We start from the raw sequence: 72,089 nt of genomic DNA on the forward strand, positions 1-72,089 counted from the left end.
CTGTCCATCACCAACTTCCAGAGTCCACCCAAACCCATGTCCATTGAGTCAGTGATGCCATCCAGCCATCTCATCCTCTGTCGTCCCCTTCTCCTCCTGCCACCAATCCCTCCCAGCATCAGAGTCTTTTCCAATGAGTCAACTCTTTGCATGAAGTGGCCAAAGTACTGGAGTTTCAGCTTTAGCATCAGTCCTTCCAAAGAACACCCAGGACTGATCTCTTTTAGAATGGACTGGTTGGGCCATTTATGATTAAAACTCTTCAAATCATGGGCATAGAAGGAACATACCTCAACACAGTAAAGACCATATATGATAATCCCACATCAAAAATTATTTTCAGTGGTGAAAAATGGAAAAGCATTCCCCCTAAGATCAGGATCAAGACAAGGGTGTGCACTCCCACAACTATTATGCAACATAGTTTTGGAAGTCCTAGCTACAACAATCAGAGAAGAAAAAGAAATAAAAGGAATCTGGATCAGAAAAGAAGTAAAGCTCTCACTGTTTGCAAGTGACATGGTACTAGACATAGAAAACCCTAAAGATACTATCAGAAAATTATTAGAGCTAATCAGTGAATTTAGCAAAGTCACAGGATACAAAATCAATACACAGAAATCACTTTCATTCCTACATACTAAAAGTGAAAAATCAGAAAGAAATTAAGAAATCAATCCCATTCATCATTGCAATAGAAAGAATAAAATATCTAGGAATAATCCTATCTAAGAAGACAAAATATCTATATACAGAAAATTATAAGACACTGAGGAAAAAAATCAAAGATGATATAAACAGATGGAGAGATATTCCATGTTCCTGGATAGGAAAAATCAATATTGTGAAAATGACTATACTACCAAATGCAACCTACAGATTCAGTGAGATCCCTATCAAATTGCCAGTAGCATTTTTCATAAAACTAGGGAAAAAAATTTCACAATTCATATGGGAACACAAAAGACCACAAATAGTCAAAGCAGTCTTGAGAAAGAAGAATGAAGCTGGAGGAATCAACCTTCCTGACTACAGATTATACTACAAAGCTACAGTCATCAAGGCAGTATAGTACTGGCACAAAAACAGAAATATAGACCAATGGAACAAGATAGCCCAGAGACAAACCCACGTCCCTATGGGTACCTTATTTTTGACAAAGGAGGCATGCAGAATCTTTAGTTGCATCATGCAAACTCCTAGTTGTGGCATGTGGAATCTTGTTCCCTAACCAGGGATCAGACCTGGGATCCCTGCATTGGGAGTGCAGAATCTTAGCCACTGGGGTACCAGGGAACTCCCTGAACTGATTTTCCTTGTTTTTTTTTTTTTTTTTTTTTTTGGTATGCATCTTAAAATACTTTTGGACTGTCCATTCTGAAGGAAATCAGCCCTGGGATTTCTTTGGAAAGAATGATGCTAAAGCTGAAACTCCAGTACTTGGGCCACCTCATGCGAAGAGTTGACTCATTGGAAAAGACTCTGATGCTGGGAGGGATTGGGGGCAGGAGGAGAAGGGGACGACAGAGGATTAGATGGCTGGATGGCATCACTGACTTGATGGATGTGAGTCTCAGTGAGCTCCGGGAGTTGGTGATGGACAGGGAGGACTGGCATGCTGCAATTCATGGGGTTGCAAAGAGTCAGACATGTCTGAGCAACTGAACTGAACTGAACTGATGCCTTTTCATGAACTGACACCATGAATGAACTTGGGTATATTTCACACTGCTACTCCAAGCCAAAGGCTTGGATTCTCTTGGGTCATTTATATTAATCTTGAGAGTTGGTCTTCCTTTTCTGGTGGTGAATCATCCAAACATTTCCCAATTTTGCCTCACCTGAAATGTATTTTGCTGTAAGTCCTTGAAACCTTAGTTTCTAGAGTTGATATAGATGTTCCTCTTTAAATATATCTTGGGGAATTTAATGACAGAAAAGATTTAAATACAACAAAAGAAACAAAAATATAAACTAGACATCCCAATAGTATTTTAGTAAAACCAATTCAACCTGATTAACCTCTTTGACTCCAAAAGTCAGTAGTGAAACCAAGAAGAATTTAACCCAAAGAACAAAGAAAAGAATACAGTATTGAAAAATAAAGCTCAGGAGAACTAACATAATTTTCTTCCTTGTAAAAAAAAAATTAACCTGAAAAATGAGGGTCTTTTTTAAAAAGCAATTTCTGTGTTCTGTGTACCATATTGATGAGATTATATGATAAAATCTCTCCAGCTTTAGGTCTAACAATCAAGAGTTTGTATATAGAAGATGTTTGTATATATGCATTTTGACCTGAAAAAGTTCTGTAAATTCATTTAAGCAATGAGATGACCAGAGGAAAACTTCATTTCATGATCTTGCAGGAGATGTTTTAAATAGTTCTGTTATTGTTAGTTCAACCTATAACAGCTCATCTGTGAACATTGCAATGCCTCAGAGCCATTCTGGGTTCTGAAGTTTGATAAATACAGCCTCCTGATAATCACAATGTCAGGAATTCGTTTTGCTTCAGCTATGTACGTACTCTGACAGATCATTTTGTGGGTATAAGTACATAGAGCATGGATAAGCTCAGAGGCACCTCAAATATGCACTTATTTGTTTTTAATTCCTCATGTAGATCTTATTAAGAGCAGATGAGGGCATCCTAAAATAGTCTGTGATCTTGCTACTCAAATTGTGATCAAAGAGCAAAAGACTGGCATCATCTGGAGTCTTCTTAGGAAAGTGAATCCCTCCCCAGATCAACTGAGTAAAAATTGGTGTATTAATACGATCTCCAGGTGATGTGTATGAATATTACAGTTTAAAAACCACTGCCCAGGTAACTTATTCAGATTCTCCCCTACTGTTGAAAATGCAAGGATACAGTGAACAATAAGAAGTCTGATATTTTCTCTCTCAATCTCTTCCAACTGTATACTCCCAGTAATTCTGAAAATGTGGATTAGCCTTTCAACCTGACCATTAACTGAAAAGATAATCTCATTCCTGCATCCTTTCTGTTTTTTCAAGGTGGAGACAGACCTGTTCTCATTACTCTTGATGAGGTCTTTTTTATCTCTAACACTTGCTAATAACAGGAGCTTCTTACTTTTAAGATTACTTTTCACACAGCTACTAGACAGACATCTGAAATGAAAACCCATTTCTGACACGCTTCCACTCTTATTCCATAATGTCTCTATAACTTTCATGATGAAAAGACAAATTCTTGGTGTGTTTTCTAAGGACTTTTATCGCCTCCCTAGCCTGTGAATTATAACAAACTGAGTATAGCAACTGCTACTGATGCTCCCCTATATCCTCTCAGCCTACCTGAGTGCACCTCTTAGCACTCTGTTGAAATCTTTCTCCTTCCATCTCCTGGGCCACTCTTCTCTGCCTGAAGACTTTCCCTTCAAGATCAGAGCTTGGGGTGCCTCACCAGGTACAGCATGAAAATGCTAGGATTTAGCCCTCTCCCCCACCCTGGGCCACTCTCAAACAATTGGGGGCTTGAGCTCATAGATAAATATCTCAGCCTCACTATTCTCTTATGGGGAAATCCTTAGATTGTTTTCTGATGGTTTCTCCAAGCTTCTCTGGTGGAACTGAAGTTCAGTTGCTCAAATTGTTGGCACAGTAACATGTTTTGTTTTTGTTTTTCTCTCTCTTCAATTGCCTACTCCTCTCACTTGCTTCTTGGAATCACCTTACAAAATAACTTGAACCTCAGTGCTTCCCTCAGGGCCTGCTTTCTGAGGAAACTGAAACAAAGATAGTACTGATTGTGACCCTTAAAAGCAGATTCTCAGCACTGGATTCTGAAAAGGGATCACTTACCAGTGAAATAGAAACAGGGGCCACTTTGGCAGTGGTGAGTAGGGTGGTGATGACATTTGGCAGTGGAGTAAATGGGGACCAGGTGGAGGTGGAAAGGCAAGCACTGGCTTATGCAAGAGTTCCAGCACTTGAAACATATGAAGTCAAGTGTGATGAAAAGGATAGTGGCTGGCATGTGTTAAGCACTCTTGGGATCCTTGAAGGAGAAGAATGTAAGGCTTACATTAGCAAGCTATCTTTACAGAGCATTCTGTGAAATCCAGAAAGCCTCAATGCCAGCATTTGAATTTCATATAATTTTTTATGTGTCACAAAGTATTGTTTTTCCTCATCTCCCCCTCCAACTGTTTTTAAAAGTATAAAAATTACTCAACTCACAGGTCACACAAAAATAGGAACTGGACCAAATTTGACCCTCAGGCCTTAGTGTTTTTCCCCCTTTCTAATGATTTTGCAGAAATATTCCTTTATCAGAAGTCAGGATACTTTAGTGCTCACACCCAAGTTGCATGACTGATTCACTCAGATAACATATGGAGCTAAGGTCCATATGAATTTCTATTGTGCACCCAATAATCATATTTTGTTTGTATGCTTATCTGTTTTCACTTGAGCAGAGGGTCTTAATCTTTAAGAGAAAGAAAGTACCAGAGATTTCACCAGTCACTCCAAAAGGAATAGGGGAGTAGACTCCAAATAAACAGTGGCAGTCTTGCTGGACTAAAGAGGAGAGGTGGAAGTCTGGGGCAAAAAAAAGCAGTTGAAACTTAAGTCCAAAAGAGAGAGAATCACATGGACTTTAACCTCAAAATCTGTAGTCAGGTTTCCCTAAAGTCATTGGCTTCTAAGATACACACATGCAAGAAAAGATTCTAAGAAACCCAGAAGAATCTGAGCAGCGATTTCAGCATGCCCCAGTACGAGCATGACAAAAGTCAAAGTTCAGACTTTGCAAAGTAAAAGAGGCTGTATTGTACCCTGAGTTTTCCACTGAGACCTCCATCATGGCCAAGACTGAGGAAAAATGAAATAGTTGAGTTCAGTTCAGTCGCTCAGTCATGTCCAACTCTTTGTGACCCCATGGACTGCAGCATGCCAGGACTCCCTGTCCATCACCAACTCCCGGAGTTTACTCAAACTCATGTCCATTGAATCGATGATGGCATCCAGCCATCTCATCGTCTGTCGTCCCCTTCTCCTCTTGCCCCCAATCCCTCCCAGCATCAGAGTCTTTTCCAATATGTCAACTCTTCGCATAAGATTGCCAAAGTACTGGAATGTCAGCTTTAGCATCATTTTGGAGCCCCCCCAAAATAAAGTCAGCCACTGTTTCCACTGTTTCCACATCTATTTGCCATGAAATGATTGGACCAGATGCCATGATCTTAGTTTTCTGAATGTTTAGCATTAAGCCAACTTTTTCACTCTCCTCTTTCACTTTCATCAAGAGGCTCTTTAGTTCCTCTTTGCTTTCTGCCATAAGGGTGGTTGTCGGGAGCCGGCATGAGGAACTCCACCCATGGCAAAGGTCATGAGGAAGGAGGCTCGGCATATGCAAAGATGGGATTGAGCCTCAGGAGTTCCCCTGGAAATTTTTGACCATTTACTCCCAAAACCAGAGTCTGCCTACTTTACTGTTTTGTGTTCTCACTTACACCTCTGACTTTTCGGGGGGCTGTCTTGGGCGTGATAAGAGTGTTTTAGTTCACAACCGTGAGAGGCATGAGATGTTCTAAACTGTCTGAATACAGATTTTTTTGAGCAGTTAAAAGATTGACTAGAAATTGTATTGGTGAAGGGTTTTTCACTTGTTGGTCCAATGTTTGTTGTTTTATATCTCTTACCTGTTGGGTTTTTGGTAATGTATTGATTAACATAATTGGTGTAAGTAGTAGCTTTAATGTTTGTAACCTTGGACTCTTGAGTTAATTCTTTTTCTTGTTATAGCCCACCACACCTTTGCCCTATAGGAATGCAACTTTATTTAATGCTTTTGGAGGGTGGCACCTGACTAATCACCTTTAGAAAAAAATAAGTTTTCTGAAGAAAGGGTCTTAAAATGTTAACAGGCCTCTGGGCCAAAAGATGATATAAATCACTTAAACTTACATATGATAAGTTTACAAGAAAAAAGCCTGGCTTATTACATGACTCTACCCCTTTTTCTATTATCTTCTATATATAACTTAAGGTATAAAAACTACTTTAAAAAATAAAGTGTAGGCCTTGTTCACTGAAGCTTGGTCTCCCTATGCCATTTTTTTTTTTTTCAACTTTTGGCTAAATTATTTAGCCTCTTTCTTCTACTGAATTTTTTCACTGAGCTATCTTTATTTAACCACTCTTTATATCTTTAATTAACATTTAATTAAACAATTGTTTTTTGATCTTCACTGACACTGGCAAGTGGCACCCGGAACAGGCTAATTCCGGAACATCAAACATTAAAAATCCAAATTCAAAAATTAAAAGAAGGGGAGTTTAAGTATAGTTTTCCCCATCAAATCTTGCAACATGTTCTTTTCGTAATAAATATTTTAAATACTGATTCAGCCGAAACTACTGCAATGCTTCACCATTGGTGCCCAGAGCAATTGAATGCAAAACCATTAGTTAAATGGAAGGACTTCCTCTCAGGGCAATGGAAGGGTCCGGACCGATTATTAACTAGTGGTCGAAGATGTGCTTGTATTTTTCCACAGGATGCAGATTCTCCAATTTAGATCTGGGACAGGCTGATTCACCATGTTGCAGTCCCTCAGACATCCTGTTCCCCCATTGCTTCGATCACAAAAGAGGAGCCCGCCAGAAGGGGAGGCAAAATAAAAATCGAGATCCTGGCGAGACTGACGGAGCTGCTGCAGCGTGAACTCCAACTAGAAACTAATTCTACTTATTCTGTTTTGGCTTGTCTACCCTCTCCTTATGTTTTTCTCTTTACCAACGATTCTGGAAAACCTAATGTACATACGACTTTCACTGGTAGACCTAATGTAGTGACTTGTGAACAATGCATGCTCTCATCTTATTTAAGCCCTCAATATAATGTTTGCTCCTTTATAGTATTACAACGTCCACCTTATCTTATGATGTAACCACTTATTGATATGATAATTTTGATCTTGCTGTATTACAACAACTACAGGATTTAATGTGATCACGATGGTTTGTGGGCTTGCTTATCCTGGGAATAGCAGCTTTAATAGCAGCAATTGCTTCTGTTACTGTGACAGCAATATCATTGACTCAACAAGTACATACTGCCCAATATGTTGATACCATGTCAAAAAATGTCTCTTTAACTCTAACAACACAGGAAGCTATAGATAGGAAATTAGAAATGAGAGTAGATGCCTTAGAAGAGGCAATAATGCATATTGAGACTGAGTTACAGGCTTTAAAAGTGAAGATGGCTCTGTCATGCCATGCTGATTACCGGTGGATATGTGTGACATCTTTAAAGGTAAATGAGACAGATTATAAATGAAAAAAAATTAACAGCTCTGACATTGGCCAGGACTTAGGAAAACTTCATAATCAAATACAGACCTTGGAACACTCTTGATTGGATTTTACCACCACTGGAGCAGCTAATCACTTTTTTCACACCTTCTCTAACTTTATTTCTGGAAAAAAAAATTCTGTCTAATCTTCTCATAATCATTCTTCCTTGTATTGTCAAGATTCTTCGACAGAACATTCAAAAGGTCATGACTGAGCTGCATCTGGCTATTTTAAGAAATAAAAAAGGGGGAGATGCCGGGAGCCAGCGTGAGGAACTCCGCCCATGGCAAAGGTCATGAAGAAGGAGGCTCGGCATACGCAAAGGTGGGATCGAGCCTCAGGAGTCCCCCTGGAAATTCTCGACCATCTACCCCCAAAACCAGAGTCTGCCTACTTTACTGCTTTGTGCTCTCACCTACATCTCTGACTATGGGGGGCTGTCCTGGGCATGATAAGAGTGTTTTAGTTCACAACTGTGAGAAGCATGAGATGTTCTAAACCAACTGAATACAGATTCCTTTGAGCAGTTAAAAGATTGACTAGAAATTGTATTGGTGAAGGGTTTTTCACTTGTTGGGCCAATGTTTGCTGCTAAGTTTCCATATCCCTTACCTGCTGTGTCCCTGGCAGTGTATTGATTAATATAATTGGTGTAAGTAGTAGCTTTAATGTTTGTAACCTTGGACCCTTGAGTTAATTCTTTTTCTTGTTATAGCCCACCACACCTTTGCCCTATAGGAATGTAACTTTATCTAATGCTTTTGGAGGGTGGCACCTGACTAATCACCTTTAGAAAAAAATAAGTTTTCTGAAGAAAGGGTCTTAAAATGTTAACAGGCCTCCAGGCCAAAAGATGATACAAATCACCTAAACTTTTACATATGATAAGTTTACAAGAAAAAAGCCTGGCTTACTACATGACTCTACCCCCTTCCCCCATTATCCTCTATACATAACTTAAGGTATAAAAACTACTTTAAAAAATAAAGTGGGGGCCTTGTTCACTGAAGCTTGGTCTCCCCATGTCATTCTTTCTCTCACCTTCTGGCTAAATTATTCAGCCTCTTTTCTCCACTGAATTTTCTCACTGAGCTATTCTTATTTAACCACTCTTTATATCCTTAATTAACATTTAATTAAACTATTGTTTCCTGATCCTCGCCGACACTGTCCCCGCTTCAAATTCCCTGGATCCACTGGGGCTGGACCCCGGCAGGTGGTGTCATCTGCATATATGAGGTTATTGATACTTCTCCCAGAAATCTTGATTCCAGCTTGTGCTTCATCCAGCCCAGCATTTCTCATGATGTACTCTGCATATAAGTTAAATGAGCAGGGTATGAAATATACCAGCCCTTAGGAAAATATGGGTGCATCCTTGCCACTCTGTCTGCTGCTAAAGGAAACAGCCTTCTATGGAGGAAGATGTCATATAAAACTACAATTTTTCATCCATAATCAAGTATTTCATTCAGTGAAATACTACAGGAATGGTAACATGATCAATTGACCAGAGAAATCAAGAGGAAGAAAAACACATAAATCCACTTTATATAATTCATATATTAGAGATATCACACAGACTTTAAGATAACTGATTTAATATGCTCAAGCTAAAGAGGAAAAGAAAATTTACCCTGAAACTAAAATTAAGAATTTGGTTGTTATGTTTCCATACTAGAAAATTAGAAACAGCAGTATAGAGGAGTATTAAACTAGGCAGGGAAATAGTTGAGTAGAAATTCTGCAGTGCTGAGAGAGAAAAAATAGAGGGGGAATACAGAAAGAAAACCTTCCCTGGTAGCTCAGCTGATAAAAATCCACCTGCCACACAGAAGACCTGATTTGATTCCTGAGGGAGATCCTCTGGGGAAGGAAAGGGTAACCCACTCCAGTATGCTTGCCTGGGAAATCCCATGGACAGAGGAGCCTGGAAGGCTACAGCCCATGGTGTTGCAAAGAGTCAGACCCATTGGAGTGACTTTTACTTGTGTCATGCAGCTAGAGGGTTTATCTGCCTAGCCTCATGACCTTGATAGATAGGGTGGGATCTCAGCATAGGACAAGCAGGGGCATATAGTCACTGCTGCACCAATTTCTAGACCCAAGCCAGCTTTCAGACTCAGTGATCATCAAGCTGATAGCTTCCTTCTTTAAGTACTTGACTCTCACTTTGTGCTCCAGGGTTGTCTTTCTCAAATTCATTAGTAGTATGGTTCTCTGAACTTAGATAACTTGGAAGTATTTGGACACATGGCATGGGAAGATGAACCACCCAGGAGGCAACCCTCAGTAATGGGAGGTCAAGGTTCTGGATAAATGATCCAGTCTCCCACCACTCAGTGAGAATCCTGGGGTGGTCACTATAGGATTTAACGCTGGTCACAAAAACAGAACACTGTTCATGAACATATCCATTTTGGGGGTTTCTCTCCCTTTCCCATCCTGTTTTCCCCTTTGCTCATTTGTGCTTCCATGTTCTTACTTCTGAGTCTGAATCGGTGACGGGGGTGGTAGGGGAGGTGTCCAAACTAAGGCAGTGAGGCCCTCACTGTTTCTTAAACACATCAGCTTCATATTCAAAATGTTCACGTGTTTGTCGGAAAGGGGCTGAGTGTGACTGCCAGAGTAAAAGATTCTTGGGTTTTTTTCTTTAAGAGATCTCATTGGGAGAAAGCTATTACTCTGCTATATTTTCTATGATAAAAATTCTGTTCCTTAGCCTTTCAAGCATAGAACTCTGATTTTGTGTACTAAAAAGTATTGCATCTGTTCAATATTTCTTCCCTTTTTCTTTGCCCTGCATTTCCAGGGAAGACTAAACCTTCCTTCTTTCTTTATGTATACTAACACTTTCAAGGAAAATGCAGGCAGTTTTTCTTGAGAATCATTCAGTTTTCCTTGAATCCTTTGCCTTTATATAGCTCTTTGAATTTTACTTTTATAGTTTGACTCTTAACAAACACATTCATCTCCTCTCTTTCTATATTTCTACAGGGTACCACCATAATCTCTAAGTATTTATTAACTATTCTCCATCACCTTTTATCAACCCTCCATGCTTTTGCTTATGATGTTCCTTACTAGAAGGTTCTTCATCAACCTTGTACCTCACTGACTTAGACTCATAGAATGGAGACAGCTTTGGTGAACTTTCCTTCACCATCAGGCAGTTAAATCCCCAACCCCCTGCTTTTTTTTCCCCATCCTCCATATACTTTTATTATAGGAATAATCCCGTTTAGTTGCAGTTTTCTGTGTGAATGCCCTTGAGGTCAGAACCTATGTCTTACTCATCTTTGTATCCACAAAACAAAATAAGCATGCCTTGTATGTTTGTGGAACTAATGATCATGTGCATTGTTAGACGAAATAGTAGTCAAGAATATGCACAAGCTTAAGATACTTTTAGCAGGACACTGATGTTGAACTGTGGTTTAAATCATTTTGAGGGGTCTCCACAATCTAATAGTAACAATACCCAAATCAGATGGCTTCTTGACTATGAACCTTGGTGAGTTCACAGAGACATAAAAATATAAATGGCATTTGCTATATAGTTCTTGCCCAATTTCTCAATAGCATAGTTTTACAGGCCATAAGGGTAGCTTTCCAGCTGATCCTTTTATGTGAATCATTTTTTTTTTTTTTTTGAATACAAAATGGCAACATAGTGTGTTAAACACTTTCTGCAGTAAGAGAAATTTTCACTTCAAAAAACATCTAAAAATTATGCAGGTAACAAAGACTTACCACTTGTATTGGAATCTAAAGTTTCTCAGTTCAGTTCAGTCGCTCAGTCGTGTCTGACTCTTCGTGACCCCATGAACTGCAGCACGCCAGGCCTCCCTGTTCATCACCAACTCCCAGAGTCCATCCAAACCCATGTCCATTAAGTCAGTGATGCCATCCAACCATCTCATCCTCTGTCATCCCCTTCTCCTCCTGCTATCAATCTTTCCCAGCATCAGGGTCTTTTCCAATGAGTCAGCTCTTTGTATCAGGTGGCCAAAGTATTGGAGTTTCAGCTTCAACATCAGTCCTACCAACGAACACCCAGACTGATCTCCTTTAGTATGGACTGGTTGGATCTCCTTGCAGTCCAAGGGACTCTCAAGAGTCTTCTCCAACACCACAGTTCAAAAGCATCAATTATTTGGTGCTCAGCTTTCTTTATAGTCCAACTCTCACATTCATACATGACCACTGGAAAAACCATACCTTGACTAGATGGACCTTTGTTGCAAAGTAATGTCTCTGCTTTTGAATATGCTGTCTAGGTTGGTCATAACTTTCCTTCCAAGGAGTAAGTTTCTCACTGGCACTCAAATTGAGACATGGGCTTACCCAAGGTGCTGTTCATTTGATCAGCAAAAAAAAAAAAGACAAAAAAATTGAGAGGATGAATTAAGCGCCAAAGTGCATGAAAGTACCATATGACATAGGGTAGCTATATTAGATATTGTTTCCTTAGACTTTTAACAGCAACATAAGCTTTTAGAAAATGATTAATATTGAACAGAGAAACAAATCAAGATAGAGTATCAATTTAATTAAGACTCAGAATTTTCTTAGGAGGGTATCACAATATAGATAACTTTTATTATAAAGCTTTAATTTTTATTATAAAGCTTAAAATTACATATTAGATAATTTAATAAAATTTTAATGAGCACCTAGTGTGAGTCAGGTATGGTAATAGGTATTCAATGTGGAAAAATCAGACAATGCAGACAACACAATAGACAAATTATATCATTAATAGATACCACTGTTCAAAATATTCTCTCTCTCTGTTTCTGTCTTACATACACACATATATTTCTCAACACCCCAAATAAAGCAATTCTATTTGTCTGCCTGTTGCCATAAGGCAGCTATAACTTTATATAAGGGAGTTTTCTTAATTTGTTTAAAGGACAATTTATCCTGACTGATGTGGATACACACACATACACACACACCAGTTTTGGAAGTTCCTTTTGGTTGTCCATTTCTCACTCACCTAGGAGTCTTAACATCCCTGGTGCTGTGGCAAACTAATTTGTTAGCTTGAAGCACTGTTCAGTCTCAGACCCTACAGTTCTTGTCATTTTTCTTTTCACTTTTGGCCATTGTACAATATCCTGTGAAATTGTGAGAGCAGGCTGTAGCAAGCACTTGACGATCATGAAGATTCAAATCCGAGGACAAAAAAGTCAACACATGTGTGGGCAGAGAAAAAAAAAAAAAATATATATATATATATATATATACACATATGGAGAGAACCTGGGTTACTGAAGATAAATCTATGATAACAACTTTTATTCTACTCTAGATTCATTTTAGTTAAAATGATATATTTTGCCTGTTTTTAAAATCAAGTACAATTTTCTGTTAACTGTGACAAAAGCATTTACTCTAAATCATCAAGGGATGTAGAACAATTTTAAAGTCCTAGTTACTGCCAACGAACACAATAACATCCAACATTATTAGCAACATACATGAAAGTTTAGTAATAAGTATTTGAAAAGTGAAAGTGGAAGTGTTAGTCACTCAATCGTGTCCTACTCTGCGACCCCATTGACTATAGCCCACCAGGCTCCTCTGTCCATGGAATTCTCCAGGAAAGAATGCTGGAGTGGGTTGCCATTCCCTTCTCTGAGGGATCTTCCCAACCCAGGGATTGAACCCTGATCTCCTGCATTACAGGCAGATTCTTTATCATCTGAGTCACAAGGGAAGCCCTATAATATTTGGGGTACATTTAAAAATTTAATTCTTAAGCAACATTTATGCATGGTTGTTACTATTATTTTAAGCACAGAGAATCTGAGCCTCCAGAGTTTAAGGAATAAGCCTAAAATAATTCAGATAATAGATGACAGAAAGTGAAAGTGAAAGTCCGATTCTTTGTGACCCCCTGGACTATACAGTCTAGGGAATTCTCCAAGCCAGAGTACTGGAGTGGGTAGCCTTTCCCTTCTCCTGGGGATCTTTCCAACCCATGGCTCAAACCCAGGTCTCCCACATTGCAGGCAGATTCTTTACCAGCTGAGCCACAAGGGAAGCCCAAGAATACTGAAGTGGGTAGTCTATCCCTTCTCCAGCAAGTCTTCCTGACCCAGGAATTGAACCTGAGTCTCCTGCATTGCTGGCAGATTCTTTACCAACTAAGCTATCAGGGAAGCCCAGATGACAGGACTGAGATTCACGTACAGGTCCACATAGTAACAAGCCCATTTTGCTAACCTTGATACAGTGTCTCCCAAGTTGTTATGATGCTCAGCATTTGTCCCTTTGGTCCTTACTTTTGTGCTCAAGAGTTAACAATGGATTATTATTACATAAGTGGGGCATGAATTTGGACTAGTTATATAAGTCTCTGTGCAAATAAATGCCAGGAAACATTCTTCTTGAAAACAAACTTCTTAATTTGTCCCCAAACAATAATTTTAAATCAGAGGTCTGCTAGGTTTTCAGATCAGAACTGAAAATTACATGCTGACGAGCTATTACTGAAAGTGAATTTGTCCCACTTGCTGTGGACTAATTTCGTCAACATATATCATCCTTGTAATTGCAAAACATGTTGTAAGGATAGATAACCAAAAGAGAGATTAACATACCTCCAATCAATCTCTTGTTCAGTAGTTTATTGCTCAAAAATTGCTCCAACCTTCACCTAAACCTGAAACCACAGACAGAAACAATCCCCCAGGCAGTAGGATTCTAAGTTTTATGCTATCATAGGCCATGTTTAACTAGTTCAGATCACTATCACCTAGGCTAGTGTCTACTCTCAACTACTGACATGAAGAGTAAATTAACAAATAAAGTCCAAGGAATTAAAATACAGGTATATATGTACATATATACACATATAAATGTTATTGTTTAGCTGCTAAGTTGACTCAACTCTTTAGAAACCCCATGGACTGTAGCCCGCCAGGCTCCTCTGTCATGGGATTTCTCAGACAAGAATACTGGAGTAGGTTGCCATTTCTTTCTTCTGGGAATCTTCCCAACCCAGGAACTGAACCTGAGTCTCTAACACTGCAGGTGGATTCTTTACTACTGAACCACCAGGGGATTCCATATATATATATATATATATATATATATATATATATATATATATATATATTTCTCCCAAATATATAGAGCAACAGTGTTCTCTACATTTCTGTATTTAAAAACAAAATCTCATGAAACAGAACATTTCTTAGTGTATAACTTGCTTTTTGAACTGTAGTTGCTTATACTTAGTTACTTAATATGATACTGGATGATTTTTATTATAATTGAATGTAATATAATGATAACCCATCTAGCTTCTTAGGGTGGTTGAAAGAGGTAGAAATAAATATTAAGTGAAAATTTTAAAGTGTTGGAGAGTATGATTTGAAATAAAAAGATGAATAAATCATCCTAAAGATTTCTCTTCTCTGTCTGTAGTACCAGGAGTGGCATCAGAATATAACCTACTTCTTAACTGTAATATAGTTTTTAATATAAAAGTTAGTTATCATTCACTACCATGGCCCAGAAGAGAAAGATAATCCAAATACATTATCCATTGTAATATAGTTTTGACATGCATTTCCCTAGTGCAGTTGTTTTCCAGGGAACCTAATCCTAATTATTTAACACTTTAAAAGTCAATAAATTATTGGAGGGAAGCAAAAAGCCTGTTGGTGGGTGAAATTTCTCTGTGAAATGAAAGTCGTTTCATGAAGTGAGAAGTTACAACAAGGTATCATTTAATAATAGCAAGTAATATTTTTAAATTACTGTTTAGAAATGTATTGCCTGATATTAAAATGACTTTATATAAATGCTGTGTCCTCAATTTAAAAGGACATTGGTAAACCCCCTAGGACTAAACAGGCCTTTTCTCTATCTAATTAAATTAAGTGCAGAGTACAGTGCCTCTCTGCAAAGATTAACAAAATGCATTCCTTGTCAGTTTAAGTGTTGCCTGTGGCGGTATTTTTTTTTCTAATTTAATTAAAAGCTGTTCTTTTATGAAGAACCAAGCTTGCAGCATAATTCCTCTTACGTTTACATTTCTAAAAGTTGTTTGGTAGAAAGTAGAGAGTGAAGAGAAAGAAAAGACAAAGAGAGGAGAGGGGGCCAAATAAAGGTATACATGAGGAAGTTAACAATATTTCCTGGTTTTCAGGAAAACTTAAAAGTCAACATGACTGGAAATAAACCAGGTGTCTGGGAAGACAACAGTTTTCTCTGTGATGTGTTAGATCGTGTCTCCATCTCAAGCCCAGTCAGCAGCCTTGATAAGAATATTGTGCATCTGTAATGTAAGGAGGTAATTACACCACAGACTCCCACATATTCAGGTTCCACACAGTGGATTATTATTCACTCATAAGAAGTGAACCAGGTGGCACTGGTGGTAAAGAATCCACCTGCCAAAGAGGAGACACAGGAAAAGCAAGAGAAGTGAGTTTGATCCCTGGGTTGGGAAGATTGCCTAGAGGAGGGAATGGCAATCCACTCCAGTATTCTTGCCTGGAAAATTCTATGGGCAGAAGAGCCTGGCAGGCTACAATCCATGGGGTCACAAAGAGTCAAATACGACTGAGCAGACACTCACATATGCAAGAAGTGAAATCTCAAGTCACATAAAACATGAATGAACCTTAAATGCCTGTTAAGTGGAAGAAACCAGTCCAAGAATTTTGCATTGTTATATGTTGGTGGTAGTTGAGTTTTTACTATTGATTACAGATAAGCTAAGGGAGGAAGCTAGAATGATCCATGTGGTAATAAATTAGAGTTGGAGACATTAGTATGAATTCATAGTTAGCTTACAATAGATAGTTACAGATGGAAATATTTATCGATGCATGTATATACACTGGATAGTACACATAAATATGTCCTTGCTCTGTGTGGGAGGATCTAGAAACAACGACATCTTAGAAGCATCCATATCTTGTTTTCTGATTGTTGTTTAGTCACTAAGTCATGTCCAATTCTTTTGCTTCCCCATGGACTGTACCTCACCAGACTCCTCTGTCCATGGGATTTCCCAGGCAAGAATACTGGAGTGGGTTGCTATTTCCTTCTCCATGGGATCTTCCTGACTCAGGGACTCATTCTGCATTTTCTGCTTGGTAGGAGGATTCTTTACTGCTGAGCCACCAGGAAAGCCCATATATCATTCCCCAACTAAAAGACCAGGGCTTCTTGGAAAATGTACTGATACCAGTACTGGGGGAAAAATATACAACGTGACCCTGGAGTATCTTGTAGTTGCATAAAGTAAGTAAGTGCATAAAGTATAAAGCATAAAGTAACTAAGAAAGAAATAACCAACAAACAATAGTGGAACATGTCAAAGGAGAAAGCTTCCAATGACCAAAGGTGGAACAAAATGAGCCAAAAAAAAAAAAGCAAATGAAATTGTATTGGGTTATATCCCAAAGTGTAAAATAAATATCCATGATGATTCCATGCTAATATAAATTATTGAGTAATTAGATAAGTGAAGGGGAAGTGAAAAATATTTTGTATAAGATAATTCCAAAATATTTATGAGCTATTTCTCCCTCAAACAGGGGGAACACCCCTCCTCACTTTTTAAATATGGGTTTTCTACAGTGACTTCTTTCCTAGGGGAACTGGGTGGAAAGGGGGAAATGAATAACTTGACAATGGAGAAACCAGACAAAACCCACCTCACCAGAGGCTCAAAGTTGACTAACAGTTATAAGTCACATTATAGTATGTGTTCTTGATAAAATGTGGGGAAAACAGTACTTTGCCTTTGAGGTTTTCCTCACAAAAATAAATAAACTCAGTCTAATCACAAGAAATATATCAGACTAAGTTCCAATATTGAGAGACATTCTGTGTAAAACTGGATTTGTACTCAAAATTCTCAGGACTATAAAAAAACAGAACAAATTGAGAAACTCAAGAAGAGCCTAAGGAGGAATGACTCCTTAACAAAATATGGCATCCTGGATGGGATCCTAAAACATAAAGCCAAGGGAACTTGAATAAAGTACTGACTTTAATTAAAATAACCTATCACTATCAGTTCATTCAGTTCAGGTCAGTTGCTCAGTCATGTCCAACTCTTTGTGACCCCATGACTGCAGCATGCCAGGCTTCCTTGTCCACCACCAACTCCCAGAGCTTACTCAAGTTCATGTCCATCGAGTTAGTGATGCCATGCAACCATCTCAACCTCTGTCGTCCCCTTCTCCTCCCACATTCAATCTTCCCCAGCATCAGGGTCTTAAGTATTGGAGTTTCAGCTTCAGCATCAGTCCTTCCAATGAATATTCAGGACTGATTTCCTTTAGGATGGACTGATTGGATCTCCTTTCAGTCCAAGGGACTCTCAAGAGTCTTCTCCAATACCACAGATTCTTCGGTGCTCAGCTTTCTTTACAGTCCAACTCTCACATCCATACATGACTACTGGAAAAACAATAGCTTTGACTACATGGACCTTTGTTGGCAAAGTAACGTCTCTGCTTTCTAATATGCTGTCTAGGTTGGTCATAGCTTTTCTTTCCAGGAACAAGCATCTTTTAATTTCATGGCTGCAGTCACCATCTGCAGTGATTTTGGAGCTCAAAAAAATAAAGTCTTTCACTGTTTCCATTGTTTCCTCATCTATTTGCTATGAAGTGATGGGACTGGATGCCATGATCTTAGTTTTCTGAATGTTGAGTTTTAAGCCGACTTTTCACTCTCCTCTTTCACTTTCATCAAGAGGCTCTTTAGTTCCTCTTCACTTTCTGCCATAAGAAGGGTGGTGTCATCTGCATATCTGAGGTTATTGATATTTCTCCTGGCAATCTTGATTCCAGCTTGTGCTTCATCCAGCCCGGCATTTCACATGATGTGTGAAATTTAACTTATACTCTGCATATAAGTACAATAAGCAGGGTGACAATATACAGCCTTGACGTACTCCTTTTCCTATTTGGAACCAGTCTGTTGTTCCATGTCCATTTCTAACTGTTGGTTCTTTACCTGCATACAGATTTCTCAGGAAGCAGGTCAGGTGGTCTGGTATTCCCATCTCTTTCAGAATTTTCCACAGTTTGTTGTGACCCACACAGTCAAAGACTTTGGCATATTCATTAAAGCAGAAGTAGATGCTTTTCTGGTTCATTAGTTGTAAGAAATATGCCTTACGAACACAATATGTTAATACACTGGATATGGGCATATGGGAACTCTACATACTAACTTCAAAACCTTTCTGACACTTGGGGCTGATGCACTGGGATGACCCAGAGGAATGGTATGGGGAGGGAGGTGGGAGAGGGGTTCAGGATGGGGAACACGTGTATACCCGTGGCAGATGCATGTTGATGTGTGGCAAAACCAATACAATATTGTAAAGTAAAATAATAATAATAATAATAAAATAATTTAAAAAACACCTTTCTGAATAACAAAAACTGTTCTAAAAATTTATTTTAAAAGGCAAAGTTAAAAAGAAAGGCAAATATTACTTAAAGATTAAGAGAAAAATTTTGGAAACAATTTCAGCAGTGATTTTAGCTTACAGATCTCTGTCATTTGGTAATCAAAAATCTGCTTGTTGGGAAGATGGAAAAAGTGAGGAGAAAACAGAAGGAAGAAAAGGCTTAATGGCATGATTTTCTTAATCCCACTCTTCTGACCCAGCTTTTGGTTCAAGGGTATAAATGAGTAACAGATGTGCGACTCGGATCTTTTCCAGCCTTAAGGAGAGCGTGGTGCTCAACAAAGATTCCAGACAGCAGTTCCTCCAGTCTGCCAAAAATGTCCACCGGGGACAGTCCAAACATGAGAAGATCGTTTCAACACACAACCAAATGGGGTGGTATAAGATAAAAGAAAGCCATGGCAAAGCTTAAATCAAGGGAATGAAAATTTCACCTTTTGGAGGCTAGTGTCATTACAGATAAGTCCTGCCTTTTCTTTAATGAGATCATAATATGAGTCATCTGTCTATTGCGTATATTTTGAACTTCACAGGTCTAGTAAACTGGTATGGAGAATCCTTTACAGGAGGCTACAGGTTTTTGAATTTAAAAATGTTATTTTTTTATAAAACAAGAAAAAGCATGCACAAAATGAACATTTATCTGGTTGTTTTTTTTAAAGAGATGTTATGATGAATTTCTCCATGATGTTATTGTTTTGTAATGACAGCATTTTATTCTGTTTTGCTTCCACAGTTGCTTGCCATAATGATTTAAGAGAGGAAGGAGGTTAATGGAGTCATTTTGTAACAATAAGAACAAACTTGTGGAAGGTCATATCACCTCTTGATTCTTATTTCTCAGTATAGGACTCTTCCAGCAACAACCATATAGTTGCTGAAAGAGCTGGACTCGGTAGTTGAAAAAAAGTTACTTCCTACAAGTTATTGGATATGGTCTTGTACATAGAAATTGAGTAGCCTTTTGTTAAAATGGCTACTGGAGGCATATTGCTTCCTAGGATTTATTTGGTGTGAGTTTTTTGTTCTATCTTAAGGTAAAACCAAAATAAAACAAATAAAAGGAGCCATAAAATGTGTTGGCTTTTCAACAGCTTTATGGAGCCCCAAAATATATTACAATATTTTCTTTATCTGTAGAAATTTAAGTTTCAAAATTAATTGAAGTAATGTTTTTAACTCAACAGAGTAATTTCCAAAGAGTTTTAAATTCTGCCAATTGAAATCAACAATTTACCAGACGTCTTACTGCTTCTGGAAAGCCTAACTGTTGAAAAATTGAGATTCTCAAGAAAAGCACCAGAATTTACTGAATATTCTTTATGTGAAAAACACTGTAAAAGTGTTATTTTACTTAGTTCTCAAAAAGCTTTCTGAAATAGTCTTGGTTACAATTTACAAATGAAAAAATTGAGGTCAAGAGTAATTAACATGTTCTGAAGATCACATAGCTGTGAAGATTGACTCCTGAACACGACTCCAAAGCCAAAAATAAAAACATATACACATTTACACACTATATATACATATATATAATTTACTTATCCTGTATATAATATGTAAATATGTATATATATATAATATATATATAATTAATTTAAAATGATAGACTAATCTAGCATTCAAATTTAGCCCAAATTAGAGTGTTTCTTGAGGGCATGTACCATGACTTGTTACTTTTCCACCCAGCTCAGTGCCCAGGAAAAAGTGAACCCTCAACTGTAATCATTGATAGACTGAGTAAAAAATGCTTGAAAATAGTCTTTCTCATTGATTAACATTTCCCTGACATTCCACCAGAAGAAGCAATTGTATTAAAATTTGCTAGTGGCTCAACACTTTGAGACATGTCTCACATGGTTTCTACCTCAACTTAGACAATTTCTTCCAAGAAAAAAATAGGAATATATTCAGAGTTTGGCTTTATCAGTACCAACTCTATTCTCACTTTTGTCAGAGGAGTTTGCTGTTTTCCCACTGGGAACTAGATCAGGTGCCCAAAGTTCACATGACTTCAGTTCAGTTCAGTTCAGTCGCTCAGTCATGTCCAACTCTTTGCAACCCCAGGCCTCCCTGTCCATCACCAACTCCCGGAGTCTGCCCAAACCCATGTCCATCGAGTCAGTGATGCCATCCAACCATCTCATCCTCTGTCGTCCCCTTATCCTCCTGCCATCAATCTTTCTCAGCATCAGAGTGTTTTCAAATGAGTCAGCTCTTCACATCAAGTGGCCAAAGTATTGGAGTCTCTGCTTCAACATCAGTCCTTCCAAAGAACACCCAGGACTGATCTCCTTTAGGATCGACTGGTTGGATCTCCCTGCAGTCCAAGGGACTCTCAAGAGTCTTCTCCAACACCACAGTTCAAAAGCATCAATTCTTTGGTGCTCAGCTTTTTTATAGTCCAACTCTCACATCCATACATGACTACTGGAAAAACCATAGCCTTGACCTTTGTTGACAAAGTAATGTCTCTGCTTTTCAATTTGCTGTCTAGGTTAGTCATAGCTTTCCCTCCAAGGAGTAAGTGTCTTAATTTCATGGCTGCAATCACCATCTGCAGTGATTTTGGATCCCAGAAAAATAAAGTCAGCCACTGTTTCCACTGTTCCCCCATCTATTTGCCATGAAGTGATGGGACCAGATGCCATGATCATCATTTTCTGACTGTTGAGCTTTAAGCCAATTTTTACTCTCTACTTTCACTTTCTTCAAGAGGCTCTTTAGTTCCTCTTCACTTTCTGCCATAAGGTTGGTATCATCTGCATATCTGAGGTTATTGATATTTCTCCTGGCAATCTTGATTCCAGCTTGTGCTTTCTCTGGCCCAGTGTTTCTCATGATGTACTCTGCATATAAGTTAAATAAGCAGGGTGACAATATACAGCCTTGACGTACTCCTTTTCCTATTTGGAACCAGTCTGTTGTTCCATGTCCAGTTCAGACTGTTGCTTCCTGACCTGCATACAGGTTTCTCAAGAAGCAGGTCAGGTGGTCCGGTATTCCCATTTCTTTCAGAATTTTCCACAGTTTATTGTGATCCACACAGTCAAGGGTTTGGCATAGTCAATAAAGCAGAAATAGATATTTTTCTGGAACTCTCTTGGTTTTTTGATGATCCTTCAGGTGTTGGCAATTTGATCTGAAGACTTAATAAACCATATTTCCAATATCAAGTTTTGTGTATGTGTGTCTTATTTTTCTTAGCTTTTTTTCCCCTCTTTTGTCAAACCTAAGTTTTATTTTGTTTTGTTTGTTTATTTTGTAGAACACATTGTAGTGTGAGACTATTCAAAATGAGTTATGAACATTTTATCAGAGACACCATGGGTTACTTATCCTTCTTTTTACCTCCTCCACCTTCCCAATAAACAGAATAATAACTGCAAAATGACATTCCAAATTCTTTTAAAGGAAATCCTTCATCTAAAAGGCTTATTTGGAAATGAGAGACTGAAAAATTCTCAATCTGAAAGTCCATATATGAATGAATGATCTGGGTTATCAGGAAGAACTGTCAGTATGTAAGTACTCGCAGATTTATCATGTGCAGAGACTACAAAGATGAGTAAAATGCAGCTTTCTATACTTAAGGAGTTTTGTGTTATTGTTATGTGACCAGGCAAAGCAATTTTAAACATTTTGAACCTGAATGTATTTCTGCATTTTAGAAATCATATATATATATTTCTCTTTAAAATATCTCTGCTGTTGTTGTTTGTAAGGGAATCAGGTACAATAGTTACTTGTTCAATAGTAGCTTATTGTATTGGAGAAGGCAATGGCATCCCACTCCAGTGTTCTTGCCTGGAGAATCCCAGGGATGGGGGAGCCTGGTGGGCTGTCGTCTATGGGGTCGCACAGAGTCGAACACGACTGAAGCGACTTAGTAGCAGCAGCAGCAGCTTATGATATGCAATACAGCTTAAGGAAAAAAGGGTAAGTGTAGATCTGTTTAGCTTCTGTCACCAACCAGCAAAGGAACCTGTGCAGGTCATTTTAACTTTACTGAGTCTCAGATATCTTTTGTTAAATTGTTTGTGTTCATGAACCAGAGGTCAGCATTTAAGTGTACCAAGTACCAACTATGTATATGATAAAGGAAATATCTGTTGTATATCAACTCAGTTAATGAAGTGGTCTTAAGCAATTCATGTGTATCTGTGTTATACAAGGTACTGTGGGATACTGGATCCAGTATATCAGAATGGGTTTGATTCTCAGCATTGCTACTGCCAAGATCAATGACCACTCATATTATTTTTATGAACCTCATACTACCCATCTGATGAATGATAAAAAAAATATGGGTGTTCATAATAAAACTAGTAATATTTTTCTTCTTACTTAATGCTCTTAAAGGCTTCCTAGTGCAGACACACTTTATTGCATGGACTTTTTGGACATTATAATTACTGTTTTTTGTGTGATGGAACAAACCAGTGTTGTGTTAGAGGTAACTGCCTGCCAAGTCACTTCAGTCGTGTCGGACTCTGTGCAACCCCATGGACTGCAGCCTACCAGGCTTCTCCGTCCATGGGATTCTCCAGGCAAGAACACTGAAGTGGGTTGCCATTTCCTTCTCCAATGCATGAAAGTGGAAAGTGAAAGTGAAGTCACTCAGTCGTGTCTGACTCCCAGCGACCCCATGGACTGCAGCCTACCAGGCTCCTCCATCCATGGGATTCTCCAGGCAACAGTACCAGAGTGGGGTGCCATACTGGTCCTCAAATGTTTCATATAGTGTTCAGCATGTGCTAGTCTATACACTATTCATTCTCTTCCTTTCCTTTCTCAAATGTATTAGCCTCTCTAAAATGTATACAACTTTGCACCGCAAACTTGCAGCAAAAAATATAGAAAAATAATTGAAAAAATATAGAAAAAACTACTTCTTCATTTCAAAACCCTAACCTGAAGTTGTAATGCAGAGTATTCAATCTTTATGATCAGACTGAAGTTTTCTTGATGTTACCAATATGCTATTTATATCCTCCCCAAATGCATCAAGATGTATCTGCTTTTAAAATGCCATCACTGATTCTTTTCTAGGAAATTCTTCAGTACTGACTGTACTGCACTGTATGCTATTTCCCTTCTTTTTCCTGCCCAGATAGCATTTATCTAGTTGGGTATAGGGGCACTGGAGCTTTAAAATTCTAAGAAATAATTCTGAAGAAACTGTTTAACATTCATCTTCACACCAGAGAGGTCACAAAAGTCTCTTGTCTTTTAGTAGAGGATGCAGTTTCTTATGCCCAGGGACACTTGAGTACCCTGTTGTGGCTTGGCATTAAAACAAATTCACTGATGTTCTTCTGTAGGACTAGAGGCTAGCCTTTTGTTTATTATTGTTGTATTTTATTTGTATAGCTATCCCGCCATGCTCCGTGCTATAAATAGTGATGTTTTTATTGTTAGCACCGCACACTTAATAAAGCTGCAGTTTTCCTGGCAATTAATTGTGCTGACAATCAATGCAGGCTGCAGGCAGTGTGTTTATGTCTGAGCTTCTGATGAGGGAAGCCCTAAGAAGTTGGCTGTCAAAATTAAATACACTGCTCAGACATAAAGCCACATTCTGTTCTTGGTCTGACCAAATGACAGTTGATTACAGGCTGAAACCAGACTCAGTTTTGCTTATAAAGTAGAGAACATTTGGTCATCTTTAAGCAATAAGGTTAAACTTTTATTTAGGACAAAATAGCATGAGAAAATTACTCAGATCTGCTTTTGCTCAGGGTGTAGTCTATTTTTGATAAACTTTTCTTCCTTTGAAGCTCCCTAGAAGCTTTTGGAAAGCGTTTTGTTTTCTACCAAGCTTTTTGTTTTCTACCAAGATAAAATACACATATATATTTGGTATTTTTGGTAGATATTTCCAATTTACTCAGATAATTTCCTTGGATTAAATATGACTGATGACTTGTGTTTTTTTCTCCATTTTTTTCTTTTTCCATGAACTAAGCAACACTCTTCTGTGGCATTTGACTTTGGGTCCTGACTCAAATGTTTAATATTTGTCCAGTGATGATGACAGTGGCAGATCAAAGACATTTGACTATTGGAATGGAAAGAATTTTCATTTAGCAAATGACTTTGGTAAACTTGTTCTTTTATTATCTTTTATTATCCAGCATAAAATCTGTTTTACAGATGTAAGGGTGAACTATTATTTTAACAATTCTCAAATTATCCAGAGTTCTTATTGTCATTTTCCTCAAAGTATCATTTAGACAATAGGTAGTAAAACTCTTCCTTGGTAGCTCAGATGGTAAAGTGTCTGTCTACAATGCAGGAGACTGGGGTTCAATCCCTGGGTTGGGATGACCCCCTGGAGAAGGAAATGGCAATCCACTCCAGGACTATTGCCTGGAAAATCCCATGGACAGAGGAGCCTGGTAGGCTATAGTCCATGGGGTCGCAAAGAGTTGGATATGACTGAGTGATTTACTCACTTAGTAAAACTCAAAGTCCTTGCTCCTTCACACATAATAATAAGTATGTGAAACTTAATTCATACTGAATTCCAGTAATTTTTCAATCAAACATGGATTTGAATCAAATGAACCTTTTCAGTCACATAAGCCCATATTTTGATAATAGAAATAATGTTGAGATTCTTATTTTCCTCTTCTTGTTATAACTCTTAAAATGTTTTTATATTCATCATCTCAGATTTACAAGAAGTTACTCTATGGCTTAGTGATTTGTTAAGGACAAACCTTGATCAGAAAAGGCACTAAACAAATATTTGGTTACTGACTGATTTAACAAGTAAACAGTAATCTTATAAAAACAAAGACTATTGGTGTGTACTGTTTTATAATCTTTTCTCTATAGAGTTTGATGTTACAACTAAAAGTAACAGTATTGAATTTCTGATTTCCATTTAGGGAGGTTGAAAGTTAGAAAGGACATTGCTCTAAACCATACAACAAAAAATAACCTGACAAATATCATGTTCATGACTTTTCTTGAATCCATGAAGTTTGAAGTCACAAGATAATCAACTGGTTCAAAATATAAAGAGGGAAAATCACTTGCAGTGAGAAGTGAAGCATAAATCCTTGTTTACCTGAACAAGATGCAGCCAGACACTGATAAGCAGAATTTAGCTAGGATGACTGACAAATTGATAGAGCACAGTCAAATGTACACTGCAAATATAGCTGCAAAAAACGGAATTGTTCACACTCTCTTACAGACTTTTCCTGCATGACCTCCATCAGATAATCATAACCATACACACACAGAGTATTTTAAGAAAGCTTCCCTATAGTAAAAACTTGAGGAAAAGAATCAGCTGTGAAAAAGGCACAAAACCCCATCAAAACAGGTTAAATTTCATTTCCCTGAAGAATAACACTCTAAATCTCCGGAGAGAGGGATAAACAAATGCTGTTGTCCTAAGAGCACTGGAGAAAATCTGTGGCATCTAGGAAAAGAGAATAGGAGGAAAACTCCCCATCACTGGGGGAAGAATAGGAATATCTGATAGGTTGAAGGAGGGAAGGAACACGGAGGAAACTAAACACTCAAGATCCATGGGACGTGATATCTGCCTGAAGTTATGTTAGAACCACAGAGAATTCTCTTCCATTCCCTACGGCCAGGGTAACTTCGTGTCTCACTCATGGCAACTCATTGTCAGTCTCCTTTGTTCATGGGATTTTTCAGGATTCACTTCAGAATACTGGAGAGGTTGCCATTTCCTCCTCTGGGGAATCTTCCCAACCCAGGGATCAAACTGTATACAGGGTCTCCTATATCTCTTGACATTAAAAAGAGAAACTAGAAGTAACTATATTAATATCAAGCAAAGTGAAAGTGAAAGACACTCAGTGGTGTCTGAGTCTTTGCACCCCATGGACTGTAGCCTGCCAGGCTCCTCTGTCCATGGAATTCTCCAGGCCAGAATACTGGAATAGGTAGCCATTCCCTTTTCCCGGGGATCTTCCTAACCCAGGGATTGAACCCAGTTCTCCCTGCATAGCAGGCAGATTCTTTACCATCAAATAGGAGATACCAGAGATATCTGATAAAGAGACATTACATAGGGACAAAGGGTTCAATTACTCAAAAATACATTAAGTCCTTGATGTGTAAGCATAAGCATTTAATAGAAAATATTCTAAATTCATGAAGCAAAATATGTGAGAATTAAAATTATAAATAAATCTGTAAGTTTGAGGATTTAAATACCTTTCTCCAAATGATTGCTCACTTTTATTCAAAAAATATATTTAAGCAATACAACTCTGATCAAGTACCAGTAGGGTTTTGGGGGTTACTGAACAACATGAATCAAAAAGTCATCTATGAGCATAAATAGGAAAGAACAGCAAAGGAAATCATGCAACTAAAGAATAATGAAGTGGGAGGAGAGGAATGATTACTTTGTAGGTATTAAATAAAAGTATAGATTTCTAGAATAAAGAGAGCATGATAAAACTGGTATGAGAATGAGAAGTCATAGAAATAGACTAGAAAGTCAAGAAAGAGATTAATTATGTGCATTGTACCTATTTATAGTCTGATAATCTTACTATGTAACATAAATTAGAACAAATAATGTTTACAATGTTAAATGATGCTGAGATAATTGCTTAACTTTTGGAGATAATTTTTTAAAAAGGATTCTAACTTCACTTCTTATAATAAAATTAATCCTAGATGCTTTAATGCTACAAGTTCTGAAAATTAAGTTTAAAGTTCATTTCATCTTAAAAGGGGCTGCTGCTGCTGCTAAGTCACTTCAGTCATGTCTGACTCTGTGCGACCCCATAGATGGCAGCCCACCAGGCTCCCCCGTCCCTGGGATTCTCCAGGCAAGAACACTGGAGTGGGTTTCCATTTCCTTCTTTAATGCATGAAAGTGAAAAGTGGAAGTGAAGTCGCTCAGTTGTGTCTGACTCTTAGCGACCCCATGGACTGCAGCCTTCCAGGCTCCTCAGTCCATGAGATTTTCCAGGCAAGAGTACTGGAGTGGGGTGCCATTGTCTTCTCCGTAAAAGGGGCTAGGGCTATTTAAATATAACCCACAAGACTGAATTCTTAAAAAAAGAGAAGTGATAGAATTGACTTAAAAAATAGCACTACACATAAAATTTAAAAATAAATTAAAAGCACTATGTAAACAAGTATTTTTTACTGATTAGAAACTGTCAATGCTGCTGCTGCTGCTGCTTCTGCAACCTCATGGAGTGCAGCCCACCAGACTCCATCCATGGGATTTTCCAGGCAAGAGTACTGCAGTGGGTTGCCATTGCCTTCTCCTGAAACTGTCACTAGTAATACTCAAAGGAAAATAAATTCCTAGGGGAAAAATAGCTGTGATGTATATGAAAATGGTTGGATATTTTTTCCTGTTATGTCAAAAATGTCTACAAATCAAAATAGCAATAAACTTGATTCTTGTCTAATATTACTGTAAACATACTAATAACACATCTCTTGGCAAATATCTTTGCAGTGGTGATGTTTACAGTGCATGAGTGTGGAATGCTTTAGAGGGTATACTTAGTCTAGGAATACTTAAGGGAATCAAATCTGGAATCTACGCACTATGCAGCGTAACTCTCAGGAAAATATCACATAATTTATTTGGAGCCAAATCTTATCCTGTAGTTTAAGTCTGGCATAATTTGGAGAAGGCAATGGCACCCCACTCCAGTACTCTTGCCTGGAATATCCCATGGGTGGAGGAGCCTGGTAGGCTGCAGTCAATGGGGTCGCAAAGAGTTGGATATGACTGAGCGACTTCACTTTCCCTTTTCACTTTCATGCATTGGAGAAGGAAATGGCAACCCACTCCAGTGTTCTTGCCTGGAGAATCCCAGGGATGGCGGAGCCTGGTGGGCTGCCGTCTATGGGGTCGCACAGAGTTGGACACGCATGAAGCTACTTAGCAGCAGCAGCAGTTGGCATAATTTGGAGGCCTCACATGTTAGATCTGGGTAAGAGCAGCATGCATACAGGAAACGAGGGACCTGAGGAGTGGGTTGATAGTTCCAGGCTTCTTTGTGCTTTGTCAGTACCTTGCAATTACCTGTATCCTTGATATAATTAATAAAGCTTAACACTAGATAGAAGCAAGGTCCGATGCTGTAAAGAGCAATATTGCATGCTGCTGCTGCTAAGTCGCTTCAGTCGAGTCCAACTCTGTGCGACCCCGTAGACGGCAGCCCACCAGGCTCACCCAGGGATTCTCCAGGCAAGAACACTGGAGTGGGTTGCCATTTCCTTCTCCAATGCATGAAAGTGAAAAGTGAAAGTGAAGTTGCACAGTTGTGTCCGACTCCTAGCGACCCCACATACTGCAGCCTAGCAGGCTCCTCCATCCATGGGATTTGCCAGGCAAGAGTACTGGAGTGGGTTGCCATTGCCTTCTCCAGCAATATTGCATAGGAACCTGGAATGTCAGGTCCATGAATCAAGGCAAATTGGAAGTGGTCAAACAAGAGATGGCAAGAATAAATGTCAACATTCTAGGAATCAGCGAACTAAAATGGACTGGAATAGGTGAATTTAACTCAGATGACCATTATATCTACTACTGCAGGCAGGAATCCCTCAGAAAAAATGGAGTAGCCATCATGATCAACAAAAGAGTCTGAAATGCAGTACTTGGATACAATCTCAAAAACGACAGAATGATCTCTGTTCTTTTCCAAGGCAAACCATTCAATATCACAGTAATCCAAGTCTATGCCCCAACCAGTAACTCTGAAGAAGCTGAAGTTGAACAGTTCTATGAAGACCTACAAGACCTTTTAGAACTAACACCCCAAAAAGATGTCCTTTTCATTATAGGGGACTGGAATGCAAAAGTAGGAAGTCAAGAAACACCTGGAGTAACAGGCAAATTTGGCCTTGGAATACGGAATGAAGCAGGGTAAAGACTAATAGAGTTTTGTCAAGAAAATGCACTGGTCATAACAAACACCCTCTTCCAACAACACAAGAGAAGACTCTACACATGGACGTCACCAGATGGTCAACATCGAAATCAGATTGTTTATATTCTTTGCAGCCAAAGATGGAGAAGCTCTATACAGTCAGTAAAAACAAGAACAGGAGCTGACTGTGGCTCAAATCATGAACTCCTTATTGCCAAATTCAGACGTAAATGGAAGAAAGTAGGGAAAACCACTAAACCATTAAGGTATTACCTAAATCAAATCCCTTATGATTATACAGTGGAAGTGAGAAATAGATTTAAGGGATTAGATCTGATAGATAGAGTGCCTGATGAACTATGGACTGAGGTTCGTGACATTGTACAGGAGACAGGGATCAAGACCATCCCCATGGAAAAGAAATGCAAAAAAGCAAAATGGCTGTCTGGGGAGGCCTTACAAATAGCTGTGAAAAGAAGAGAAGTGAAAAGCAAAGGAGAAAAGGAAAGATATAAGGATGTGAATGCAGAGTTCCAAAGAATAGCAAGAAGAGATAAGAAAGCCTTCTTCAGTGATCAGTGCAAAGAAGTAGAGGAAAACAACAGAATGGGAAAGACTAGAGATCTCTTCAAGAAAATTTGATAAGCCAAGGGAACATTTCATGCAAAGATGGGCTTGATAAAGGACAGAAATGGTATGGACCTAACAGAAGCAGAAAGTATTAAGAAGAGATGGCAAGAATACACAGAAGAACTGTACAAAAAAGATCTTCAAGACCCAGATAATCACAAGGGTGTGATCACTGACCTAGAGCCAGACATCCTGAAGTGTAAAGTCAAGTGGGCCTTAGAAAGCATCACTACGAACAAAGCTAGTGGAGGTGGTGGAATTCCAGTTGAGCTATTTCAAATCCTGAAAGATGATGTTGTGAAAGTGCTACACTCAATATGCCAGCACATTTGGAAAACTCAGCAGTGGCCACAGGACTGGAAAAGGTCAGTTTTCATTCCAATCCCAAAGGCAATGCCAAAGAATGCTCAAACTACCACACAATTGCACTCATCTCACATGCTAGTAAAGTAATGCTCAAAATTCTCCAAGCCAGGCTTCAGCAATATGTGAACCGTGAACTTCCTGATGTTCAAGCTGGTTTTAGAAAAGGCAGAGGAACCAGAGATGAAATTGCCAACGTCCGCTGGATCATCGAAAAAGCAAGAGAGTTCCAGAAAAACATGTATTTCTGCTTTATTGACTATGCCAAAGCTTTTGACTATGTGGACCACAATAAACTGTGGAAAATTCTGAAAGAGATGGGAATACCAGACCACTTGATCTGCCTCTTGAGAAATTTGTATGCAGGTCAGGAAGCAACAGTTAGAACTGGACATGGAACAACAGACTGGTTCCAAATAGGAAAAGGAGTTCGTCAAGGCTGTATATTGTCACCCTGCTTATTTAACTTATATGCAGAGTACATCATGAGAAACGCTGGACTGGAAGAAGCACAAGTTAGAATCAAGATTGCCGGGAGAAATATCAATAACCTCAATATGCAGATGACACCACCCTTATGGCAGAAAGTGAAGAAGAACTAAAAAGCCTCTTGATGAAAGTGAAAGTGAAGAGTGAAAAAGTTGGCTTAAAGCTCAACATTCAGAAAATGAAGATCATGGCATCTGGTCCCATCACTTCATGGCAAATAGATGGGGAAACAGTGGAAACAGTGTCAGACTTTATTTTTTGGGGCTCCAAAATCACTGCAGATGGTGACTGCAGCCATGAAATTAAAAGACGCTTACTCCTTGGAAGGAAAGTTATGACCAACCTAGATAGCATATTCAAAAGCAGAGACATTACTTTGTCAACAAAGGTCCATCTAGTCAAGGCTATGGTTTTTCCTGTGGTCATATATGGATGTGAGGGTTGGACTGTGAAGAAGGTTGAGTGCCGAAGAATTGATGCTTTTGAATTGTGGTGTTGGATAAGACTCTTGAGAGTCCTTTGGACTGCAAGGAGATCCAACCAGTCCATTCTGAAGGAGATTAGCCCTGGGTGTTCCTTGGAAGGAATGATGCTAAAGCTGAAACTCCAGTACTTTGGCCACCTCATGTGAAGAGTTGACTCATTGGAAAAGACTCTGATGCTGGGAGGGATTGGGGGCAGGAGGAGAAGGGGATGACAGAGGATGAGATGGCTGCATGGTATCACTGACTCCATGTACGTGAGTCTGGGTGAACTCTGGGAGTTGGTGATAGACAGGGAGGCCTGGCGTGCTGCGATTCATGGGGTCGCAAAGAGTCAACTGAACACTAGATAGAAGTCAGACAGTGTCTGAATTAACCTTGGAGGGATCAGTAAGAAAAGGAATAAAATGTAGCAACAACCAGAAAGATTCAAGATTTACAGGTCAGTGTTTCTTTCCAAACTGGTTCTCTGAGTGTAAGAAGCCCAAAGTTCCCTGGTAGCAGTTGTAGCCTGTAATTCAATGAAACTCTTTCTATGTCCCACCAACCCTTCTAACCCTACAAAGCTTAGAGTCATGGTGATGGGACCCTCAGTATTCCCCAGGGGATCATTGAGATTAATAAGGAGTGGGGTCACTTCTTTCACCCCAATCCTGGAACTACCTGTTTCAATGTGGGCTCTCCAAGAAGCAGATGCCAAGACTGAACCAGACTGACAGGAGATTTCTGGGGTAAATGCCAGTGGACGGTGAGAACAGGAGCAGGAGTAGCAGAGTGAGATCCCACATCTCAACAGTAATGATCAAAGGAAGGGTTGGATAGAAAGAGTCTCAGCATTCACTGCTGAGCTGAGAATTTCAAGCAGGCTATTAGAGAGACACCTAGCTTAAGTTGTGGGTTAGATGAAACCCATATCTTGTAGGAATTCTCGAGTGGGTGGGCATTCTAGTGGTTTCCTTGATCCCTGCCACTGCCCAGTCATTGCCTGTGAGTAGACTGGCGTGAACACTTTGGTGGGTTCAAAGTTGTAGCATTTCAGGGTGTCAGTTGCCTGTGTTTCCTAGGTAGCTTCTCTTAAAGGGAGATTGGAGCAGTTTGCTTCAATGACTGCTACAAAAAATTCTGGGTTAATCCAGAAGAAGGAAAATGTCCTTAAATATGTACAATTTGACTGATAAAGGATTCCCTAGTGACTCGGATGGTAAAGGATCCGCCTGCAATGCAGGAGACCAGGGTTGAATCCCTGGGTCAGGAATATCCCCTGGAGAAGGAAATGGCAACCCACTTCCATACTCTTGCCTGGAGAATTTCATGAACAGAGGAGCCTGGTGGTAGGCTACAGTCCATGGGGTAGCAAAGAGTCAGACATGACTGAGCAACTAATACCCACAAATGAGTGACAGAGGGAAGGAGACAGTTTGAGATACATTCACATTGTGTGCAAGATTCTACACTTGGAAGTTTTAATCCCCACTCCACTGTGAAGGTAGTACTTTGAAATACGCTTGGCAAGCAAAAGATGTTAGGGTCTTCTTTATGGCAGGAACATACATAGAAATGTGTGAGATAGACTGAGGGTGCTAAGGTTATCTTTATCAATATTTGTATTCTCTTTGCTCAGAATACTTTATTATCAAAATCAATATTCAAATGTAAATATTGAGAATAAAATTTTACTCTTCTGTGGATTTTTTTTTTCACTTTAAATATGTTTTAGTGATATTTTCTCTAGGACTTTTCATTAACATTTTCATGTTTTATCGATTGTAAACACTACCCAAAATACCACTAACTGTATTTGTCAATGTTTTTACAAATATTTAATTTTATTTTACTTGTCAGTAGAGAAGCTACCAAAATGTTATAAAAATTGTGTGGGAGCTTGACATGTTACATGTATTGACTGATTGATGTTTGCACTTGAATGTATTTATACACGATGAGGTCAAGAATGTTTTATTATTAGTGTGCTGACACTAATCTACAGAACCACTCATAATTGAATTCTTATAGACCAAACATCTTTAGAAATTTCACTCACTCCCAACCTTGATGAACTGTCATAATAATTGATTGTATTAACAAAAATAAATAGCCCAAATTTGACTCACCCTCACAACAACCCCGTTTCAACTGACACAGATGAGAAATAAGGTTATTTCACATTGCCCCAGCCAGGTCAGGGCTCAAGGAAAGCTCTGGCCCATGCCTTTAATGTGATCCTGCAGACACGCGGATGAATCAGCTTTGTCAGTCTCTTTCCGTTTGGTGTGGACACCAATAACCTTGCTTCTCTTTCCTGTTTCTCCTAAAGGGAAGAGATTTTTGGCAGAATACTGCTTACTCTTACTGTTACACAGCTACAGAGTTTAAGGAATGAACAGTAATTACATGCCATTAAACTCAGAAGGCCATCGGCATAGACGAACATTCTGAAGAGGACACAGCCTTCAATCTCAGTACAAGATGATTACCAGAGCGTATTAGTAGAGTGCTGGTGAAGGAGAGGAAGGAATAACTCTGAAAATATGCTAAGGCAGCAAAGCCATGAAAATGCAGTTAGACACGGCAGTGACTGCATTGATTATGCCAGGAATGATTTAGCAGAGGTGTTTCACACTTGCCATTAAACAAAGAGCTGTAATGGGGTTTAAAATGTACTCAGTTTCTACTTGCTCTATCCAGCTTTAACCACAGAGGTGTCACTTACATTATTTCTTCATGTTGGTTTGTGGGAAAATCCCTGGCTTTTTGTGACAGGACTGTTTTTCCTCTGGATTCAGCAACTGTAGAACTTTCTGTTTTCTTCTTTGTCTATCAATGACTCTCTTTTGGTTAAAACACATTTTAAAATTGCCCTTCTCCAGGAAGCTTTCCTGATTAATTGTATTTAGTTACTTCCTTTTAATATCTTCCATTTGTGAATGAGCACTGTTTTAAATCATATTTCTGATATGTTGGTTTGAAAGGCTCAAAATGTGTAAGTATATATATATAGAGAGAGATATATATAGATATCTTAAATTTTCAAACCAGTGTGGATAGTAATATAATATATACTGAGATTGTGATAGGATATAATTATCTTCATAACTAGATCACTGACTCTGACTAAATCAGAATTTTTTATTTCCTTTTTACACATATAAGTATTATGTCATTTTGAATACAGTGTACAAAAGTCAGGTGACAAACCCTGCAGATTCAGTAGAAGGTATTTGTTTCTGACACAGATGAAAAGGAAAAACATCTGAATATCCAATGTAGGTTGGTCATTTTCCCACTGCCTTGAAAAGGGCAAGTGTTATAGCATTTCTTTTTTTCATCCTGATTATACAAGAGACTGTTCTTTATGTATGCTCTAGGAGAAATGAAAAAGTAAAAATCTAACCTACTGTCAAGCAAAAGTAGCTTTCATTATTGAAATTATATGACCAAGTATGCTAAGACAGATTTAAGTAAAATACACAACTTTAAGAAGTGGGAAAAAATTGGGCAACTCTCAATTGTGCTTTGCTCAAGCCCCCATCTCCTTTAAAGCAGCCTTTTTTTTTTTTTTTTTTAATTCCAGGATAAAATTCTACCCAGTGTCATCTATAGTCCTACTCTTCACTTCCTAACACAATTCCTAATTAGAATGTACATATATGGTAGGAATTCAAATGACTAAATCATCCCTATGATTACTAACTATATTAAGTTTCTAGCACTTCTATTAAAAACAAAACAAAGACTTGCTGGCTTAAAAATACATACATACACAAATTTATTGTCTTACAGTTCTGGAGATCAGAAGTTCAAAATCAGGGCTGAGCGCTTCCAGTGGATCTAGAAGAGTATCTCCTTCCAGGCTTTCTCTTATCTTCTAGAGCTTCATTTCTTGCATTCTTTGGCTCCTAGCCCCTTTTCTATCTCAGAGCCAGTGGGAAGCATCTTGCTTCAATCACCAAATTGCCCTTTCTTGTGTCTGTAGTCTTATTTCCCTTGACCTCCCTTTTGTAAGGATACCTATGATTATATTTTAGACTTACCTGGAAAACTAAGGGTAATCTCCCCATCTCAAGGTCATTAATTCAATCACATACGCAAAGTCCATTTTGCCTTATAAGGTAACATTTCCAGGTTCTATACTTTAGGATAATACTAGACATTGTGGTGGGATGGTGGGGAAATATATTTTTGTTCTCAGGGTGGGAGCTATCTTTTAGGATCCTTTGAATCACATTGGTTCAACAGTTGCCTTATCTGCCCACTTATGCCTGACCTAAGCAATAGAACTCTCATGTTTATTTAAACTTTCAAATGCTCATCATGCAATAAAACATGTGTTTTCTATTCTCAGGAGTTCTGTAAAATTTGGATGTGGACTGTTTACAATTCCAGGGCCAGTCTTTAGTTTCTCCTTTCTATATATAAGATGTTCTGTATTTTCTTGGGCTTCAAAATTACTATAGATGGTGACTGCAGCCATGAAATTAAAAGACACTTGCTCCTTGGAAGAAAAACTATGACAAACCTAGATACCATATTAGAAAGCAGAGACATTACTTTACCGACAAAGATTTGTATAGTCAAAGCTATGGTTTTTCCAGTAGTCAAGTATGGATGTGAGAGTTGGACCAAAAAGAAAGCTGAGTGCCAAAGAATTGATGCTTTTGAACTGTGGTGTTGGAGAAGACTCTTGAGAGTCCCTTGGACTGCAAAGAGACCCAACCAGTCAATCCTAAAGGAAACCAGTCCTGAATATTCATTGGAAGGCTGATGTTGAAGCTGAAGCTCCAATCCTTTGGCCACCTTATGCAAAGAACTTACTCACTGGAAAAGACCCTGATGCTGAGAAAGATTGAAGGCAGAAGGAGAAGGGGATGATAGAGGATGAGATGGTTGGACGGCATCACTGATTCGATGGACATGAGTTTGAGCAAGCTCCAGGAGTTAGTAATGGACAGGGAAGCCTGGCATGCTGCAGTCTGTGGGGTCACAAAGAGTTGGACATGACTGAACAACTGAACTGAACTGAATTGAGGTATGAACTTCCTAGCTTTCAAGTCCTTCTGAATATACAGCCAATAGCTCAATTAAAGCAATAAAGTAGATAAAAGGTAAATGTAAAGGTTATGCTTAGTGCTCAGTTGTTCAGTCATGTCTGACTTTTTGCCAGGCTATGGAATCTTCTAGGCAAGAACACCAGACTGGAGTGCCTTTTCCTACTCCAGGGTTTATTGCCAACCTAGAGATCAAAGTCTGTTGAGTCTCCTACATTGGCAGATGGCTTCTTCACCACTAGCACCACTGGGGAAGCCCTAGGGTTTTATATATATATATATATATATTTATATAAATATATAAAATATTTATATATATGTAAAATATGTATTTATACATAAATATATATATGTAAAAGATTCCTTTTAATTTTCCTACCAAAAGGAAAGAGTTATAGTTATACTTCTCCTAACATTTTGTGGTATTTGTCATGGGACTTCAAGCAAACTATTGTCTGTTATTCTGATCATATTACCAGATAAACTTATTATGAGATTTACATAATTTAACAACATCAGTTATGCATAGGTAGTCTCATTAAACCATGTAAACTGTGACTATTTATTGGATGAAACAGAAATTAAATTTTTTCACTAGTATAAAAGATTTGCCACAAACTGCATTTTCTCCTGGATAGCAAGACTTCAAAAATGATTTTTTTAAATGTATGTAAGAAACATTTTATTTTACACAGTAGATAAACAGCAACAGTTATGTAGGAAAATAACTGGGTACATTAAATGTAAATGAGATAAAGTACCCAATATATACTAAAAAGTATAAAGAAAATACTCTTCATTATTGAAAATGGTGATCAAAGTAAACATCACATTGGTGAACAGGAGAAAATGACACAGAATATTCACTTAAAATTTTGAATCCAAGTGAAAAAAAACAGATAAAATTTCATTCAAATGCTCAGGACATTCTTAATCTTGTAAATGATAATTGCAAAAATATTCTGTTTAAAGCAGAGAAAGCATGAGTATGTATCTTTAGAGATACATGATCAGAGATGATGGACCTCATGAGTCTAGGTACAAATATGTACAAGTCAATGGTTTGAGTTCACTGAATTGTTGAGTTGCTCCTTATTTTTGATTCATTATTTTTAGAATAACATGGATATTACTGATCATTTAGGGATATTATGATATGTGTTTTAATTACTTTAATAAACAGAAGCTCTGGGTCTAATGACCAGTGTATTCAAATTGAAGACATAGCATAGATCTTGCCTGTTTCATAAACTGCAGCTGCTAAAAGTAAGTTATGCTTATCAAAACTACAGAACCCTTAATAAAATAACCGAGTCACCTAAACTAACTTTTTTAGTAGCTTTTTTTAAATATATATACATATGTTAGGACTAAAACATGGGCTAGTGCTCTCAGTAGTGACAAGTGAATTTATTAAGGTTGTTGACTTTTTTTTTTAACAATGATGGTTTGAATTTGTGTTGTCTCCATTAAAATTATTGGTACCTCTAGTTAAAGTGCTTGGATCTATAAAACTATTTTGGTATATTACAGGATTTTCCCTCAGAATGAGGGTTAGTTTTAGTCAAGCAAATGTTTACATAAGGATTTTTGTGTCTCTGTTTAATTGATGATTATTCCTCCTAGTATCATAGTATATAGCTTTATGTCGTTGTTCAGTTATTCAGTTGTGTCCTACTCTATGACCTCACAACTGTAGCTTGCCAGGCTTCCCTATCCTTCACTATCTCTCAGAGTTTGTTCAGCTCGTGTTCATTGAATTGATGATGCCTTCTAACTATCTAATCTTCTGCCCCCGCCTTCTCCTCCTTCCCTCAATCTTTCCCAGCATCAGATCTTATCCAATGAGTCGGCTCTTCCCATTAGGTGTCCAAAGCATTGGAGCTTCAGCTTCAGTATCAGACCTTCCAGTGAATATTCAGGATTGATTTCCTTTAGGATTGACCTTCTTATAGTCCAAGGGACTCTCAAGAGTCTTCTCCAGCACCACAGTTAGAAAGCTTCAATTCTTTGGCATTCAGCCTTCTTTATGCTACAGCTCTTACATCCATACATGACTACTGGAAAAACCATAGCTTTCACTATATGGATCCTTGTCAGTAAAGTGATGTCTCTGCTTTTTAATACACTGCCTAGCTTTGTAATAGCTTTTCTTCCAAGGAGTAAGCATATTTTAATTTCATTGCTGCAGTAACTGTCTGCAGTGATTTTGGAGCCCAGGAAAATAAAGCCTGTTACTATTTCCTTTTTTTTATTCCCATAGATTTGCTATGAAGTGATGGAACCAGATGCCATGATCTTACTTTTTTGAATGTTGAGTTTTAGGGTAGTTTTTACTCTCCTCTTTCACTTTCATCAAGATGCTTTTTAGGTCCTCATTGCTTTCTGCCATTAGGGTGCTGTCCTCTGCTTATCTGATTTATTAATATTTCTCATGGCAATCTTCATTCCAGCTTATGATATAGCTTTATAATTCATAAATTTGTAGATATTCTTTCATGTAATTAGACATTATTAAGAATAGTCACACATTCATACAGAAAGCCACTCCCTACTCCCTGGATTTTCACATACACTGGGGAAGAAAAGGGATTTTGTATTGCTGTTGTTAATATTGGCAGAAGAATATTATATTGGAAATAATAATTGCATTGTGCATTTGTTAATGTTTTATTCTTGGAATTTCAATGCTGTTGTTTCCTATTTATGAAGTGTGGATTTTAAAATACCTCTCTTAAATCAAGAACTTTTTAAAAAATCGATGATTTCAATTCTGTTCAATCTATCATTTGTATATAAACTTCCATTATTATCATGGAAGTTAGATATGAGCATCTGGTATGTTTTTACTTCAAGGCACAGATATTGATTTTTGTCTTCCACTCTTTGGTTCTGAGGAGAAGGCAATGGCACCCCACTCCAGTACTCTTTCCTGGAAAATCCCATGGACAGAGGAGCCTTGTGGGCTGCAGTCCATGGGGTCTCGAAGAGTTGGATACAACTGAGCAACTTCACTTTCACTTTTCACTTTCATGCATTGGAGAAGGAAATAGCAACCCACTCCAGTGTTCTTGCCTGGAGAATCCCAAAGATGGTGGAGTCTGGTGGGCTGGGGTCACACAGAGTTGGACATGACTGAAGCAGCTTAGCAGCAGCAGCAGCTTTGGTTCTGAACTTCAGCTGTATTATTCAGAGTGAGTAAATCTATACCCATTATATAATTATATCATAGTTCCGTGGTTGATCTTACCTGATCAGGTTGGCTAGATCAAGAACAAATGTGGTGCTGGTAATATGTACATAGGCATTTTTCATCATTTGGGCAAATAACTTTGTATTTTAAAAGTAACTAATAATTTTTAAAAACATTTAATGTATGCTTAGAATTGGAACCATGTGTAAGTTTCTCTCTGAAGCTATGTTGAAGCTTTTTGAAAGGACTGTAGTATTTCCATTATGGTAATTGAAATTTTCTTCTTTTTCTATGAAAACAAATCTATTTAGATTATCTTCTATCTTGAGTGAAATTTAGTAAAATTACAAGTTAACAGAATACTATTCATTCTATTTGAGATTTCAATGGTATTACTACTACTAAGTCACGTCAGTCGTGTCCGACTCTGTGTGACCCCATAGAAGGCAGCCCACCAGGCTCCTCCATCCCTGGGATTCTCCAGGCAAGAACACGGGAGTGGGTGCCATTTCCTTCTCCAATGCATGAAAGTGGAAAGTGAAAGGGAAGTCGCTCAGTCATGTCCAACTCCTAGCGATGCCATGGACTGCAGCCTACAAGGCTCTTCCGTCCATGGGATTTTCCAGGCAAGAGTACTGGAGTGGGGTGCCACTGCCTTCTCCATCAATGGTATTAGCAGAGTTGAAAAAATAGTTCCATATGACTTAAAAAAATTTTCTCTCTGGCAATTATTTTTCTTATTTTTGACATTTATTTATTTTTCACTTTTATCTTGTTTTTAAATTTTAATTAATTAATTAATTAATTTTATTATTTATTTTTGGCTGTGTTGTGTATTTGTTTCTGCTCAGGCTATTCTCTAGCTGCGGTAAGTGAGCTGCTCATTGTGGTGACTTTCTCACTGTGGAACACGGGCTCTAGGCCATGTGGGCTTCAGTAGTTGTAGGACATGGGCTCAGTAGATGGGGCTCCTGGGCTCTAGTGCACAGGCTAAATGGTTGTGGTGCTGGGGCTTAGTTGCTTTGCAACATGTGGGATATTCCTGGACCAGGGATCTAACCTGTGTTTCCTGCATTGGTAGGCAGAGTTTTTACCTCTGAGCCACCAAGGAAGCCCCACTTTACTCCTAATAAGATTGATTAATGATTTATTTTACTTTTTCATAAAAAAGGTTATAAAATTTATTATCAATACTATATTTAAGTTGGTATTTTCTTTCTTTAAATTTTTATTGCATTTAAAAAAAGTTTTTATAACTTTTAAGTCAAATATTTATTTTTTTATTCTTTATAATATTAAATTACTTGGATGTATACTCTCAGTCCTATAGCACCTCTAAAATAGCAACAACAAAGAATAATATCCAATAATTCAATAAAGGAAATAAAATGGAACCATAACAACACTCAACCCAAAAGAATTAAAAAGATGCAAAAAAACAGAAAGGATAAAGAGAAAACAAATGACAAAATTATAGGTAAAAACCAACTATGTCAATAATTCTACTAAATATAAATGTTCTAAAGACCCAAATTAAAAGACAATAATTGTCCAATTAGTTAAACTAAGGCTCAACTATATGCTTTCTGTGAGAAATGTACTTGGAATGAAAGTGAAAAGTCAAAGTTGTTCAGTTGTGTCAAATTCTTTACAACCCCATGGAATTCTCCAGGCCAGAACACTGGAGTGGGTAGCCTTTTCCTTCTCCGGGGATCTTCCCAACCCAGGGATCAAATCCAGGTCTCCCATATTGAAGGTGATTTCTTTACCAGCAGAGCCACAAGAAAGCCAAAATGTACTTCAAATAAAATATATGTAAATAGGTCAAAAGTAAAAAAAAAAAAAAAAAAAAGGAAAAACATAAACCATAAAAACACCTATCAAAATAAAGCAAGAATGGCTATATTAATATATGTGAAAGAAATTTCCACCAACTTTAAACATATGCTGACTTGTGTCTAATTCTTTGGACCCCATGGACTGTAGCACACCAGGCTCCTTTGTCTTCCACTATCTCCCAGAGTTTGCTCAATTTCACGTCCATTGAATCCCTGATGCTATCTAACCATTTCATCCTCTGCTGCCCCTTTCTCCTCTTGCCCTCAAATCTTTCCTAGCATCAGAGTCTTTTCCAGTGAATCAACTCTTTGCATCAGGTGGCCAAAGTACTGGAGCTTCAGCTTCAGCATCAGTCCTTCTAATGGATAGTCTTTAAAAAAGCTTTAAAATATTCTTTTAAAATACTTTAAATATGTATATATCTAATTAGATAACTTTTAGTACTTGAAATAGCTCAACTGAAATTCCATCACCTCCACTAGCTTTGTTCAAAGCGATGCTTCCTAAAGCCCACTTGACTTAGCATTCCAGGATGTCTGGCTCTAGGTGAATGATCACACCATCCTGGTTTTCTGGACCATGAAGATCTTTCTTGTATAATTCTTCTGTGTATTCTTGCCACCTCTTCTTAATATCTTCTGCTTATGTTAGTTCCATACATTTCTGTCCTTTATTGTGCTCATCTTTGCATGAAATTTTCCCTTGGTATCTCTAATTTTTTTGAAGAGATCTCTAGTCTTTCCCATTCTATTATTTTCCTCTATTTCTTTGCACTGATCACTGAGGAACTCTTTCTTGCCTCTTTTGGTATTCTTTGGAACTCTGCATTCAAATGGGTGTATCTTTCCTTTTCTCCTTTGCCTTTTGCTTCTTTTCTTTTCTCAGCTATTTGTAAGGCCTCCTCAGACAACCATTTTGCCATTTTATATTTCTTTTTCTTGGCACTGGTCTTGATCACTGCCTCCTGTACAATGCCATGAACCTCCATCTGTAGCTCTTCAGGAACTCAGTCTATCAGATCTAATCCCTTGAATTTAATTGTCACTTCCACTGTAGAATCATAAGGGATTTGATTTAGGTCATACCTGAATGGTCTAGTGGTTTTCCCTACTTTCTTCAATTTAAGTCAGAATTTGGCAATAAGGAGTTCATGACCTGAGCCATAGTCTGCTCCCGGTCTTGTTTTTGCTGACTCTATAGAGCTTCTCCGTATTCGGCAGCAAAGAACATAATCAATCTGATTTCCATGTTGACCATCTGGTGATGTTTGTGTGTAGAATCTTTTCTTGTGTTGTTGGAAGAGGGTGTTTGCTATGACCAGTGTGTTTTCTTGGCAAAACTCTGTGAGGTTTTACCTGCTTCTTTTTGTACTCCAAGGCTAAATTCTCCTGTTACTCCAGGTAGCTCTTGAGCTCCTACTTTTGCATTCCAGTCCCCTTTAATGAAGAGGACATCTTTTTTGGGTGTTAGTTCTATAAGGTCTTGTAGGTCTTCATAAAACCATTCAACTTTAGCTTCTTCAGCATTACAGTCAGGGCATAGACGTGAATTACTGTGATATTGAATGATTTGCCTTGGAAATGAACAGAGATCATTCTGTCATTTATGAGACTGAATCCAAGTACTGCTTTTTGGACTCTTTTGTTGACAAAATTCTTTGCCAATGTCAAAGAATGCTCAAAGTACAGCACAATTGCACTCATCTCACACGCTAGCAAAGTAATGCTCAAAATTCTCCAAGCCAGGCTTCAACAGTATGTGAATCTTGAACTTCCAGATGTTCAAGCTGGATTTAGAAAAGACAGAGGAACCAGAGATCAAATTGCCAACATCCATTGGATCACCAAAAAAGAAAGAGAGTTCCATGAAAACCTCTACATTTGCTTTACTGTGTACATCAAAGCCATTGACTGTGTGGATCACAAAAAATTGTGGAAAATTCTTCAAGAGATAGGAATACCAGGCCACCTGACCTGCCTCCTGAAAATCTGTATGCAGACAAAAAGCAACAGTTAGACCTGGACATGGAACGACAGACTGGTTCCAAATAGGAAAAGGAGTACATCAAGGCTGTATATTGTCACCCTGCTTATTTAACTTATATGCAGAGTACATCATGAGAAATGCTGGGCTGGATGAAGCACAAGCTGGAATTAAGATTACCAGAGAAATATCAATAACCTCAGATATGCAGATGACACCACCCTTATGGCAGAAAGTGATGAAGAACTAAAGACCCTCTTAATGAAAATGAAAGAACAGAGTGAAAAAGTTGGCTTAAAACTCAACACTCAGAATACTGAGTTCATATCATCTGGTCCCATCACTTCATAGCAAATAGATGGGGAAACAATGGAAACAGTGACAGACTTTATTTTGGGGGGGCTCTAAAATCACTGCAGATGGTGACTGAAGCCGTGAAATTAAAAGACCCTTGCTGCTTAGATGAAAAGCTATGACCAACCTAGACAGAATATTAAAAAGCAGAGACATTATTTTGCTAAAAAAGGTCCATCTAGTCAAAGCTATGGTTTTCCCAGTGGTCATGTATGGATGTGATTGTTGGACTATAAAGAAAACTGAACACTGAAGAATTGATGCTTTTGAACTGTGGTGTTGGAGAAGACTCTTGAGAGTCCCTTGAATTGCAAAGAGATCCAACCAATCAATCCTAAAGGAAATCAGTCCTGAATATTCATTGGAAGGACTGATGCTAAAGCTGAAACTCCAAAACTTTGGCTATCTGATGGGAAGAACCAACTCACTAGAAAAGACCCTGATGTTGGGAAAGGCTGAAGGTGGGAGGAGAAGGGGATGACAGAGGATAAGATGGTTGGATGGCATCAGCAACTCCATGGACATGAGTTTGAGTAAACTCCGGGAGTTGGTGATGGACAGGGAAGCCTGGCATGCTGCAGTCCATCAGGTCGCAAAGAGTTGGACATGACTGAGCGAGTGAACTGAATATGATAACTTTAAAACTGTTGAAGCAAAATTTGACAAAATAGAAATAAAAAATAGAGGTTAAATTATATATTTTAATATACCTTTTTCAATAATTGAATGGTCAAGCCTACTGAAAAATCAGTAAAATTTAAAACATAAACTGTCATCCAAATTAATTTACTTTTTTAGATCATTCCACCTAAAAGTAAGAAAATATACATCTTTTTTAGTTCACCCAGAACATTTACCAAGATAAACTATATTTTGGAATATGGGTCTGTCTTAATAAATGTAAAATAATTCAAGTATTATAAGCTATAATTTCAGACCACATGAAATTGTGAAATCAATAACCATAAGGTAGATGGAAAATCCTCAACTTTTGAAACCTAATACTAGGTCACTTTCCTTATAGTTTATCTTAAGTTTGAAGACATTTCAACAATGTTGTCTGATTTCTACATTGTACTAAAGTTAAATAATCAATAATAGAACTTAATAACCAAAACATATCTGGAAAATCCCCCAATTTTTAGATTAACAACTCCTTTATAATTAATTATTTCTATAGGTCAAATAAAAATTAAAGTAAAAAATGGAAGTACTTGAATGAATGTGAAAATGTAGTCATATAAAATTTTGTGTAATGGAGCTAACTAAATTTGTATTTGGAGGGAACTTGATAGCACCTATATCCTATATTAAAAAGGTAGAAAAGTCTAAAATCAGTCTTCCAACTTCCTTACACTAGGAAATAAGAGCATATTATACCCAAATAAAGCAAAGGAAAGGAAAAAAATTAAAAAGTATAAATTAAGAAAGGAAAATATAAAAACAGAAAAATGTAAAATAGAAAACAAAAAAAATAATCACAAATTCCATGAATCCAAATGCTGGTTCGTTGAGACAATCAATAAAATTAAAAACAAGCAAATAAACAAAAAACTCTTCCTAGACTGATAAGAATAAAATAAATTAACAGTATCAGGAATGATAGCAGTGACACATTGCAGATTCTAGAGATATTAGAAATAATGAGAGAGTGATTATTATACATAACATTATATCAGAAAATTCCTTATACACACAAGCACATAATTCTCCAAAACAAAGAAATAACATGTATCTCTTTTTGCAAACAGAAAAGGGTAAATAGTTTTCAACTTATTTCATGAGGCTAGTACTTCTTAGACGCTAAACCGGACAAAGACATGACAGGGAAAGAAAACTACAGCCCAATATGCCTCATGAACGTAGATGCAGAAATTCTAAACAAAATTTAGCAATGTGAATTCATCTCTTCAAAATCCACAGAGTATCTCTCAAACTATCTGACCAATGTAAAACAATACTGTGGGAGAACTGTGGTCAATAACCTCATTAAGAATAAATGTAGTATGTATGTACTACATTTGAATAGGGCCTTCAATAGAGTTTAATCCATATGGCATGGTGCTTTATCTTTGCCCATCTCTTATTTCTTTTCAAGGTCATTTATATATATATATTATACTATAATTTCTTATATATATATATATATATATATAATTTCTTTGAAGTTCATAGCCTTTTTAACTTTAGTCCACTGGTAGTTATGAGAGGAAGGGTCTTCTCAAATTCAGCTTATTTCCCTGGAACCAGAAATTGGTATGCAATAATATTTTACTAGAGGAGATGGAATGCTAACTTTTTACTTTGCATAAGTCTTTTATTTTATCCACCGTGGAGTGATAGAAGATTTTACTATAACTATTCTCCACATTGGTGTCTTCCATGAAAGTCTCAAAGTTGGTGCCTTTCAGTTTCTACGAGTGCCACTTTCTAAAAGGGCTGGAAATTGAAATCAGACTTTCAACTCTGATGAAACAGACCAACTTTTCCTCATAGTGACCTTAGGCACAAAGAAGTTTCAACAATCTGGTCTGATTTCTACATCTTACTGAAGTTTAAATTTGCCGCAGGAGATACTTTTCCTGTGAAAATTTGGGGAGGAATGAATAATATAAAACTCTTACTCAAAGGTCCTAATTCCAATGACTGAAGTAATGAATTCTTTTTGGACATGTCACTTGCTACATCAGTTTTAAAGGATGTATTAATTAAATACACGACAGGATTAAATGGAACATGAATGTTATCCACCCTTATTATATGGTAAACTTTGATAACTACAATAAGAATCCTGAGTTTGGTACTATATGCCATAGAAACTGAAACTTTTATGTGAAATTCAGCAAGAATGTACGATGAGCAGTAAGTATGATTTATTTCCTACAGTAAGTGTGGTTAACTGGAGTCAACACAGGAATAAACAACTTAAAGTGGAAAAAGGAAACTATGACTCTCTTTTCTGTTGTCTTGTGCTGACCCACTGAAAGCTCTGGGGTCTAAATATATGGACCCCACCACAGAACAATAGAATTTTGTGCCTCTAAAAACTCTCATATGAAAACTCGATTTAAACTTTCCATTTACTTTTATCATTTAAACTTCAAGGTCAATATCAACAAAATAGAAGCCACTTTGGTGTTCTATAATACTTTAATATTGTGTTCGGTAGTGGTCAAGGATTTCTAATGCATTTGGTGTGGAAAATAAGACTGGACAACCTTAGCATGCATAAGCTGTGACTGACTCCATGAGAAGCAGCCCTGAAATGTATTCTACACAGTGAAGGGATTTTAAAGGACTTTGGAGTTTTTCTGTATCACAAAGCTTTTCCTCTGGTTTTAAGCAGTTTGGTTGACTCTGTAAGCTTTGTGTCAAACAAACTGGGGCAAAACTTTGTATCTCTGGAGGACAGAAAAAAAATCTTTATTATTTAAAGAGTTACAGAGAGTACTTCTAATTCTCTAGCCAATGCAGTATCCTTCTTTATTCTCAGTGCCTATGTCTTACATCTTTATTAGTATGAAGAGGTTTCTAGGTAGCTCACTCTTTGTTGTTCGCTGAAATCCACAGATTCAAGATCTAGAAAAGAATGGTTTTATAGATTATAATGCACACACAACTTCAACTTGCTAAATGCCAGTAATATAAACAGAATAAAAAATTTAAGTGTCTTAAGTATTTCAGAAGTGTTTATTTTTAAGTAAAAAATAGTGACCTGAGAATAATGTACTAATAGCTATTTGTTAAATCAAAACACCTAAAGAATAATAAAAATTCATTTTCCTCCCAGTAATGCTTGTGCTCCACAGTAATGGTACTATATCACCTTCTAAGAAACACTTTAAATTCTAGTATTTTATTAATTCAAACATTTTCAGTAGCTAATATGAATTTATTGTACTTTTAATATGAAGATTAATTCCATTTTCCTTATAAAATAATAAGCTACATAAGAATAACTTTCTACAGAGCTCAACATAATCCATCCACAAAAATTTGAGTCTAGTTAAAGGCAATTCCTCTTTAAATTTCCTTAGAATAATATATGTAAGGGGGAAAAAAAAAGATTTAAGCCAAAAAGGAAAAAAGAGCAAGCTTTAGATAATTATGAAAATATTTTAAAATGGTTTGAAAAGCACAAAAGCTAAAAATTTATTATCACTTCACCAAAAACATAAATTTAAAGGCAAAGATTGAGGCAAGTTGGGTTGCTCCAAAGCCTAGTTTTGTGATTAGTAGAAACACTTGCTGGGGTGGTTTGCTCATTTCAGAGCCCTAGCAGCTCACTGGGGCTGCTTTTCCTGTCATTTGCAGGTTGCATTTAATAATCAAATGATACTTTGGGTGCTGCACGGGGAGGAAATGACTACATTCCTCATGGGTTTACGCCTCTTGTGCCTTGTATTACCCACTCAAGGCATACAATAAGCATCCACAGTATGCAGCTGAATGATCACATCAACTGTGTTTTATAGCTGGAAACACCATAGGACAACCTTTCTCACACATTTTAGACTCAGGGTGGCAAATTGAGCTCAGAGTAGTCTCACAAATCACAGCTGAAATGCATTTGTTTCTGAAAGTGAAGATGAAACGAGCCCAATGTTCATTCCCAAAGACTTAATGATACTGATTTTAATTTTTCTTAAAAGTTAGCTAGGTGATAACAAAAAATCATTTTCTCCATGTTAGTTTATACTGAAGAAATTTTAAGATGACAAAGATTAATGTTTTATAGCTACGGCTAAAAACGTGGTTATAGATATTTCAGGTACCTATTTTCAAGGAGAACCATTTCATAAATTAATAGTACCATTTAATGATCAATATAGGCTTGCTGCTGGGATTAAAGTGTAAAAAATTTTTATGTTAATAAAAGTGACAGAACCTTTCATAGATAATAATGACAACTGGACTCAGTTCGAACTTTAAATCATTGAATAAAATTTTATATTATTGGTCTAACTCATGTCACATCAGAATTCCTTTCTCCCCTACATATTCCTGAGATTGGTTTAATAAATCTTTTCTTTCAGAATATAGGCTTTCAGTATTTATTTTAAATACTTGCTTTCTAAGTATTTGCTATACTTTTGTTCCCTTTACCATTAATTAGGCATATCAATTGTGTGCAGTGTTTGAAATACAGTACCCGGGACATCCTTTTCTCTAATCACACCATAAGAGAATTCACCTGATTTTCTCTGCAAAAAAATACCAAGTGCTGGGGCTTGATATATTGTTTTGTTCTGCTCTGTTGTCTAATAATATGATAAACTTCTTTCAGCCTTGAGATAAGCCGAAAGAAAAATGAAAGGTCTGGAAACTTGGCAACACTGGGAATAGAAAAAGTCACATTGGAATTGGAATTTTGAGTCACAGACTGAAAAAGCTTGAATCTATTTACCATGAATTGCACAAAGGAAAAGCAAAAACACTTGTGAAATATGTATCTCACTTTATATTGAACACATTTTCTAAATTTGAAGAACTTGACAGATTTTACTCATATTCTTTTCTTGTCAGTAGCAATGGTGTTGTCAACTGCTACTGTAGCAGAAACATTCTGTTGTGACTTTTCCTGCTTTTCTATCCCATCAATTGGCATAATTCAGGTGAAGCAATTAAAATACCTGAGTGAGGAGACTTTTTTGACCATCAGTCAACATTTTCACCAAACACCTTCTAAATATCTTGTACTCTACTTAGAAAGAGACAACTCTTGCCATCCCCAGGAGTTAGCAATCTCATCATTTCATCATGCCCTGCCAATATATGTGCATTTTTTCAGTTAAAATAATCAAGATTCATGGACTCTGTTCAGGTAGAAAATAATTCTAATTTGAATTAATAATCTTCAAATTTGTAAAAATCTTATTTTCTGTCCTTTTCATTCATTTTCTAAATCTTACTTTTATTCTCCTTCTCCTTATCACCACTGAACATTCATCACTTGCAAGTCCTTTTTTGTACTCCACTTAGAGATTCCTTTCTCCATCTTCTGCTTCCAGGTCATTCTTTCACTTTTCCCACAATCAAGAATTGCTCAAGAAAATAATAAAATGAGGCTGATGTGGTCACAACTGAGTGAATATGGTTTGACATATGGTAAATTATTTTTGTTGCTTCTATTTTTTTTTCAGTTTTCTTTCCAGACTCATGATTACATTCCTAAAACTGTCTATAGAAAATGAATATGACATACTGCCTTCTCTCAAGGACCTCAAAATAAATTTGGTGAGATGGATATGTGTTTTCATAATTATAATGCAGTGAAATAAATATCAATAGAGTATCTGTGACTGAGAAAGGAGAGGCTACATAGCATATTTGATCATTTATTAAAATTTTAGGGGATGACTTTGGGGGAGACTGGGAAAGAACATGAGGCTCCTTTTATCTTTCCATCTTTCTTCTTTTGTATTTATTTCACATTTCTCTGAACTCTCTAAAAAAACAGGTTGCCAAATTATGACCTGTAGGTTAAATCTGGTCTACTGTGTTTTGTCTTTTTTTAAAATAAAATTTTATTTCTAATTGGTTGACACTGGAGTCAGACTCAAAACTTCACCCTGGACCTTTCTCTCATAATACAAAAATTTACTCTTCTGAGAACGAGCAGGAAACCTTCCCATCCCCAGAACCCAGACAAAGAACCCCTGCTTTTAGTGAAGTAGACATAAGACCTGGCTGCCACTGGAAAGGGTTAGAAAACCTTCTGGCCATCAGGATGCAGGTAAAGATCCAGACTGCAGGTAAAGATCCATTGCTTCTAGAAGAAGGTAGAAGCAAAATATCTGATCCTGGGAAAGGGACAGAAAATATTCGTGGGTCCAGAAAAAGACCCAGAATAAGACCTAGAGCATAGGTCTTCCACCAATGGGAGAGGGGCAGGAAACACTCTCCTCTACAGGAACCCAGGATACAAGCAGAAGTTGGCTGCTACTGGGGCTAAGGGGTGTGAACAATGTTGTATCCCCATCCCAAGATTCTAGATGCAAGAACCTACCTGAAACTGAAGCTGGACCAGGAGAACAGGAAAATTCCTTGCTCCCACAACTGGTCTAGTACTGAGTAACAAGTAACAGCAAGTTGCCTCTGGCTCTTAGAAAGAAAGGTAAGACTATGGAGACCCTTCTCTGTGGCACCAACCTGATGGTTGTCCCAAAGGCAAAGGGTGGGGTGGAACAATGACATTGAAGAAAAACCTTCAGTGCCACACGTTGCCCAATAAACACGAGGTCATTGCAGCCCAGAGTGGAGAAATCTGAAGCCTGTAGGATACTGAAGTTGACTACAGCATCAGAACACACAAGTGCTGTTTAGTTAACTGTCTACTGTCCACTCGACTACTGTCAAGACTATTTTAATCTCCTGTACTATCTGCTGCTGCTGCTGCTAAGTCGCTTCAGTCGTGTCCGACTCTGTGCGACCCCATGGACGGCAGCCCACCAGGCTCCCCTGTCCCTGGGATTCTCCAGGCAAGAACACTGAAGTGGGTTGCCATTTCCTTCTCCAATGCATGAAAGTGAAAAGTGAAAGTGAAGTCGCTCAGTCGTGTCTGACTCTTCGCGACCCCATGGACTGCAGCCCACCAGGCTCCTCCGTCCATGGGATTTTCCAGGCAAGAGTACTGGAGTGGGGTGCCATCGCCTTCTCCCCTGTACTATCTAGATTGATTTAATTTCCTGTGCTGACTGCCTGACAGAAATGAAACAAGTGTGCAACATTAGCAGGTATAATCCCTATTTACCTTAATCTTTACTGTTAAATATTACCACAGACTCAAAAAAGTAGTAGTAATAATAATAACTATAGTAATAGAAAAAGAGAACAAATGGGGAAAAAATCAACAACTTGTTGTCAAGAGATAAATCAATAAAGTCAAACTAAAAGATGATACAGATATTGAAGCTATCAGTCAGAGTTTTCTGGACCCATATGCAGTGAAAAATTGGAAATGTAAAGAAATTTAAGTAATAACTATCATATACATTATAATCAAAACATGAAATGCTTCAGGATGAACAGGCAAGATGTTTAAGATGCAAATGATAAAACATTGAACAACTAATGAAAGCCTAATAATGAAAAGATATACTGTGTTCATATATCTAAAGACTCAGTGTTGTTAATGTATCATTTATCCCCCAACTGTTCTATAGAGTTAATTTAATCTCTATCCAAACAGCAGATTTTTTAATAGACTTAGGCAAACTAATTTTAATATTCATAAACAATGCAAAGTATCTGAAATAGCCAAAGCAACTTTGACAAAAAAAATTTGCAAAAATTAAAACCACTTACTAGACAAACTAGTTGAATGGCCAAAGTAAAAAATACAACAGTACCAAGTCTTGGTGGGATGTAGAGAAACTTGAATTCTCGTGTGTTACTGGTGATGACATTCCCTTGTTCAGCTGCTTTGAAGAAGTTGGGCAGTTTCTTAGAAAGTTAATCTTTATTTACCATTTTCCATCAATCCCATTCATATATATTTACCCAAGAGAGGTGAAGCAATACAGTTGTTTTTTTTTTTGTATTCATGGAGTGATTGAGATATTTCAACCAGATAACATTGTCTGCTAGGACACAGTATGTACTTATGAACTTGGAGCAGTTCTAAAGCACACTTACAGCTTTTGGGGATAGCGAATGTCCTTTCCCCATCTGCATTCTAGCCACTAACCTGCAGTGAAAGAAAGGGCCTCCCTGGTGGCACAAATTGTAAAGAATATGCCTGCAATGCAAGAGACTCGGGTTAATCCTGTGTATTGTCCTAATTGCACAAATAATTTTATAGATTTATAGTAATGCAATGTCTGCCTTGAAATTACATATCAGCGTTTCCAATATTTTTATTAATCTTGCCTACAATGCTATTATCACCCTTTGCTTTCTTGCCTTCAGTTTTTTCTTAAAGTTCTTATTCGGGGCTTGATTCCCCATGCATCCCAACTGTAATATATCAAAACACTTTCCTTCATATATTCTTGGGGGACTGGTTCCAAGACCCCTGCTGATATGTAAATCCTGGCGTGCTCAAGTCCCTTACAAAACACAGCATTCTTCAGTCAGCCCTCTGCACTAGGGGTTCCTCCACATCCAGGGGTTCTGCATCCACTGGTGCCTACTGAGGGCTGGCTGTATTGAAATTCATGTGCCAGGTTAATACCTGCTACTGCTTGAAAAGGTATAGGAAGGAGTTTCAACCCACCGCTTATCTTTTCTCTGTTTTCTCTATGCTAGCTTTACAGTGACATTTATGTAATTTTACTTGTATGCAAATTTATGTTAATGACACCACTGATGCTTGGAATCTAAATTGACAAGGAGTGAAAACAAAGTACTATAATTAAAGCTTTGTGAATATTGGCCATTCTGAAAGGAACTTTGAAATATCATTGAAATTTCATTTTGGATCCAGTGTCTCTGGTCTATGTGTATTGAGTATTCCAAGATTTCTTTACATACTCCTTTGCCAACATCAAGTTTGAAATAGATGTGAGAATATAAGGATTTCTTTACAAATATGCTTTAAAAATAAAAATGGATGGGCAGTGTATTCCTGAGATTGTTATCCTCAAAATATTTCTACTATTTTCTTCTTAGGTAGATGGTTGGAAAATAACATATATATATATATATGTATATATGTGTGTGTGTGTGTGTGTGTATGTTCTCACTTAGTCTTGTCTGACTCTTTGCGGCCCCATGGACTGTAGCCCACCAGTCTTCTCTGTTCATGGGATTTTCATAGCAAGAATACTGTAGTGGGTTGCCATTTCCTCCTCAAGGGTATCTTCCCCACCCAGATGAACCCATGTATCTGGTGTCTCCTATACTAGCAGGGGGATCCTTTAACATTGAGCCACCTGGGAAGCCCGTATGTTTTATGTGTATATATACATATGTATATATATATATTTATATGCCAGAAATTAACTTTTGACTTCTAATAGTTTTTTTCATACAATTTAAAATTAACTTTGGGGCTTCTCAGGTGACTCATGGGCTTCCCTGGTAGCTCAGTGATAATGAGCCCACCTGCCAATGCAGGAAACACAAGTTCAATCCCTGGGTCAGGAAGATCAGCTGGAGAAGGAAATGGCAACCCACTCCAGTATTCTTATCTGGAAAATCCCGTGGACAGTGGAGTCTGGCAGGCTACTTTCTGTAGGGTGGCAAATATTCTGACATGATTTAGTGATTAGACAACAATAGACCTCAAAAGAATAGTTAACTCTAGACTGGACTTCTATGTAAATAATGTTCAGTCCCTTTCCTGTTTGTTTTCCTTGTGAATATTTTTTCTTAATTTACCTATGTATATTCCTACCCATACATCGCAGCTAGTATCTTATAAACTTCATGTCACCTTTATATATCATCAAAGAGGCTGCATTATTATATCTAAAGATAGTTAGTTTTGATCACTTACTGTTTTGCAAAACTGGATTGCTATGAATCTCTAACACGGTAAGCACATGCCTATTTCTACTCCTATATGTAACAGACTTTGAAAAAATATTCTAGAGCACATAAGTCATTGATCGGTAAATAAATGGATATTCAATCATTTATATTCACCTACCATCTGCTTTTAGTATAAATCCCAAATGGGCAAATATTTCTATTTGCCTTTTGTGTTAGAAAACTCAGTTGTTGGCAAGATCCTCTTTTGCTATACCTGTTATCATTAACTATCACCTACTTATTTGTAAGCTCTTTATTGTGGCAGTAACTTCCATGGAAAAAATGACCTGTTCTACTGATAATTCAGTAAATGTGAATAGATAAGCAAATGCTGGATTAACACATATTTGTGTAGAATTTTTCTAATGCACCATGCAGATAGTACTATTACCATGGTTATGTTTTGTGGAACATACACACATACACACAAACAAAAACTAAAACAAAAATACAAAGAACAGCAAAATCAAAACTCTGGTTTACAGTAAAGCTTATACTGAACTAACTCTCCTGTCAAAAGCAATGATCTACTCTGGACAAAATATATATAAAACACATAAAACCACAAACACACAATTATTTAGGGGCACTGGAGAGTGACCAAAATCATTAGAAATAGGAGGGAATTCACTCTTTGAAAGAAAGAAATCTTATTGGGTGAAAGCCACATTGATATGACATGCTGTGAATAGAACTCCAGCAGAAAGCTGCAGTTTTATTACCTGAGAAGTCAGCAGTTGGAGTTTAGGGTTGAAAGCAGCTGGAAATTGAAAGGCAATATCACAAAAATGTGAAAGCTTCATAAAGGGTAGCCCACAAATCTGTATTTAACACCCCTCATATCTTTGGCTGACCTCTAACCTATGCCTTAATGGGACAGACTCCAAGTACTTCAGGAAAAAATAAAACAACAATTGAATGGATAAAAGTACTGAACAGAAATTTTAATAGCTGCTCCCTATAGGGAAAGAGAGCTTGGTATTGAGTTAGACTCTAGGATGAAGGGAACTACTAAATTACATCATTTCTATGAAGCCTTCATTTCTTATAAAACCAAGCCCTCAGAAGATCAAGATGATTCTTAGCAACGTAATCGGTTGATAGGACAAAACTCAATAATCATTATAGGAAGACAATAGAATCCAAATTCACTAAAGCATATCATTGCAATTACAAATTTTGTTAATATAGACCCCTCCCCAAAGAAAAGTCAAGAGAAAAGAGTCAATAGAAATAGAATCACAGATTAACTCAATATTGAAATTATTAGGTGTAGACTTTAAAAGAACTCTGATAAATATATAATAAAAAAGATAGTTTTGTGAAAAAGATGATACTTTGAGAAATGGAGAATTTAAAGAAATATATAAAAATTATTAAAAAGAGCTATCTGTAAATCAACTGAAAACAATCAATATATGAAATAAAAATTAATAGAACACTTTAACAACAGATTAGAGAAATGTGGGAAATGCATCAGTTGACTTGAAGAAAGACAAATAAAAGTCATATGAACTAGAACACAGAGAGAAAAATATTTGAAAAAATATATTAATACACAATACTATAAAGGATGATATAAAATGTCTCAGTTCAGTTCAGTCGCTCAGTCATGTCCGACTCTTTGTGACCCCATGAATCGCAGCACGCCAGGCCTCCCTGTCCATCACCAACTCCCGGAGTTCACTCAGACTCACGTCCATCGAGTCAGTGATGCCATCCAGCCATCTCATCCTCTGTCATCCCCTTCTTCTCCTGCCCCCAATCCCTCCCAGCATCAGAGTCTTTTCCAATGAGTCAACTCTTCGCATGAGGTGGCCAAAGTACTGGAGTTTCAGCTTTAGCATCATTCCTTCCAAAGAAATCCCAGGGCTGAACTCCTTCAGAATGGACTGGTTGGATCTCCTCACAGTCCAAGGGACTCTCAAGAGTCTTCTCCAACAACACAGCTCAAAAGCATCAATTCTTCAGCACTCAGCTTTCTTTACAGTCCAACTCTCACATCCGTACATGACCACTGGAAAAACCATAGCCTTGACTAGACGGACCTTTGTTGGCAAAGTAATGTCTCTGCTTTTGAATATGCTATCTAGGTTGGTCGTAACTTTCCTTCCAAGGAGTAAGCGTCTTTTAATTTCATGGCTGCAGTCACCATCTTTAGTGATTTTGGAGCCCCCAAAAATAAAGTCTGACACTGTTTCCACTGTTTCCTCATCTATTTCCCATGAAGTGATGGGACAAGATGCCATGATCTTCATTTTCTGAATGTTGAGTTTTAAGCCAAATTTTTCGCTCTCCACTTTGACTTTCATCAAGAGGCTTTTTAGTTCCTCTTCACTTTCTGCCATAAGGGTGGTGTCATCTGCATATCTGAGGTTATTGATATTTCTCCTGGCAATCTTGATTCCAGCTTGTGCTTCTTCCAGCCCAGCGTTTCTCATGATGTACTCTGAACATATGTTAATTGAAAGTCCAGAAAAAGAGAAGGAAATAAAGAATAATATATGAAAAAAATTCTGAAATGAATTCTAAGTTTGATTAAACACAACTGCTAACACATCCAGGAAGGTCAGTTAACCCCAAGTAAGATGAATACAAAGAAAATAAAAGTTAATCACATAATATTGTTAAAAAGAAAGATAAAGATAGCCAAAACCATAAAACATAAACCCTTATAGGCATCCAGAGAAGAAAGAAATATAGAATATTAATGACAGTTTTTTTTTTTTTTTTTTGTAATCTAAAGCAGTAGTGGGCAAAAATAAGTTAATAGAGCATCTACAAACAGATGTTGGGGGGGGCGGCAGGGAAGCAAAACCTTGTTAAACCTAAAATTCTACCTCCAGAAAAAAAAAGTTTTCCAAAGTAAAGCAGAAATAATACAAATATGTTCAAATAAAAAAGGACTGAAAAAAAGATTGCAGTGAGTACTATCAATTAATGGCAGAAAGTGAAGAACAACTAAAGAGCCTCTTGATGAAAGTGAAAAAGGAGAGTAAAAAAGTTGGTTTAAGGCTCAACATTCAGAAAACTAAGATCATGGCATCCGGTCCCATCACTTCATGGCAAATAGATGGGGAAACAGTTGAAACACTGGCTGACTTTATTTTTCTGGGCTCCAAAATCACTGCAGATAGTGATTGCAGCCATGAGATTAAAATACCCTTCCTGCTTGGAAGGAAAGTTATGACCAACCTAGACAGCATATTAAAAAGCAGAGACATTAGTTTGCCAACAAAGGTTCATCTAATCAAGGCTAGTTTTTCCAGTAGTCATGTATGAATGTGAGAGTTGGACTATAAAGAAAGCTGAGTGCCAAAGAATCAATGCTTTTGGACTGTGGTGTTGGAGAAGACTTTTGAGAGTCCCTTGGACTGCAAGATCCAGCCAGTCCATCCTAAAGGAGATCAGTCCTGGGTGTTCATTGGTGGGACTGATGTTGAAGCTGAAACTCTAATACTTTGGACACCTGATGTGAAGAGCTGACTCATTTGAGCAGACCCTGATGCTGGGAAAGATTGAGGGCAAGAGGAGAAGGGGATGACAGAGGATGAAATGGTTGGATGGCATCACCGACACAATGGACATGGGTTTGAGTGAACTCCAGGAGTTGTGATGGACAGGCAGGCCTGGCTGTGCTGCGGTTCATGGGTTCACAAAGATTTGGACACGACTGAGCAACTGAGCTGAACTGAACCATCAATTAAAGAGAAATGATGCTTAAAGTCCTCAATGACCAAATAATTGCCCAGATAAAAAGGAAATATGAAGGAGAGAGATCGAGTAGCACAAGAGACAATAGAAAACAAATAATATGATGGCAGTTTTAAGTCCAAATAGATCAATTATCACATTAAAATTAAGTGGACAAAGCACTACAATTAAGGATAGACTTTCTGCCATTGGAGTCACATCTTCTACATATATGAGGTTGTTAATATTTCTCCAAGCTATCTTGATTCCAGCTGATGATTCACCAACCTGGCATTTCCTATGATATACTCAGCATATAAGTTAAATAAGCAAGGTGACGATATGCAGCCTTGCCTTACTCCTTTCCCAGTTTTGAACCAATCAGTTATTCCATTTCCCATTCTAACTGTTGCTTCTTGTCCTGCATACAGGTTTCTCAGGAGACAAGTAAGATTGTCTGGTTTTCCTCTCTTTTAATTTTGCACAGTTTATGGTGATACACACAATCAAATGTTTTAGCATAGTAAATGAAGCACAAGCATCATATGTTTTTCTCGAATTTCCTTGCTTTCTCTATGATTCAGGGAATGTTGGCAATTTGATATCTGGTTCCTGTGCCTTTTCTAAACCCCGCTTGTACATCTGTAAATTCTCGGTTCATGTACTGTTGAAGCCTAGCTTGAAGAATTTTGAGCATAACCTTCCTGGCGTGTGAAAATGAGTACAATTGTACAGTAGTCTGAACATTCTTTGGCATTGTCCTTCCTTAGGATTGAAATGAAAGCTGACCTTTTCCTGTCCTGTGGCCATTGCTGAGTTTTTTAATTTGCTGACATACTGAATGCAGCACTTTAACAACATCATCTTTTAGGACTTTTAAACAGCTCAGCTGGAATTCTATCACATCCGCTAGCTTTGTTCATAGTAATGCTTCCTAAGGCCCACTTGACTTCACACTCCAGAATGTCTGGCTCTAGGTGAGTGATCACACAATCATGGTTATCCATGTCATTATATCCTCTTTCTTGCTTTCTTTCTTTTTTTATTTTTTTGTATAGCTCTTCTATATATTATTCCCACCCCTTCTTAATATTTTCTGCTTCTGTTAGGTCAGTACCATTTGTCTTTTATTCTGCCCATCCTTGAATGAAATGGTTCTTTGGCATCTCTAATTTTCTTGAAGAGATCTCTAGTCTTTCCCATTCTATTATTGTTTTCCTCTATTTTCTTGCTTTGTTCACTTAAGAAGGCTTTCTTATCTCTCCTTGCTAATTTCTGAAACTGCATTTCTTTGGGTATATCTTTCCCTTTCTCTCTTTCCTTTCACTTCTCTTCTTTTCTCAGTTCTTTGTAAAGCCTCTTCAGACAACCAATTTGTCTCCTTGCATTTCATTTTCTTTGGGATGCTTTTTGTCAGTGCCTCCCGTACAGTGTTACAAACTTCCATGCATAGTTCTTCAGACCCTCTGACTACTAGATCTAATCCCTTGAATCTATTCCTCACCTCTACTGTATAATCATAAGGGATTTGATTTAGCTCATACTTGAATGGCCAAGTGTTTTTCCTTACTTTCTTCAATTTCAGCCTGAACTTTGCAATAAGGAGCTCATGGTCTGAGGCACAGTCAGTTCCGTGTCTTGTTTTTGCTGAGTGAATAGAGCTTCTTCATCTTTAGCTGCAAAGAATATAGTCAATCTGATTTTGGTTTTGCCCATCTGCTGATGTCCATGTGTAGTCATCACTTGTGTTGTTGGAAAAGAGTGTTTGCTATGACCCAGTGCATTCTCTTGACAAACTGTTAGACTTTGCCCTTCTTTATGCTGTACTCCAAGGCCAAACTTGCCTGTTACTCCAGGAATCTCTTGACTTCCTACTTTTGCATTCCAGTCCCCTATGATGAAAATGACTTTTGTTGTTGTTGTTGTTAGTTCTAGAAAGTCTTGTAGGTTCGTAAAACTGGTCAGCATCAACTTCTTCAGCGTTAGTGGTTGGGACATAGGCTTAGATTACTGTGATGTTGAATGGTTTACCTTGGAAGCAAACTGGGATCATTATGTCATTTTTGAGATTGCACCCAAGTACTGCATTTCAGACTCTTACTGACTATGAGTGTCACTCCAGTGCTTCTAAGGGAAATGAACTTGAGCAAACTCTGGGAGATAGTGGAGGACAGAGGAGCCTGGCGTACTGCAGTCCATAGGGTCGCACAGAGTCAGACATGACTTAATGACTAAAATACACTGACAACAAAATAAGATTTGCTGGGCTAAGAATTAGCAATCTGAAAATGGAATCTCAGTCTCTATCAGAAAGAAATCATGAGAAAATTATGCTATATTCTTTTTTCAAATAATAGAAATTGGTGTCATGAATTTTATGTTTCTAAAGTTCAGTTAAATTGTGCTCTATTTAGATGTGGTTTCTGTTTTCTGATTTTCTCAAAAATTGAAGAGTAGCAGGGACTGAGAAAATGCATGGGGATGATGTTTATTCCCTTTGGAAGAAGGATTTAGTAACTGCTCTGTTTGTATCCCTTGGAGTATTTAGTATATTCCAGCCACCTTCCAACTGCCAAGATCCATACACTCAAGAAACTCATACTGCCCATGTATGCAGCAAGTTTGAAGTGTCAAGGAATTAACATTCTCTCCCAGCAACTCTACTCAAATGACTTCTGGGACTTGTATAAAAATCACAGCTTACTTGTCTTTTGGGTGGGGAAAATCTGAATCAAGCTTTGCAACATTTTCCAGAATTAGCCTGTAGAATTAAGGTTTATTCACCCTCAGTGGCATCTGATTTAATAATGAACACTTTCTTGGCTTGCATCCACATTGCACTCTATTTATTCTAATGTTTGGGATCACATTTAGGAAACATCTTTAGCAGGTTCTGTAGTGATTATGCTCACAGGATGAGGCAACAGTCTTCTGTTATCCTTGTATGCATTTTGAAAACAATTTCAAAACAACCTAGAAGTCAAATCAAGGGATAGACACAGTACCCTGAAAGACTGTGCCTGATTCTCCACAATGTAATTTGTATGTGAGTCAATATCGTACATATTGTATTGTTACATGGATATATTATTTAATCCTGAATATTTTTCATGATTCTGAAATCTTCTCAATGGCAAATAGTAAAATATGAAAAGTATTTGGGACCAAAGAATTTATCATTATAACATTATGTGCTGTCCACGGAGTTCCAAAAAGCTATTTTTTGGAAGGCCAACTTAGAGGACTTAAGTGACTTGTGCACATTTATATTGATAACAGCTCGCACAAAAATAAAGTTACAAATATTCCCTGTTCTCAGTGCTGGGTTTCTTAGAGATACCCACACCACCCTTTCAATTATTATGGTAACCATTCCTGGGATGCCTTTATAAGAATTTTCTTTAATCTATCTTACTTGCCATCAAAGCACAATGTACCCATGGTAGAAATAGCCCTGGCCCTCATTTTTTATACTATTGTTTTTTAAACTTGTAAAAATATAACTAGATGGATATGATTTTCATATCAAATAAAATCATAGTTATATACAGAGTAATCAAAAGTGTGGATACTATTTAAATACCAAAATACCATTTCATTATAAGACTTCTGAAATCGGAAATCCTCTTTTTCGTAAAATCATCAAATTAATTGTTAATTATTAATAAAATATTTTCTTTCAAAAAGTGAGATATAAGTCTCTAATATTCCCTTTCTACAGTGACTAACTGATGCCTCAAGCATGTATTAACGTCTTGTTATAAAAGTATTTTTTTGTCTTGACATCTGGTTTAATCTGAGCAGAGGGGAAGATTTTTTTTTTCTTTCTTTCTTTTTTTTTTTTTTAAGGGAGAAACTGGGGGAGATTCTTTTTCAATGGTGGAGCTGTTCTACTAGATTTCTATTGCCAAACCCTTGTACTGCGTTAATCCCCAATTTCATGTAATGCATTCAAATGTATAAGGTCAACTGTTAGCTCCTTTATGAAACATGTTGGGAGTATTTAACCACATAAAGCTGATTTTACAGAAAAAATTTTTAACAGCACACCATTTTTATATTCCTGTCAATATTTTAATTTGGTGTTATCAGTCTCACACTCTCTTCCTCTCCACACTGATGGCTAATGTGGATCTAATTTCTTTTAAACCATATTTAAATTGAGGGTTGTTGTTTTTTTTTTTTTAAGTCACTCTGCCAGAATTGGAACTACATCTGTCACCCATTCCATTCTAGCATTGCCCAGCTTTGCTGTTCATATCATCAATAGTGCTGTATGTAAAAGCTGAGTGTCATTATGATTTAAAGACCCGCCTCTGGCAAGATGCCAAATAAGTCTAATTTAGGATCTGGGGGATGATAGACAAGAAAATTGCAACTAGAAGATATGTACACTGAATTCTAATTCAAAACAGGAGATTTGGGCTGTTACACTTTTATTTTTCATTTTGTTGCTATTGTGGGAGTTTAAAAACCTTTGCTTCTGTTACAAAAAAATAAATAACACAAGGCAGGTGCACAATTGCATATTTTGATTCAGTTTCAGAGATAACAGCCTCAAAATATGTTGATCCATTTTATTGATATATATGTAAGCTAAACTCCACTCAAAATACTGTCCCTTTTTAATATCTGTTCTCTCTACCTAAACCCAATTTAACTGATAATTATTGGTAGAATAACTAAAAACATAATTATTAAAGTAACCATTTATCTTCTTTTAATTTCTCTATGAGCTAAGTCTGAATTCTCCCACTCTTAGAATTTTAACTCCTAACCCTCAATGAAAGTTTAAATACTTGGATCTCTTGTGTTCTCAAATTTAACATGCCCATGGTCAAATTCAGTTGCCCCTTTATTGTTGTTCAGTCACTAAGTCATGTCCAATTCATTGTGAGTCATAAACTGTAGCACGCCAGGCTTCCCTGTCCTTCACTATATCCCGGGCTATGCTAAAACTCATGTCCACTGAGTTGGTGATGCCATTGAACTATCTCATCTTCTCTCACCTCTTCTCCTCCTGCCCTCAATCTTTCCCAGCCTCAGAGGGTTTTCCAGTGAGTTGGCTCTTCACATCATGTGGCCAAAGTATTGGAGCCTCAGCTTTAGCATCAGTCCTTCCAACAAATATTCAGGGTTGATTTCCTTTACTTCTCTTCAAATTGACTATGGCAATATCCCAATTTTTGTAGAAAGTCTTGAAGTTATTTCATTTAATATCCACTTAGAACTATTTATAATTCCTTACTCTCATTTCCCATATCCAATCTTGTACATCTTTTCAGATCTTCTGAAATACACTAGTACCCACTAACTTCTCTCCATTCTGACTCTTCTCTTCCTACATAGATTTTAGTTTAACCCACATACTCTATCCATTAGTTATTGTACTTCTCAACTGATTCCAATCTCCCTCTCTTTCTGTGCCCTGCTGATTTTCCTGAAACTCTTCCTTCAACTCACAAGAGTATACAATATCTCTGTATTGCCTACTTCCTAAAAAAGTCCCAGCTTCTCTGACAATTTTTTAATACTTAATTTTTTAGAGCAATTTAAATTCACAACAAAATTGAGAAGGTATAGATACTTCCCAAATAACCCATGTCTCTTCAGAGTGGTACATTTGTTACAATTGATGAAGCTATACCGAACCATCATAATCATAGTCCATAGTTTACACTAAGATTCACTCTTGGTGTTTTACATTCTATGTGTTATTCTTAGTTGCTCAGTCATGTCTGACTCTTTGCAACTCCATGAGGATTCTCCAGGCAAGAATACTGTAATGGGTTGCCATATACTCTTCCAGGGGATCTTCCCAATCCAAGGATCAAACTCAGGTCTCCCAAATTGCAGGCAGATTCTTTACCATCTGAGCCACCTTGGAAGCCCTACACATGTTATGGGTGTGGATGAATGTATAATGGCATCCGTCGTGGCAGTATCATACATGGTATTTTTACTTTCCCCAAAATCCTCTGTATTCCACCTATTCAGCCCTCCTCCACTCCAACCTCTGGAAACACTGATAGTTGTATTGTCTCAATAGTTTTGTCTTTTTCAGAATGTCATATAATTGAGCTCAAACAATATTTAGTCATTCAGGTTGGTTTGTTCTGACAAGTTTTAAATCCCTCATAACTATCCTTAGGCTGCGTAGACTCAATTCACATTACTATAGAGATTTCTTTGGTTTTCTTACCTTCCTACATCCAACGCCATTTACAAGGATTCATAGGCTTGAATCTAATATTAGCGTCTTGGACCAATCTAGAATGTAGGCACTTTTATAATATGGGTCTCTACTGCAGCGTAGTGTGGTTCTAATTGCTAGTTGATCCCTAATTTTATATCTAGGCTGCCAATTTGATTATTGTTGCTATTCAGTTACTAGGTCATGTCTGACTCTGTGACCCCATGGACTGCAGCATGCCAGGCTTCTTTGTCCATCAATATCTCCTGGAGTTTGCTCAAACTCATTCATGTCCATTGAGTCAGTAATGCCAACCAACCATCTCATCCTCTGTTTCCCCCTTTCCCTCTTGCCTTCAAATCTTTTCCAGCATCAGGGTCTTTTCCAATGAGTCGGCTTCTTGCATCAGGGGGCCAAAATATTGGAACTTCAGCATCAGTTCTTCCAATGAGTATTTGGGGCTGATTTCCTTTAGGACTGACTGGTTTCATCTCTTTGCTGTCCAAGGGACTCTCAAGGGTCTTCTCCAGTACTACAGTTTACCTCGTCCATAAGAATTGGTCCCCAACATGTGTCCCAGCTTCCACAAGTGGGCTTCTGTGTGACTCTCTAATTTACTCCCGCTCATTTGACTTGTACATTACCCTAGCTCCTTTGGGATTCTGTCTTTATTTTATTTGCCTTTTGGAGGATTTTCCTTTAACACCTCTCTCAGAGATTATAATCATGTGCTTAACTCAGGAATCCCACTAAATTTCATCTCAGTTGTGTAGATACTTTGAGAATTAGAACAAATTATTAAAACTCAGTAATGTGGAGGAGTAAGTGAACCATCATATGGAAAGTCACCTTGCATACAGTAGACCAGAGATCAGGATTTCTCAATATTCTTTGAGATGCTTATAAGTATTTTGAGGTAGAAAAAAGATAATCAAATGATTTGTGAAATATTAGTCAAGTTATATGATGTATTCACTTTAAGATATTTCATAACTTTAATAGATAATAAGCATTGGGCTTCTCTGTTGGCTCAGATGCTAAAGAATCTGCCTGCAATGCAGAAGACCCAGGTTGATCCTAGTTGGGAAGATCCCCTGGAGAAGGAAATGGCAATGCACTCCAGTATTCTTGCCTGGAGAATTCCATGGACAGAAGAGCCTGGCAGGCTGCAGTCCATGGAGTCACAAAGAGTGGGACATGACTGAGTGACTAACACTTTAACTTTCAAGCATGAGTCAAGAGGGGTGACTGTGTCACATTTTCCAACTATATTGCGGTGAAAAGCTTTCTTCATGGAACATCTGGTACAGATCATTGGACTTCGTTTTGGAGAAACAGTTCGAATAGTGGTGCCTTAGGCAACTGTTGATCTTTTCTGGTCCCTCTTCCTCCCACTGCTACACTTCTTGACTGGGATACCTTCTTGGACTTCCTGGTATTACCCCACATAGTTCTTTACATCTCTGTTATCATCTTGTCCAAGGCTAACACTAACATATTTTCCACTTAATTATTTGAGACTGTGGTCTTCATTTCAAATTTGAGCTTATGTCTTTGTTTTTGCTTTTTGGTTGCACTGGGTCTTTGTTGTGGCATGCAGGCTTAGTTGCCCTGGAGCATGTGGGATCTTAGTTCCCCAACCAGGGATTGAACCCACATCCCCTGTATTGGAAGGCAGATTCTTAACCACTGGACCACCAGGGAAGTCCCTCCACTTAATTACTAAATCATAATTCATGAGTAGTAACTCTGACTGCAGTCCATGGAGCTGCTAAGAGTCAGACACGACTGAGCGACTTCACTTCCACTTTTCACTTTTCATTCATTGGACTAGGAAATGGCAGCCCACTCCAGTGTTCTTGCCTGGAGAATCCCAGGGACAGAGGAGCCTGGTGGGCTGCCATCTATGGGGTCACATAGAGTCAGACACGACTGAAGTGACTTAGCAGTAGCAGCAACTCTGACTGAGAAAAGGGGTTTTAGAGAGTTTTGGTCTGCCAATTCAGAATCACTAAACTCATATAAAATTGTGAATAAGCGTTTTTTATATAGACTGTTATGTATAAAGTGCATCTACTTTATAGGATAGTGTCTGTCTTTTATCTACTTGAGATACTTGGGAAAAGGATGCACAAAAATGGTCACTCTCATTGATATTATTGTTCAATATTTATATATATGTGTGTGTTTATGGTTCTATTTATAACAGAGTAAGTCCCCCTGTACAATACAATAATTTGATATTGAGATAGAAATCTTGAAGTGTCTCTCAGGAGTACCACTTTCTGATTTGGTGCCAAAGTATGATGGACAGTCACTCGTGTGCATTGTTTGACAATGTGGGTGAGATCACACCAATTACAAAGGTTGTAACTAGCTTGCTTTGACATTCTTTGGGCTTTCCAGTTGTTCAGCATCCCTTTTAGAGTCACACACCAAAATCTAAGAAATATTTCCAAAAATTATTTTTCTTATGCAATCCTATGTTTCATCTACAGGTCCAGATGTCGTGGGCATGAATAATTATTTTGTAAATATTTTACAGAGCATATTTTCTATATTATTAAATACTGAATTACTTGAGACAAACCAACCATCCTCTTTTCTTCAATTCTAAAAAGGAAGAAAAGTAACTTTGTTTCTGTGATAGAGTACAGTTTGCCAGAAAATCCATGCTGTGGGAGACATTATGTGTGTTTCTAGATAACAACAAAATGTAATACGATTTCTTATTTTACTGTATATAATCTTCTATGAATCTTGAAAAGAGGAATCTTGAAGGGATCAGTATAAGATTATTGAGACATGAGGTTAAATAATTAGTGATATGATGGGTAATCCCTTGCCATCTAATTTTATAGAAATTTACATTTGGTGTTTGTTTAGACCATTTTATAGTGCTATATAAATATTCAAGGTCAAAAAAATATTCAAGGTCTTACAAGAAATATAGTTTCTGTGAATTTATTTTGTCTTGGAAATATGACCCATGTTTTCATTGGAATCGGTTTTGAATAGTTCTTAAATAATATTATCAGGGCCTTACTAAGTGAAGATACATTTAGCCATGTAGGTGATAAACATCTAGAGATCAATTTTGCATTAGTAAGGCAAATTTGATACGGTACATTTATTGATTTGTGTCTATTATTGATGTAGCGTCTTTTCCCCTTTGTTTAGTAATTTTGTAATCCAAGTGAATTTTCTTTCTTAAAACAGGTGTTAAGGAGGGTTTATTACGCGGATAGTTCAAACACTGAGACCCAATAGCAGCATTTAAAACCTGGAGCCTTAGTGCATTTCATAGTGTTCTCAATGTTTTAATGATTATACAGATATGCCCAGAATAAAAATGGAGTCTTTTGGATGCTATGTTTGGATCAGCTCTATAATCCACAAATTGAAATCATAGAAATTTGTTTTAAAGTGCTTCTATGGAACAATATGATTTTTTTTTGCCACCCATTACATTTGTTAAGTCATGTCCAACTCTTTGCAACCCCATGGACTGTAGTCTACCAGGCTCCTCTGTCCATGGAATTCAACCCAAGGATCAAACCCAGGTCTCCCGCATTGCAGCAGATTCTTTACCATCCATGTTCCATCCCTCGGTCGAGAAGATCCCCTGGAGAAGGAAATGGCAACCCACTCCAGGATTCTTGTCAGAAGAATTCCATGGACAGAGGAGCCTGGCAGGCTACAGTCCATGGGGTTGCAAAGAGTAGGACACAACTGAATGACTACATTTTCACTTTCAAGGAACAATGTGTAGTATGCTAAACTGAGAGTTCTGATATCTGTTATCAAGGTGGGTTTTTTTGGCGGGGGGAAGTTCTCTTCATAGAGACTGGTATTCCAAATTCTTCATATGCTTGTTATAATAATGAGATCATATCTGGTATTCTTAGTGTTGGAACTGACAAAAGCAGACATAATTTACATTTTTTCCTCCATTTTATCTACTCCTTTACATTTATCCCCTTAAGCTAACAGATTGTATATCAGTTTCTCCTAGCTGAGTGGTTGCAGGGAAATGACAAAAACACAGAGCCAAGTACAAAGCTCATTTTATCAGCTGAGCTTCTATGTGAACCCATGAAAGATTGCCCTGACTCAGTGGGGCAAGTCTTGTTTTATGAGTCAAGGAACACCACCAGTACCCTGTGATGTAAGATTTTCTTAGTCACAGAGACCCAGTGATGTAAAATGATGATGCATTCTTTAAGTTCTTATCTTTGGGTGGCTCTGCTCATCTTATGTTCAGTCGCTCAGTCGTGTCCGACTCTTTGTGACCCCATGAATCGCAGCACGCCAGGCCTCCCTGTCCATCACCAACTCCCGGAGTTCATTCAAATTCACATCCATCGAGTCAATGATGCCATCCAGCCATCTCATCCTCTGTTGTCCCCTTCTCCTCCTGCCCCCAATCCCTCCCAGCATCAGAGTCTTTTCCAATGAGTCAACTCTTCACACGAGTTGGCCAAAGTACTGGAGTTTCAGCTTTAGCATCATTCCTTCCAAAGAAATCCCAGGGCTGATCTCCTTCAGAATGGACTGGTTGGATCTCCTTGCAGTCCAAGGGACTCTCAAGAGTCTTCTCCAACACCACAGTTCAAAAGCATCAATTCTTCGGCACTCAGCTTTCTTCACAGTCCAACTCTCACATCCGTACATGACCACTGGAAAAACCATAGCCTTGACTAGACGAACCTTTGTTGGCAAAGTAATGTCTCTGCTTTTGAATATGCTGTCTAGGTTGGTCATAACTTTCCTTCCAAGGAATAAGTGTCTTTTAATTTCATGGCTGCAATCACAATCTGTAGTGATTTTGGAGCCCCCAAAAATAAAGTCTGACACTGTTTCCACTGTTTCCCCATCTATTTGCCATGAAGTGATGGGACCAGATGCCATGATCTTCGTTTTCTGAATGTTGAGCTTTAAGCCAACTTTTTCACTCTCCACTTTCACTTTCATCAAGAGGCTCTTTAGTTCTTCTTCACTTTCTGCCATAAGGGTGGTGTCATCTGCATATCTGAGGTTATTGATATTTCTCCTGGCAATCTGGATTCCCGCTTATGCTTCATCCAGCTCGGCGTTTCTCATGATGTACTCTGCATATAAGTTAAACAAGCAGGGTGACAATATACAGCCTGACGTACTCCTTTTCCTACTTGGAAACAGTCTGTTGTTCCATGTCCAGTTCTCACTGTTGCTTCCTGACCTGCATATAGGTTTCTCAAGAGGCAGGTCAGGCGCTCTGGTATTCCCATCTCTTTCAGAATTTTCCACAGTTTATTGTGATCCACAGAGTCAAAGGCTTTGGCATAGTCAATAAAGCAGAAATAGATGTTTTTCTTAGTTTCAGGAAATAGGGTATCTAGTTAGGGAGAGCTTGCTCTACCTGGGTGAGGAAATCTGTTCCCCTGGCCCTGGCCCATTGACCTGTTGTTTCCATTGCCAGACTTAATAGGCTCTTTAAAAAAGACCTGGCAGATCTTTATCTATAAACCAGTAGCTAAAGCTACACCAAACCTATGAAATTCAGTCCCAGCCTACATGAGATTTTAATTTTATGGGCCCAAGAGTCAATAATGAATACTATCCCTCAATGTGACAAGAGGTGCAAAGGCTGCTCACTTCCTTGACTATCTGGATTATTTCAAAGTATTTACTCTCTTGTTGGCAATCCCAAACAATAGCGAAGGCAACTAAGCCATTTTTAAGACATCAAGTTGTTGATTTGTCTAGAATGACTCAGCTGAGCTTTCTTTTGTTTGCTTTGTTGCTTGAATTAAATTTTTTTTCACTCCTCCAAAGGGATTTGCTAACCTATTCTTTCATATTAGAGAAAACAGTACATATCTAACATCACATCTATTATATTTTTTCTTTTGACTTGTATAATTCTACCTTCCTTAGTAGAAGAAAAACTTGTCTCTTTCTACTATAGAAGGAAGCCTAGAATATTCCTGAATATAGGAGCTAGTGTTGTCTCTTGTAGCTGAGTCTTCATAATGCTGCATTCTTGACAGTATTCTTTTCTATATAAATCCATAGAGAAAAAACTTCCCAGTGCCAATCCAAGGAAGGGGTCCTACTTGGGGTGACAGCCAACACTTTAGCTCAGTCAAATTATTTTAGGTTTATTATTGGCTTTGAAATATGCCTATTGCCCTCAATATAAATGACACATATTTAAATTTAAATATACTTCTACAGAATAGAAATTATTTTCATAGTATTCTCTACGATTTTCTATATATTTTGTGATCCTGTGGAAACTGGTAATACTAATTCCATTATCTTTAGAACTGGATCAAAGACCCCATTACTTCCTAAAGTTGCATTTTCAGTCTTATTTCCCAGCCCGCTGGCAGTTTGGTAGGGCCACACATTTAGTTCTGAGCAGCAAGCTGCTCGTGTCAGAGGCATCTGTCGCATGGTGACCTTTCAGATCTCTACCTTCTCCTGTCTCTGCAAACAAGGAAAATGTGTTAAGAACATAGAGGAAGAGAATAAGAACAGTCTGGTTTTCTGAATCATTGCATGAAAGAGGAGTTAACTTGAGAAGTTGCCTAAGTCCATAAAGAATTTCTGTGTAAGAAATGGACCCCTTATCATATTAAGTACCTATAGTGTGGGGTTGTTTGTTAGTAAACTAAAACCTAGCTTATCCCTGACTCTCTGTGAACACTAATTTATGAAGACTGTTTGCAGATTTTATTTCATTTGCTGTCTGAGAGCTACTGCGAAGATAAAGAACTTGACACTCAGGGAAGGCCTTTTTGTCTCTGGTCACACTCCTAGTAAATGGCAGTGACAGGGGTTACATGTACATCTCCTGTCACAAAGTTTACAGCTCACTATATACACCCATTGTCTTTCTCTCAAAATGAAATCCTTTTGGTTCACATACAAAAATTGACCTTGAAACGTCATCTGGTCTAATTCTTTCTTCTCATATCTGAGTCACTCTAATCAGGAAAGAGTCTCTTCTGTGTATAAATATATCTTTTAGTATTCAAAATTGTGTGTACAAACAATCCTCTTATTCAGTAGACATTACTGCAGGGAATTATACTTTGTCTTAAGGACATAAAGCATATGAGATTATTATGGGAATCACAGCATATTTTAAAAATCAATTGTTTGTGTGGAAGAAGTGACATTGAGAGATCTACAAGAGAAAATTTTTTCAGAAAGCCTATTTCACATTGTTTTTGCTGCTGTTTGAAGTTTTTCTCAAATTTCATTGCTGACAGTAAAAATACCTACCTGGTAATGAGTGATACTGTAATCAGGTTCTCTGTCTAGAATTTGTTGAATGAAATGAAAGTGAATATAAATGAAAGTCAATATAAAGTTGAAAATCTTTGCCTTTTGAAAAGACTGTATTGTTCATATGCCTGCAGAGTTTAGCCTATTGTGATTTTGTTAAATATGCTTGATTTCTGAACCTTATTTTTACCCTGGCTACTGTAAATCTCTCTGTGTAACTACTTATGCTATTTTAACTTGCTGACTGGAATAAAGTGGCATGTTGGGAAGACATTTGAAAACTGTTTAGAAGCAGAAACTAAGAGTATTTTAGTAGATACTTTATTTAGTAGAGTAATAGAATACTTAGTAGATAGAGAAACTAGTAGAAA

This window comes from Bos indicus x Bos taurus, chromosome 2 (genome assembly GCF_003369695.1).
Source record: "Bos indicus x Bos taurus breed Angus x Brahman F1 hybrid chromosome 2, Bos_hybrid_MaternalHap_v2.0, whole genome shotgun sequence".
Taxonomy (NCBI): domain Eukaryota; kingdom Metazoa; phylum Chordata; class Mammalia; order Artiodactyla; family Bovidae; genus Bos; species Bos indicus x Bos taurus.